Genomic DNA, 68664 nt, shown 5'->3' on the forward strand with positions numbered 1-68664 from the left:
TTCTCTTGGTGCCCTCCAGCTGGGAAGGCTCAAAGGATGGGGAATGTGTACCTGTGACTGCTACTAGTGAATTGCCCCCCATCAGGGTCAGTGAGGGATGTGCTTTCCGCTGCCTCTGCAAACTGTAAACCCCTGGAAATTAGCTGCGTGACAGTCTTGCATATTTGCTGTAGGGATGCGGCAGGAGATAACGGTGATGATAGTTAAGGGCAGGTTCATTAAAGCGAAGTCTCCATCTCTCCTCACTTGATCCTCAGTCTCCTCCAGCTTTTCCACAGTCATCCATCCAGAAATTACCAACAAGTGCTTGGTTTTACTTTGTAGTAAGTACCAAACCAAGAGATGTTTCTGTAGTTAAATGAGCATTAAAAGTCTCCTCAACACCCTCTCACATTGTGGGAAAACTGCATGGACCACCTCTGCCTGACTCATGATGAGGTCGGGCACCTGGCACAGTGGCAGATGGTGGGCACTGATTAAATATTTGTTGCATGTATGAGCAAGTCCTGTAGGGGGAACTGGAACTGTATGTCTGCAAGAAGTGGGTGCAGTTTTCCATCTTCCAGATACAGAGCTGCTTCTAAACAATACTTGGGTGTCTTCATAGAGGATTTCTGGAGACACTGTTTCTGTCACCCCCGGCATGGCAGCCCACTTTGCATCTAATCCGATAATGGGAGCCAGGCACTGTTGGAGGGGAAAATGGATCCTCCCAGGGGCCCTATCAATATTCGCTGTCCAGTGGGCCCTTCCTGTCCAGCCCTTTCTCTAGCTAGATTGTCAAAAGCTGAGACCGTCTCCACTGGGCTAGGCCATTGGGCCATTTGGCTGGTTGCTGGGCCATCCTCTAAGACATTTTGAAGGGTGAAGTCTCAGATACCAAGGCCTTAAGCTTCCAGCTGGCATAAAGGCTCAGGAATCCCTCCACAACTCCTTCGCCACTCATTTTCTTTCTGCAGAGCGAAAGCACAGTCATACTTAGTTTCCTCTGGCTATGCCTAAAGAGGAAGTTACAGCAGGTGGTTAACTCCTGACTGGGAGGAGAGACATTTCCTCTAGTGGAGGCTGGGCAGAGAGGAGAAGGTTAGGGCCTTGTTTAAATGAAGTACTTTTCTGTTATGAAAGACGGATTACAGACAAGAAGTGAGTCTATGAAGGGAGTTCTCCTTCGCAGGCTCTTGCAGGAAGGTAGGAATCAAGTTGAATTTTAGGAATGGAGAAGCATTAGATGTCCAAACTCACTCATTAACCCCGGGGGATCCGACACTTACTCTGTGCCTGGGCCAGCACACATGCAACTTTAGTGGTTAACACTGAGGACAGAGGGGCACTACTTGAGTTCAAATCAGCCACTATCCAGCTGAGTGGCCTTCAGTAAGTTCCTGAACATTTCAGAGTCTCGGTTGTTACGTTTGTAAAATAAGGACCAGAAGAGTATTGCATAGGGTTGTTGAGTGGATTAAATAAGATATGTATGTGAGGAGTTTATCACCATGCCTGACACAAAGTAAAGCCTCCCAAAATGTTAACTATTAAATTACTAAGTAGGTAAAAACTGGAGCATCTTCTTATCGCATTGTTGGTAGAAAAATTCATTCTTCCATAACTACTAAACTTTGCCTATATTCTACAGTATGCTATGACGATATTTTCAGAACCCCCAAACTATATGATATGACAAAGATTTTTTTCATATTTGTGAATTTTATTTTGTAAAGTATAAAAGTCGGGCTGGGTGCCGTGGCTCACACCTGTAATCCCAGCACTTTGGGAGGCTGAGGTGGGCCGATCACCTGAGGTCAGGAGTTCAGGACTAGCCTGGCCAACATGGTGAAACCCCATCTCTACTAAAAATACAAAAATTAGCCAGGTGTGGTGGTACGCGCCTGTAATCCCAGCTACTAGGGAGGCTGAGGCAGGAGAATCGCTCGAACCTGGGAGGCGGAGGTTGCAGTGAGCTGATACTGCGCATTCTACTCTAGTCTGGGTGACAGAGCTAGACACTGTCTAAAAAAAAAAAAAAAAAAAAACTTTAAAAGTTAAGTAGTTAATGTACAAATTAGTCAACTTGACTGGGATAGGTAAAATAAGACCTGAATGAATGGAGACCCATGAATCTTAAAGACAATCAGGTTTTTAAAATATTGACAAGAAATTCTAAAGTGCATTTTGTTACAAAACTGAACTGAGGTCTACTTGCCCGGTGCATTAAGAGGAAACACCAACACTGAGGTTTTGCATCCGGAGAAAGGAGCACATTTATCCGCAGGGCACCAAGTGAGGAGAAGCGGGTCATACTTAAGATCTGACCTCTTCAATGACTTACAAGCAAGGTGTTTTCTTTTTCCCAGCCGGAGTCTAGCTCTGCTGCCCAGACTTGAGTGCAGTGGCATGATCTTGGCTCACTGCAACCTCCGCCTCCTGGGTTCAAGTGATTCTCCTGCCTCAGCCTCCCGAGTAGCTGGGGTTACAGGTTCCTGCCACCATGTCCAGCTAATTTTTGTATTTTTAGTAGAGGTGGGGTTTCAATGTGTTGGCCAGGCTGGTCTTAAACTCCTGACCTTGTGATCTGCCCACTTTGGCCTCCCAAAGTGCTGTGATTACAAGCATGAGCCACTGGGCACGGCCACAAGCAAGGGTTTTTAAAAGCAGGGGTAAATTTCAGGAAAGGAGAAGTTATGGGCAAAATTGTGAATCGATACATGGAGGTTATGCACTGGTTTGGCCTCAAAGGGCAGGATATCTTGAAGGAGGAGCCTTAAAGGTCATATGTGAATTCAAAGACTCTGATTTGTGATAAGTTAAGGAAGCCAAGCTTTGTCTAAAACCTTGGGGTCAGCAGAAAGGAATGTTTAGGTTTGGCCCAACTTACATCAGGATCCTCAGGAAGAAATTTAGAACAAAGAACAGCAGAGTTCAGTCCTCAGCTCCCTCTTCTCTGAGGTCTACAGGCCAGAGCATCCATTTGGGAGAGGGGTCCAGGTTTCTGAAGAGCAACTCATGGACATATATTAAGATGTTTAGTTTCTATAGGGAACCAAGTATTTTGTGACTCTAACTTCCTTGTTTTAAGCTACAGTTACCTTCTTGTTTACTAGGTTGCTAGCTGGGTGCCTGGAATGTTCCTTGAGGGAATTCAAGATTTTCCTTTATTTCCATGCTTGCCCCCTCCCCACTTCCTGCAGGCCTCTAAGAAGAGCGCAGGCTTCACCTCAGTTTGGAAGAATAAATGAAGTGATTCTAGCCAAGAAGTTATGAAGAATAAAAAAATCCAGAATCTGTGTGTAGGGGAAGCACTTAAACTACTAGCTACCAAAACTTATTTTCTGTGATAAAGCTACAAACATTAAATGTAGTTTTACAACTCTAAGTTTTGGCACATTAAAACAAAACTTGCTCGCTGGGCACGGTGGCTCACGCCTGTAATCCCAACACTTTAGGAGGCCAAGGCGGGCAGATCCTGAGGTCAAGAGATCGAGACCATCCTGGCTAACACCGTGAAACCCGTCAAACAGGCCGGGTGCAGTGGCTCAAGCCTGTAATCCCAGCGCTTTGGGAGGCCGAGACGGGTGGATCACGAGGTCAGGAGATCGAGACCATCCTGGCGAACACGGTGATACCCCGTCTCTACTAAAAAATACAAAAACTAGCCAGGCGAGGTGGCGGGCGCCTGTATTCCCAGCTACTCGGGAGGCTGAGGCAGGAGAATGGCGTAAACCCGGGAGGCGGAGCTTGCAGTGAGCTGAGATCCGGCCACTGCACTCCAGCCTGGGTGACAGAGCGAGACTCCTTCTCAAAAAAAAAAAAAAAAAAGAAAAAACTATCGGGGCATGGTGGCATGTGCCTGTAGTCCCAGCTACTCAAGAGGCTGAGGCAGGAGAAGGGCGTGAACCCGGGAGGCGGAGTTTGCAGTGAGCCGAGATTGCGCCATTGAATTCCAGCCTGAGAGACAGAGCGAGACGCCAGTCTCAAAAAATAAATAAATGAATAAATAAATAAAAATAAAATAAAAATAAAACAAAACTTTCTCATGCTTGCTTCAGCAGCACATTGACTAAAACAAAACTTTCTCACATCAACAACTGAAAAGGTAGGCTGGATGCAGTGGTTCACATCTGTAATCACAACACTTTGGGAGGCTGGGGCCGGAGGATCACTTGAGTCCAGGAGTTTGAGACCAGCCTGGGCAACACAGTGAGACCCCATCTCTACAAAAGAAAAAATTAAAATAAAATAATTAGCTGGATGTGGTGATGTGACCGTGTAGTGCCAGTTACTCAGAAGCTGAGGTGGGAGGATTGCTTGAGCTCGGGAAGTCCAGGCTTCAATGAGCCATGATCGTGCTACTGCACTTCAGCTTGGGTGACAGAGTGAGACCCTGTCTCAAAAAAGAAAAAAAAGTTAACAAGTTGAAGTATAAATGGAGGAAATACATCTGCAACAAACATGACAAGTCTTTAATACCTGTACTTTATGAGTGCCCCCCAAACAATAAACCAACTTCCCAACTTTTAAGATGGGCAAATAGAAAATTGGGCAAATGGACATAAACAAATTCACAAAAAGGAAAAGAAAACTGACAAAAAATAACCATGTGAAAAAACAATCCAGCTAACTAGTACTCTAAGAAATGCATGTACAAAAGATGAGAAATAACCATTTCAAACTAATTTTTTTTTAAAAAAAGTCTGTGATGTCAAGTATATGGAAAATGGGCATTTCTCAGGGAAAACTAATAAGCTTTCCTGTAAGATAATTTAGAAAACATTTAAAAATATACTCCTTTTATAAAGCCATAATCATGTTTAAAAGAATAATAATGGCCGGGAGCGGTGGCTCAAGCCTGTAATCCCAGCACTTTGGGAGGCCGAGACGGGCGGATCACGAGGTAAGAAAATCGAGACCATCCTGGCTAACACGGTGAAACCCCGTCTCTACTAAAAAATACAAAAAACTAGCCGGGCGAGGTGGCGGCCGCCTGTAGTCCCAGCTACTGGGGGGAGGCTGAGGCAGGAGAATGACGTAAACCCGGGAGGCGGAGCTTGCAGTGAGCTGGGATCCAGCCACTGCACTCCAGCCTGAGTGACAGAGCGAGACTCCGTCTCAAAATAAATAAATAAATAAAAATAAAAGAATAATAAAATGGAAGAAAATTCACAAGATCGTGTTAAGTGAAGAAGGCAGAATACATCTTTGCAAGGCATTATCCCAATTATGCCAGACATGCCATGGATATACATAGAGAAAACACCGGAGACAACATACCAAAATATTAAATATACTTGACTCTAGGAGGTAAAACTGCGTGTTTCATGTTCCCCTATTTCCTATTTATGCAATAGATTTAAAAAGTGTTTTTACGACTAATTATACAATTCAAACATTGCCTATGTTGAAAAGCATGAAAGTACATGAAATTGTACTACCCTGGAAACCCCAGGAAGTGTTTAGTTTGGAAAGCCAGGGCCACCTGCTAGTGGGTGAGTCATGGGCACAGGCTCGCACCTGCCACCGCAGACGCCACACAGGCTGCTGCGCCTCTCCAAGCGAAATGCCCCACGTGTGCCAACGGCCACCTCAGCCGTCGCCCTGCGCCTGGCCCGCAGCCAGAGGAAGCCCAGCAACTTCTGCTCTTTCTTAATTTCTGGAAAACAGGGAAGAGGGGCCTTTTCAAAGTTCGCAGGATCGGGCCATTTTGTGCTCCACTTTGGAACAAATCGGAAGCTAGGGACTTCCAGATGCGCCACCGCCGTCCCGGGATCGTCGCTCCCGCAAGCGTCCGCACTGCGGCCGGGGTGCGCGGCCTGAGAAAGGCCCGGGGCACGACGCTCTGGGGGCGGCCAGAGCCCTCTTTGAAGTCTGCCGACGGGTTCCGAGCCTCTCATAAGCCAGCCAAGACCGACCAGCCCCGGTGACCACAGGCCAGCCACGCGGTCGCCCGGGGACGCGCGTGCTCCGCAGGGACAAAGGGTCGGGAAACTTGAGCTCCGGCCAGTCCCGGAGAGACCCGGGCTGGTGGTCGCCATGGCAACGGAGTCGGGCCCTCCGAGATCCGCCGCCTTGCTGCAGTAGCGGCGGGGGTGACCCGGCCCGCTCTGGGTGCGGGCCTGCGCCCGGGCCCCGGCCGTCCCATCCCCGCCCCCAGGCCGCGGCCGCGGGAGCCGGCGACTGACCCTCGGCAGCTCCTGTAGTCACGTGGCGCTGGGAACCCGGCGGGGGGAGGTTGGGGACGGGCCTGGCAGTTGTGAACTCGAACCTGCCGCTGTCGCCGCGGCGGGGCGGGGAGCGGGAGTGGGCCGCGGAGGCCGGCCTTCGGGCTCCATGGACGGGCGCCGCGCCCCTGCACAGCCCGCCGCAGAGGTACGGCCCCGGCAGGGGCGCGGGGGGCACCGCGGGCCCGCGGGGGGCCGCTCCACCTGCGGGGCGCGTGACCGTGAGTGTGCGCGACCGTGTGTGAGTGCGCGGGGGGGACGCTGCTGGATCTGCGGGGGTGGGGGAGCGCACCTGCGCACAGGCTCCGCGAGCTGCGCCGTGCGTGGGACCCGAAATGGCTCACTCGCAAGAACGGGACCTGTGTGCCCGGGAGCGTGGACGGAGGACACGCATCAGTACAAAAGGGCGGTGTGGGAGTTCTGCCACCCGCGGGCAGCCACGATGCGGAAGGGGATTCTGACTGAGTCCTGGTCACAGCAGCTGGCCCTGCGCAGCCCCATGGGAAATAGGCCTGGAATTCCTGTCGGGAGGAGGTTGAGGGAAGGGGAGCCAGCAGGGATTCCAGAGTTCCTGCCATAGGCCGGCCTTTGGCCATCAGGGAAAGCCCAGACTCTGGCCACAGAATGGAGAATTCGTTCTGTGACCTTAGCAGGGAAGGAAGTGATCCCCAAAAGTGATCCCCAAAGACAGCAGTGTGCTTCCTTGTTGAAGGGGCACTTTCATTTATTAATCCAATGTCCATTAAGGTCACTCTGCCAGGCAGGGTGTGGGGCTTATGGCTGGTGCTTGTGGCTTTGTGGGGGGAGGGGTTGTGGCTGGTGAGGACACAAAGCTGACTGCCCTAGAGGAGCTCAGAGCCTCACTCCTGTTTTCTCTCCCCTCCCCACAGGTAAGGCTGGCCTCTCTGCAGTCAGAGGTCTGAGCTCTGCCATGGGGGTAGGGGTGTCTTTATTGCTGCAGTTTTCTCTGACACCTGGGGGCTACCGGAGTGTGGGCCGAAGCAGGCGCTGCAGCCGCGGAAGTATTCCCAGGAACATCCCCAAGAGGAGCTGGAAAAAGCCTCATCCCCAGCTCTGCAGTCTCCAGGGTAGAGTCTGTCCTTTGCTGTGCTCCCAAACCACTCCACAACTGGGGTGCACAGGCGTCCCCATCCCGGCGGAAAGAAATGGCCCTTTCTCATATCCTGGGGTCTTCCCTGTGCACAGTCCGACACTGGGAATGAGTGACCTTTGTGTTCCCTGAGAAGAGAGTGGGCTCTAGGGAATTTAGAAGGATGTATCTGGAGCTTGTGAGCAGGCACAGAAGGGCCCTTAGGAACCTAACTGCTTCCTTCCTCCTTCCGCGGAGGAGGCTCCTGTGCAGGAGTCTGGGCTCCCCTGAGCTGTGGAAGAGCTGAACACGGGGCAGCCCCTGGCGAGGCTGGGGCAGGACCGGGCAGGGGACCGAGATTGCAATCTCATCTTCCCTCCCCTTCTCTTGCCCCAGTTATCTCCAGCACCCCGAGGGAGGCAGAGTCAGTGATCAGACCCTGAAGGCAGCAGGCTGTGGGTGTTCCTTGGATTCAGGGAGAGCATTCCTTCCTGCAATGTCCTAATTTGTGTGGGTGGAAGAAGGCAGGCGGGCAGAATGTGGGCACAGTCTGGGCAGGCAGTGGTCTGGCGTTAGACTGGTGGGAGTAGCACCCAGGGCTCCGCTTCTGTTCCCGGAGAAGGGCTGTTCTCACTTGTCCTCCAGCCTCCTGCAGAGACTGCAGTTAGTAATGCTGCAAGTGCCTCCCCTGTGGGGCTAGGAATGAAAGGCTATAGAAACTTTTTTCTCTGAGATCTTTGCAAACCCAGGCATTTTAGAGGAAAGAGCACTGGCCTGGAAGTTTAAAGACCTGTTCCCCAGTCTTGGTTCTGCTGTTGGCTTACTGTGTCACCTTGGGCAGGTCTCCTCATCTTTGATGCCTCACAGTTGCTTCATCTGTCAAACAGGAAGCTCAGTGTCTGCTTGTCCAGCTTCACAGAGTTGCTGTGCAGCTCAGATGTGGCATAGAAAATAGCAGACACAGGGAGAGGGCAGCAGGAAAGCGCTTGGAAAAGCATAAGGCACTGTAGGGAGCAGTGGCCACATTTTCTGGTGAGTCCTGTGGCAGGAATGTTTGTGCATTCAGCACTGGAGCATTTACTCCCTGTCTGACCCTGGGGTAGCTGCCATGAGGGAGATTCTAGTATCAGAGTCCCTCCCTTCTGGAAGTTTCCAGGGCAATAAAGACATAAGACAAACATCCTTGAAATGTTATCTAAAAATCCAAGATTGAAGTAATACGTATCACACAAGGAAACAGGAGAGTAGTCTAGCTCCGTGTCCAGGGTTCTAGGGGTTCATAGATGGCAGCTCCTGTCCGGGGCTGAGGTTGGGAGGGGAAAAACAGGGGCAGGGTGAGTTGGTCTCTGGAGTGACTGTGCTTTTCCACCCTCAGCAGAGGAAGAACCGATGCTGGAACGTCGTTGCAGGGGCCCCCTGGCCATGGGCCCGGCCCAGCCCCGACTCCTTTCTGGGCCCTCCCAGGAGTCACCCCAGACCCTGGAGAAGGAGCCCCGCAGGCTGAGGCAACAAGGCACGTCAGTGGCCCAGTCTGGTGCCCAAGCCCCAGGCAGGGCCCATCGCTGTACCCACTGTCGAAGGCACTTCTCTGGCTGGGTGGCTCTGTGGCTTCACGCCCGCCGCTGCCAGGCCCGGCTGCCCTTGCCTTGCCCTGAGTGCGGCCGTCGCTTTCGCCATGCCCCCTTCTTAGCACTGCACCGCCAGGTCCATGCTGCTGCCACCCCAGAGCTGGGATTCGCCTGCCACCTCTGTGGGCAGAGCTTCCGAGGCTGGGTGGCCCTGGTTCTGCATCTGCGGGCCCATTCTACTGCAAAGCGGCCCATCGCTTGCCCTAAATGCGAGAGACGCTTCTGGCGACGAAAGCAGCTTCGAGCTCATCTGCGTCGGTGCCACCCTCCCGCCCCGGAGGCCCGGCCCTTCATATGCGGCAACTGTGGCCGGAGCTTTGCCCAGTGGGACCAGCTAGTTGCCCACAAGCGGGTGCACGTAGCCGAGGCCCTGGAGGAGGCCGCAGCCAAGGCTCTGGGGCCCCGGCCCAGGGGCCGCCCCGCGGTGACCGCCCCCCGGCCCGGTGGGGATGCCGTCGACCGCCCCTTCCAGTGTGCCTGCTGTGGCAAGCGCTTCCGGCACAAGCCCAACTTGATCGCCCACCGCCGCGTGCACACAGGCGAGCGACCTCACCAGTGCCCCGAGTGCGGGAAGCGCTTCACCAATAAGCCCTACCTGACTTCCCACCGGCGCATCCACACCGGCGAGAAGCCCTACCCGTGCAAAGAGTGCGGCCGCCGCTTCCGGCACAAACCCAACCTGCTGTCTCACAGCAAGATTCACAAGCGATCCGAGGGGACGGCCCAAGCCACCCCCGGCCCGGGGAGCCCCCAGCTGCCAGCCGGCCCCCAGGAGTCCGCGGCCGAGCCCACCCTGGCGGCACCGCTGAAACCGGCCCAGGAGCCGCCGCCCGGGGCCCCGCCAGAGTCCCTGCAGGACCGGGCCGAAGCGCCCCCCTCCCTCTACAGCTGCGACGACTGCGGCAGGAGCTTCCGGCTGGAGCGCTTCCTGCGGGCCCACCAGCGGCAGCACACTGGGGAGCGGCCCTTCACCTGCGCCGAGTGCGGGAAGAACTTCGGCAAGAAGACGCACCTGGTGGCGCACTCGCGCGTGCACTCCGGCGAGCGGCCCTTCGCCTGCGAGGAGTGCGGCCGCCGCTTCTCCCAGGGCAGCCACCTGGCTGCGCACCGGCGCGACCACGCCCCGGACCGGCCCTTCGTGTGTCCCGACTGCGGCAAGGCCTTCCGCCACAAGCCCTACCTGGCGGCGCACCGGCGCATCCACACCGGCGAGAAGCCCTACGTCTGCCCCGACTGCGGCAAAGCCTTCAGCCAGAAGTCCAACCTGGTGTCGCACCGGCGCATCCACACTGGCGAGCGGCCCTACGCCTGCCCCGACTGCGACCGCAGCTTCAGCCAGAAGTCCAACCTCATCACTCACCGCAAGAGCCACATCCGGGACGGCGCCTTCTGCTGTGCCATCTGTGGCCAGACCTTCGATGACGAGGAGAGACTCCTGGCCCACCAGAAGAAGCACGATGTCTGAGACGGTGGGCGGGGCGGTGTTGGCTGAGAGAGGGCTGGGGTCCTTCGTGGTGGGAGTTGCAGTGGCCTGGGGGTGCCTGCCTGGTGCTGGAGTAGGGGACAGTGGGAATCCCAGAGGGGATAGAAGACGCGGGGAGTGATCTGGGTGGGCCCTGTTAGCGAGAGAGGTCAACCCCGGTGGCTAGAGAACCCACTTCCAAGTGCAGGGACGCCGGCCTCCAGGTGGTGTGTGCTAAGGTTCCATCCTGACTGCCCTGTGCCCTGGAAAAGTAGCAATAGCATCTGCCCCTTAGAGCCCTCTGGCTAGAGGAGCCACCAGTGGAAAGGAAAACCTTCCATCCTCTGGTGTTAACGCCTTAATGTCCCTGTCTTTTACTGTAAGTACTTCAGATCATTTTTGGAAGTAGGCGAGGTACAGTTCTGTAAATGAATGCTCTGGGCTAGATACAGCTTGGAGAACCTGCTGGCCTTGTTAGACAGCACTTGGGCCTTTGCCAGCAGCAAGAGGTGAAGCCGAGCCATTCTAACCTCTCCTTTCCCCTCCCACCTGCCCCCTGCATAGGCTCCCAGACTTGGAGAGACCCATCTGCTGTTAGCACTTCCGTCCTCGTCCTTCCCAAAGAGCAGACCCCAGGGCGTTTACTCCTTGGTCTGTCTCGCTTTATCTGTCGCCCCTCCCAGCACTGAGAGCCTCCCCTGGCTGTCAGCAGCACTGTGTCCAGGCTCTTGTCTGAACACTGCAGCCCCTCCTTTGCTCCTTCCAGAGCTCAGCATGTCATGGCAAGGACTGCCCCATTGGTGATGGAGGGCCAGCTGAGGGGAAGTTACCGGTGAGTTTCCTTTTCACCATTTCTAGCATATGGACACCTGGCCTCTGCTTGAGCACTTAGGTGACAGGAACTTCCCCACCTCCTGAGGCCCTGGATGATTCTAATTGTTAGAAATCCTTCCTTATAATGAATGAATTCTGCTTTCCTATAATTTCTACCTATTTGGCCTTGTTCTGTTCTCTGGAACTAAACAGAACAACCATTTATCCCCCCTTTTCAAACTAGAGAATAAAGATTTGGTTTTAGAACTGGTGGCTGGGGAGTATTCCTTTTTCCTGGGGAGCTGCGGCATGTCAGGAGGAGCAGCGGCATGTCAGGAGGAGCAGCGGCATGTCAGGAGGAGCAGCATGCTCTCCTCCCTAGAAGGCCAGGGTGGGTGGGGGGGTACTGTGGGTGGGACTCTGGCCACAGGCCACATGCCCAGCTTGTTGAGCTCTGGCACCCGGCCTCAGTTCTTCCCTGAGCATACCCAGGCAGTTGGACTAATTCTCTGGGTGGTGGGCCGAGGCTCCGGAGAACTGTGGTGGGTGGAATGCTCTCAGCTTGGTCCCAAGATTTATGTTCTTGGTCACTTGCCCTCCTAGGTGGGCCCAGTGACACCGAATCTTTCTCACCACCTGGGCCTTTATGAAACTCCAGCGAGCGCTATGAGCTCTTTTGAGGGGTGCTGGGTGTTAAACAGACTTTGGTTATACCTGGACTCTGCCTCCAGTAGCCCTTCAGAGGCTGGACAGACGAAGGAGCCTCTGGGAGGGGAGGCGGTTCCCAGCAGCTAAGACAGCACTTGGCTTCCACACTCCACACACCCGGGATTCAGCCTTCTTTGAGGTTGTTGTCAAGCCCAGCCTGGGTCCACTTGCCCAGTGTTTGCAAAGCCTAACACCGACAGTGAGATTTGCAGCCAGAGAAAGTGAGGCGTTTATTGTAGAGCACCAGGTGAGGAGAATGGACAGCTAAGGCTCAAACTCCCTGATGGCTTATAAGCAAGGGTTTTTAAGGCAGGAGTGGGGAGGTTTCAAAGTGAGTTAGAGGCTGAGGAATTTCTGGAACTTCCTTATCCATTTTCTGGTTCCAGTCTGTCTGAAGTCTACGCTGGGATTGTCACGTGGTGACATTGGTGGGGGTCCTGGTTCCTGAAAAACAACTCAAGGATATATGTCAAGATGTTATCTTTAGGCTGGGCGTGGTGGCTCATGCCTGTAATCCTAGCACTTTGGGAGGCTGAGGCGGGTGGATCACCTGAGGTCAGGAGTTCAAGACCAGCCTGGCCAACACGGTGAAACCCCGTCTCTACTAAACGTACAAAATTAGCCGGTGTGATGATGGGCCCCTGTAGTCCCAGCTACTAGGGAGGCTGAGGCAGGAGAATTGCTTAAACCCGGGAGGCGGAGGTTGCCATGAGCCGAGATGGTGCCACTGCACTCCAGCCTGCGCAAGAGAGTAAGACCTTGTTAAAAAAAACAAACAAACAAACAAAAAGGTGTTATCTTTAGTTTCTTTGAGGAAGCTAACATTCTGTGACTATTACTTGAGTGACTATTGTTTAAGCTATTATTACTTTCTTGCTTAGCGGGTTATTTATTTACTTCCCCAATTCCTGGCTGCAGGGCTAGCTAGGTGCCTGGAATTTGCCTTGAATGGACTCACATTTTTCTTTATTCTCATGCTTTTCAAGTGATGGGCAGAACCCAGCAGGCTCCTAGGAGGGGTCTCTGAGGCTGGGCACAGTGGCTCACGCCTGTAATCCCAGCACTTCAGGAGGCCGAGGCAGGTGGATCACCCGAGGTCAGGAGTTTGAGACTAGCCTGACCAACATGGAGAAACCCTGTCTCTACTAAAAATACAAAATTAGCAGGGCGTGGTGGTGCATGCCTGTACTCCCAGCTACTCAGGAGACTGAGGCAAGAGAATCACTTGAACCCCAGAGGCAGAGGTTGCAGTGAGCTGAGATTGTGCCATCGTACTCCAGCCTGGGCAACAACTCTGCCTCAAAAAAAAAAAAAAAAAAGAAGAAAAGAGGGTCTCTGCTCCATCTCAAGGTCAGGTCAGACTTTTCAGGTGTCAGTTGCTAGGCAGGAAAGGGGGGCTGATTTGGTTCTGTCCTACAGAGTCTCCCTGGCCGGCCTGTTGTAGGACTCCCAGTTTCTGTGAGCAGTCACCCTGTATGCATCCCTGAATTGGTGGTTTCATACAAATTTGAGTACCTGTTTTTACCAGGCATTAATAGGTTCTTTTCTTGCCTGTGTTAGTAATTTCTGCATATATCGCCAGCATTTGGCACAGAGCACGTAAGAATAACCACAACTTGTTGACGTGAGTGGCACCTGGTGAAGTTTACCTAAATTATCTCATGAGTCCTTGTGTGGGAGGTAGTCTTCTTTTATATATGAAAACATTTGCCCACAGTCATATAACTGGTAATCACCAGAGGCGGATTCAAATTCAAGTCTGTCTGACTCCTGAAACCTGTGCTCTTGACAACTGCTGTGTACTTAGTGGATGAATGCTGTGTGCTGCTGTTTTTGGTTAAGATAAGTATTAAATGCCAACTGTGTGGGTGGGGCTTAAAGTGTGTAGGATGGAAAGAACAGCTTCAAAGCTCCATATTTGTTTATGGGGTCACTTAAAAACCTGTGTAATTGATGACAAATTATCTGTCAAAGCCTGGGAGCAGAGGGTGTGGTCTCAAGAAAGCCCCAGTCACATTTTTTCTCTTTGAGGGAACACAGGGTTTCCAGGGAAGGGGAGATGGCCAGGAAAGAGTAGGCCGATGTCTGGAAATGATGGGCAGGGAGCAGGGGCAGGTCCTTGGGTTGGCATCTAGGTTAGTATTGGAGGTATTAGGGACAAGGATGAGGGTGAGCAGGGATCTAACCAGGGGTCCTAACCTTTTGAAAAATCCCGTTTAAAGGAAATAGTCTGGGATATGGGGAAAGTGGGGTGTGGGTGTCCTCAGTGCTTCGCTGCCCTCTGCTTGTTGTGGGGTTGGGAAAGAGGTCCACAGGACAGCAAGGTCACACAAGTGGCCTTGAGGGGACTGGTAAAGCAGGAACAGAGTCAAATTGTGCATGGTTCCTTCCTGAGTTCCTTGATGGGTGGCCCAGTGGTTCTGAAGCCCTTGCTCTGCCTGGTTCATCACCATAGCAGTCACTGGGGAGGACTGCCTGGGTTGTAGGGGTCTGCTGGCAGGAGCTGCCCTTCTCTTCTGAAGAATCCACAGTTTTTCTTTGTTTTCTTCTGCAATTACAAAAGCATTAAATTATCTTTAAAAATAAATAATTCAGATCTATTTAATGTGAATGCTCTCCTTCATTCCCCTGTTCCACTCCCCAAATCCTTTTTGTTTACACTGTGAAAAGTTTGAGGAGTATTCTCCTAACATTTTTTTCCTGTGTATTTGCAAACACACATGCAACCTCTCCCCTCAGCTTTTTTTTCTTCTTAATGGAAATAGGATCCCAGAGGTTCTCCATTCTTTCCACCTCTGAAATACCCTTGGTCATGGGATGCCAATCTGGAGGAAGTCTGCTCTGTAAGGAGGAAACAGGCCCAGAGGGTGGAAGTGACCCCCATCGGTGGGGGTCCTGATTTCTGAAAAACAACTCAAGGACATATGTCAAGATGTCATCTTCAGTTTCTATGAGGAAGCTAACATTTTGTGACTCTTATTTGGGTACTATTGTTTAAACTATTACTACTTTCTTACTTAGCAGGTCATTCATTCACTTCCCTAACTGCTGGTTGTAGGGCTAGCGAGGCGCCTGGAATCTCCCTTGAAGGGACTCAAATGTTTCTTTATTTTCGTGCATTGAATGGGGGGCTGGTGGCAGACCCCTGAGAGGTTCCTGCTCTGTCTCAACACTTGTAGCCAGTGGCAAATCTGGAACTAGAATACTGGTCTCAGCAACAGGAATGTACTCCACAAGCCTTTGTAGAACCTCTTCTAGGTACTCTTCTAGAAAATAAGCTAGGTGTGGTGGTGCATGCCAGTAGTCTCAGGTGTAGCCGAGGTGGGAAGATCCCTTGAGGCCAGGAGTTTGAAGCTGAAGAGCATTATGATTGTGCCTGTGAATAGCCACTGTACTTTAGCCTGGGAAACACAGCAAGACCCGGTCTTTAAAAAAATAAACAGGAGAACGAGACTCTAAAGTGTTGATAGCTAGTGATGTGTGGCCTCTTTATAGGGTGTGTATGATTTTGTATTTTACAAATCCTTCTATAGATAATATAACCAAATTAACGGTAAAAACTCAGTAACGTATGCAGGCAACTAGAAAATTATTAACCCTATTTTATAGATGAATAAGTCAAAGTCCAGAAACAGAAAAGTATCTTTTATAAAAAGTACACATGAAGTTAGTGACAAAATCGAATCTCAGTCCCCAGTTCCTGCTGTGCTACTGAGGCTAAACCGCAGCCGGGCCTGTGGCAAATGTTTAATCAGCTGTTAACTGAAGAAAATAAGGTCCGCCTGCCCAACAGCAACCGTTTGTAGAGTCTCAGAGGCCCAGCTTCTGTCTGTATCTACCTCACGCCCCAGAGGCAGCTTCTAGCAGCTCCGGAGAGAATCCAGCCAGTAGGAGTTGATCCAGCTGCGCCCCCTTTGAGGGAGAAGTGTGAGGAATTTCCTTACAATGGGGTGGGGAGTTGAGAAGATACTCTTCGCTGAAGGTCTGGCAGTCTGGACCGGGTTGGCAGCTGGGCTGAAAGGATTCCGCTCATGGGAGCCCTACCTAGTAACCCGATCTAGTAACGTAACCTCAGAGCGGTTCCTCAGCTAGAAAACAAAGGGATTGGGCCAAGCGCGGGCCTGTAATATCAGCACTTTGGGAGGCCGAGGCCGCAGGGTCACTTAAACCCAAGAGTTCGAGACCAGCCTGGGCAACATGGCGAGACCACCGTCTCTACAAAAAATTTAAAAAATTAGGGCGGGAGGATGGGTTTAGCCACGGGTTCGAGACTGCACTGAGCCATGATCGCGCCACTGGGGACAGAGCGAGACCACATTCCCGAAACAGAAAACGAAAATATCGAGTATAATGATTTCTAAGGTCCCTCGTAGTGAACCCTAGAAGTTATCACACCCTACGGTGGGGCTGTCGCGGCTTGAGGGCAGCCACAGCCTCAGCCGGGGTTTCTGTCCGGGTCCTGATGGGTCCCTAGCAGGGGGAAACAGCGTCCGGTGCGCTGAGGCGCTCGGCGAACGTGCGCTGAGTTCAGGCGTTACAACGGGGTCGCAGTCTGACTCCGGGCCTGGCAGGGGTGCCAGGACGCCGCCGGCCATCCGAGGCCCGACCTCCCCAGATCTCCTGCCCGCGGCCCAGCGGCCGGCTGCTAGCGCGTTCACCGCGCCCGGGCCTTGGGGGCCCGCTGGGGGCGAGGTCAGCCCTCTCCCCTCGGCTATTGGCTCCAGAGAACAAAGGGGCCGCCCCGCGGGCTGCTCCGATAGGGCCTGCCGGGTCATCTGAGCGGCGCAGCCAATGGGGTGGCTGGGCGGCCCCGGGGATGGCCAGCCCCGCCAGCCAATCAGACACCCGTACCCGCCCCGCCTGCCCCGGGAATGGCCAGGGCCGGGAGCCCGGTGCCCAAGTCGCCCTCGGGGTGGCAGTTCCCGTTAACCTTAGCCACAAAGTCAAAGGTATTTATTTCCCCGTCGCCTCCCTCCGAGTCCCTCTGCATTTCGGGCGGGGAGGGGCGGTGCGAGGGATGGACCAGCGCCCGGCCCCGCTCCTCCTGTGCTGCCTCCGCCCGGCTCGGGCTGGGGCGGAGTGATGGGGCGGGGACCTGGGGTGCCCCGAGACCCGCGCGTCCTCCGAGCCCGCGCGTCCCCCGAGCCCCGGGTCTCAAGCGTTTTCCCTGCCCCCACACAGCCGAGGGGAAAGGGGCGCGGCCGAGGGTGGGGAGGGCCCCAGGCCAGGGCAGCGAGGTCGGGAGGGAGGCTAGTGAGGACGGAGGGAGGACGCGGTGGCTAGTAGAGGGTCGCCCGCGAGCGGCCCCTCCTGGGCTGTCCCGTTGTTCCGAGTTCCCGGTTCCTGGCCGTCTCCCTGATAGATCAGCTTCTGGGGGCGGGAACCCCAGTGCTCGCTGCAGAGTGACAGACACATAGTAGGTGCTCAATAAATGTGTGATTAAACGAGCGGGGATAAGGATTGGGGGTGGAGATAAGTGAGAGGGAAGCACCGCAGAAGTTGGAAGGGTGTGGTGTCGGGTGTGGCGGAGAACTCCTCTCCAGGAAGATGGGCACAGCAGCCGCGAATTCGGTGGGGTGGGTGCGGGCATCCCCTCTGTGAAGAACGTTGAGGATATCTATCTACATGTGGAAGGTGTGGAGATGGGGCCTCCTTCAGCCTTTTGATCAAGACGATCTGAACTGGGGCTGGGTGTGGTCAGAGCCCCAGAGGCTGGAGGTGGACGACAGTCCAAGGCTTCACAGCCAACTGTTCCCATGTTCATCTGTAAAATGAAGAGATTAGATGGCAGTTGTTTCCTTTCAGGCTGAAGGTTTCATGCTTCCTTGCTTCAAATCTGTTTTGTACTGAAATTTCTTTAAGTGTTCCCTTGTGACAGTTTTTATTAATGGATTACTGTGTGTGGGGCCTGTACTGGGTGCAGGGGAGAGAGAAGGACCCTGTGTTAAGATGCATGTAGTCTTGTGCAGACTAACAAAATATTGATGATGATGATGACTCCAAGTAGATGGTCCTGGGTGCACAGGTTAAACAGAGAAGGGGCTCCTGGCTGAGCCTGGTGTGTCTAAAAAGGCTTCCTGGTCAAAGCGATCCCTAATCTGGACTGGGAAGGGGAGAATTGAGCAAGGCCTTCCAACGTTGGTCACAGGGTGCCAGGACACGGTGAGTTCAAGAGCCATGAGAGGATGGGGCATGTTGGAGTGCAATGGGGAAAGATGAGCAGAGTTGAATTCTCAGTTCCCCCTTATCTGAGATGTGCGTGCCAGCAAGTCCATTTGGCGGGGGTCTGGGTTTCTGAAAAACAACTCAGGGACATACGCTAAGATGTTACCTTTAGTTTGTATAGGCAACCACACGTCTCGTGTGGTCGAACTTCCTTGCTGTTGTTTTAGCTACGATTACCTTCTTATCAGTTTGCACATTTACTTCTCAGGACCAGCTCGGTGCCTGGAATTTCACTGGAAAGAACTCAAGATTTTCCTTTATTTTCATGATTGGAGGGCGCAGCAGGTGCCTGAAGGGGTCCCTGCTCCATCTCACTTTCCTTTTCTGAGGTCCTTTGAATGCAGCAAGGGATGGAAATGTGTTTATTAATTAAAATGTGACACCTGTTCAGAGATTGTTAGCAGCTGGGTTTGTCCTCGACCTTCAGCTCAGATCCAGTCCCTGACAGGTTCCTGAGTATTAGACTTGGGGCCGAGGAATGTTAAGTGCAGCTCTTGCCTCTGAAGGGAGGTGGCTGAGGAGGAGGGGGCCAGGGGTGTGGGGCAGGGGAGGTGTGGGTAGGACAGTTCCAGCAAGGGTGTTTACCTCTGGCCGGTGAAGGAAGTCTTGGAAGGAGGTACCTCATGGCTGGGGTCGAATTGGGGACCTCTGGGAGGTGGGCAGGCATAGTGGATAAGGCAAGTGACCTGGCTGCATGCAGATCAGGTCTCCTGGGAATGTTGACAGGAGCAAACTAAAGCCATGAAATCTGGCTGGCTGTTCATACCCTGAGGTACAATACAGTTCTTACAACCCTGAATGGGGAGTGGGTGATGGCAACAGCAATGACCTAAATCGAATTTGTCTTGCACCTTGGGAATGTCTCTGAGAGTCCTCTCACACCGTTCACATCCTGCCATCCCTCCGCTCCGCCCCCGCCCCGCTCGATATAACAATTCTATACCACGAGCAAGTGTTATTTCCATTTTTAGGTGGGGAAACTGAGGCCCAGAGAAGGAAAGTGGTTTGCCTGGGATCATGTGGCTAACCAGAAGCAAACCCAATCTCAGTGCCTGTCTGGAGCCTTTCAACGGCCTTTTCCACTATGGCCTGCTCTTTGGGTGGGATGGCGGCCTGCCCTTTCCCCTGGCTCCCCTCCTCTGTTTCCTCCCCAGATTGAGGACTGGGGTGTTTGAGAGACTGAGGTCTGAAGATGGTGGAGTAGAAAGAGGGGAAGGGTCAGGGCTGGGAGAGTGGTCACAGTGGGGGTGGCCTTGTGCTGAGTGGCATCTGGGAAGTTGGAGAGGAGCAGGGTGGGTCATGGGGGGTGGGACAGGGGAGTTGTGGTGGGAGGCTGATGCTGGATGTGGGGATGGAGGCCTCTAGGTGGGGGAGGGGATGCCCACCTGGTTTGGGCTGGGACCTCTGGGAGGGGCATGCAGAACTGCCCTGGTAAGTGGAGAGCTTTACAGACAGTGCCACAACCACAGCCATGGCAAACCCTCTTCCTCCTGCGGGGTGGAGTGTGGAGGCTCCTGTGTGGCGCTGAGGGCCTCTGAGATTCCCAAGTGGCTGGAAGGAGTAATGGCTTAGGAAGAGTGAGCAGCAGCGGGGACACTGGCAGAGAGGCTTGTACAGACACTGCCCGGTGCATCCAGCTCAGGCTTGCTGCCCTGTGGTGCTCCTCCCAAACTCAGAGAGCAGGTATTTCCATTCACCTGTGCCATCAGGAACCTGAGCTCAAAGCGCTACAATGACTGGCCAGGGACTAGCAGTGGCTCAGTGATGGGTGGGCTGGGACTTGGGACTCCTGATTAAGACATGGGGTCCTGAGGGGAGGGACCAGGAAGGGTGGCCTTGAGAAGGACATCCCTGCCAGCCTCAGGCAGTGGGCTTCGAGGGGGAGACTAGGGCTGAGGAGCCAGCCAGGTGGCGGCTCAGGGTCACCCAAAGCTGACTGAAGAGGAGAGGACCCGTTGCATCCCCTTGGGCCAGAGCCCACAGGCCAGCCCCTGGAGGATCTCAGGCTGCACCAGGCTTGCTGGACACAGGCTCATTGTCTCTAGGGCTTTCTGTCTTGCTGTAACGTCTCTCCAGCCAGCTGCAGCTCCTGCTGACCTATCCCACCCCAGCACAGGTCATCCAATGGTGACTCACGGCCCCAGCCTCCTGGCTCAATGAGGGTATGTTGCTTTTGTTTCTACCTCTCTGAGTTCTTTCCCTTGGAACAAGTGGGTGTGATAGGATGGCCATGGGTGTACAAGGATACTTGTGTCATGGGTGACTTTGCATTTCTGTGTTTGTAGCTGTGCTGTGCAATGATTTGTGCTGACCTGGTTCACAGTGGCACATTTGTGTGTCTGTGGATCTGTAGGTGTATCTGTGAGTTTAAAAAAATATCTCACATTCTCTATTTGCATAGACAGTTTTGCAGGTGTTCTCATGTAGTTTTGTGTCTTTGAACTTTTGTTTACTTAGCTGTATTTAGATATGATTGTATCTGGGTATGTTTGTGTGTGGTTTACATCAGTTTCTCATGTCCCTTTGGTCATATATTTAAATTAAAACCATCTGCTATTAACTGAAATCAGGCAGAGAATACCATTTCCTGGTCCTGAGGGATTTCTTGATAGTGACAGAAGACTGGAGCCTGAGGAGCCAGCTCTTGAGTCCTCCATTGTTTCATTCACTCATTCTTTCATTCATTGAATACACATTACACACCTTCTACATGTGAAGGATGTGCAGGCATGGCAGCAAGCCCCCATTCCCTGGGGCTGACTTGAGTGAGGGGGTCTCACAGGGAGAGAGAACTAGGTGAGGACACAGCAGGAATGGGCTGGGCGAGAGGGCAGGGAGGCTCTGGGGACCAGGTGGAGTTGGGAAGGACGAGGCCATAGAACGGGGCAGCATGGGCAGGGAGGCATCGGCTGGGCATGGGCTGGGACTGGGGAGGCCAGTTTCTGTGGGGGTCTCCTACAGAAGACCAGCTGAGCAGTGCCCAGCAAGTGAGGACCTGCTGGGACCTCAGGGCTGAGAAGGGCCTGATACTGGGCCTTTGGCTGGGGTTTGGGGAGCTACCCCCACCCCCCAAAGCCTTAGCGACTGGTGGTGGATCCTGCTCCCGCTCCACTGGCAGCAGATGATACCTGCGGCATGGTCTGCTTCTGACTGCCCGACCTGGGGCGCTGAGGCTGTGAGAGCTGTGCTGGGCTGGTGGGAGGGTCCAGGGGCGGCGACGGGACGACCTTGCCTCTTTCTGGCCTGTGGCCTTTCTCCTCCCCCAGCTGCTGTCTGGCCTCCCCTCCCCCAAGTCTCTGCCACAACCAAAGCTCCTTTGTTGCCTCCCCCTGCCCTGGGCCTCTCCACCTGCTGCTAGCTCAATCCCCTCTTTGTGTGGTTGGTCCTCAGTTGTCATGGCAGCTGGGCCCAGGCTGAGGCCTGCCCACTGTCGGGCTCTTACTGAACTGCAGCCTGACCCAGTGCAGGGAGGGCCGGGCCAGAGCCAGATGTGGGAAGGGGGCCTCTGTGTGTCCTGCTCCCCTCAGAGCCCGAGGGGCAGCAGAGAGGAAAGGTGGTACGGTAGGGTTCCAGGGTCCCTTGTGCGATAGACGAAGCGGCCTTCGAAGACTGTGTGTGGGCACTGGTGGCAGATGGCGCGTCTGGCCCTTGATGCCTGTCTTCCAGCTGGGGGGCTTTGCTGGGCAGCCTGCTCACCTGGCTCCTGGGTGTCTCCGGTGGCCGAGGACGTGTCAGGATGGTGGGTTAGGAGGGGCCTGCCATGCGCAGAGCAGAGCGAAAGGCAGAATAGGAGAGAAGCTTAGGGTGGAGACATGTGGTGTCTGGCCAGCCTAGAACGTGTCACATGGAGGGCTTTCCTGGATTTTGTCTGTAGGACACCTGCTGGGCCGTTTCCCAGACATAGCCCACCTGAACACACAGGTAGAGGCGGGTCCCCAAAGACTTGGCCTCCCCTCATTCCTGTCCTCTGTGTTTCCCCCTTGAATTTCTCACTTCTTCCTCTTGGGTCCTCTTCCTTCTGTCTCCACTTCTGTTCTTATGTAAGCCACAAGCTGCTTCCCCTCGAGCCCTGGTATGGCCCGAGGCAGAGGCACTGAGGCTTGAGGCAGGAGCTGGTCTGAGAGGTCCTGGACAGTGGAAGGCCTGCTACTACCCGGAGTGGCTGTTAGGTCCTAATACCTCTTGGGAGGCAGGGTGGGTGAAGTAGGACTGTCTTTGATTTGCCTTGGGGGTCTCACTCTGTGTAGACCCAGGCCCATCCTTCTGTCCTCCTGAATTTCTAGCTTGGGCTCTGCCCTCCTCAGTCTGAGTTCCCCTTACCGTGGTGGCTTCTCTGTCCACTAGCCCCTTTGCGCCTCTTTAGGTAGATGTTAGGTCCAGTTGGTGAGAGGTTTCCCAAGATGTGGCGTGCAGAAGCTCACAGAGTGGCCCTGAGGGAGGAGGGTGGCATGGGAGGGAGGAGCCCCCAGCACCCATCAGAGCCCCACCAGGGGCTCCTCCAGCCCCCTTCCCCACTGCTCACCTTTTCTCTCCACCACAAGCAGGTTCGAGTGTCTGTAAGAAACCATAGTAGGCATGCTTACAGACCCCTGTAGGGGAAATAGAAGTAAAAACAAAATCTTTTGCCAACCCAGAAAAGCTCTTTGCAAAAGTAGAAGAGAAAAACAGTTTTTAAAAGATTGAATGTGCGTGAAACCAGAATGTGGTGTGCACCACAGGCAATCGCCTGAGTGACTGCAAAGACGGGAGCTCTCAGCCTGCATATAGCCAGCACGTGCAGCCCGTTATAGACATGTTCTCAGGGTAAACAGCCACCAGCCCTCCAGCAAGAGGACTGGACATTACCATTTGTCACACGCAGGTCATCCTAAATTCACGTGGTAATTGGAGTGACCATCTGTGTTAGCTAATTGCCTTTACCCACAGCAAAAATAAAGTTCTCATATTTTTATGACAGGAGATAGGTTTGTGATTTGGAGCCAGGCGCCTGCTGAAGTTAGGCTCCTACCCTCCCATGGAGACTGGGAGGCAGCGGTAGTGTCTTCCTTGATCTTTAAATTTCAAAGAAATGGCCCCCAGGACCTTGGGAAAGACAGTCCTGGGTTGTAATGTTGTCAGAAGGCTTATTTAGCTTTTATTTTGAGACAGAGTCTCCCTCTGTCACAATCTCAGCTCACTGCAACCTCTGCCTCCTGAGTTCAAACAATGTTCCTGACTCAGCTTCCCGAGTAGCTGGGATTACAGGCATGTGTCACTACGCCCAGCTAAGTTTTATATTTTTAATAGAGACAGGGTTTCCCCACGTTGGCCAGACTTGTCTCAAACTCCTGACCTCAGGTGATCTACTCACCTCAGCCTGCCAAAGTGCTGGGTTTACAGGCATGAACCACTGCACCCAGCCTTATTTAACTTTTAAAAAGATTTATTTCTACTTGAGGAGCATTTACTACAAAAATAAAAAATAAAAAAAATTCACATACATCTCAAAAAGACAGAGATAGAGCTTATTAATTAGAAGTTTCTAAACTGCTCTTGAAGAAGGGGGTGTCTCTTCCTCTCTTTGCACAAGGGAAAATGACTTTCTGCATTTTCTAGATTCATATTCACCCTTCCCCCCATGTCTCTTGTCAGGGTCCAGATTCCCACTCTGGGTGTGTGCCCCCAGTGTCTGGGCTCTGAAGGGGACCTGGGAGAGGTAGGCTGGGTCTCTGCGAGGCTCTTGGGGCCTGGGTGGGTGTTTCTGTGAGGGTGACCGAACCAGGTGCCTGGGAGGAAGGGCTGACTGAAATCTGGAAGAGCCCCTCCCTTGAGGCAGCAGGAAGGATGAGCTGTGCATCTCCGTGGGGCAGCCACGTCTTTGCTCTGCTAGGGGGTACAGGCGCACGGGACCACATCCCTGTCCTTAGGAGAGGCGCACCCCCAGCGAGGAGGAGATGAGTCTTCAGGCAGCACAGCTCCTGGCCAGGTGGAGCAGCACATTCCTGCCACCTGCGTTTGTTACAGGCCCTCCGTGTGCCCTCTGCTCTGGGCCCTGAGGATCCAGTGGCAAGCATGAAGAGCTCCTGGCCTTGGTGTGGTGGGGAACAGACAAGTTAAGATGACTTCAGGTGGCAAAAATGTTAGAGAGGAAACGGGAGGTGGAGTTAGGCTGGTGACTGTATATAGAAGCGCCAGGGGCCGGCATGGTGGCTCATGCCTGTAATCCCAGCACTTTGGGAGGCCAAGGTGGGTGGATCACAAGGTCAGGAGTTCGAGACCAGCCTGGCCAATATGGTGAAACCCTGTCTCTACTAAAAATACAAAAATTAGCTGGGCGTGGTGGTGCACACCTATAATCCCAGCTACTTGGGAAGCCGAGGCAGGAGAATCACTTGAACCCAGGAAGTGGAGATTGTAGTGAGCTGAGATTGGGCTACTACACTCTAGCTTGGGCAACAGAGGGAGACTCCATCTCAAAAATAAAAAACAAAAAAGGCACAAGGGACGCCTGCTCTGAGAAGGGGACATTTAAGCTGGGAGCTGATAGAAGTGAGGGGGCCAGCCAGGTGGGGATCTAGGGTGAGGGGACAGCCAGGCAAAGGCCTGGGGCATCCACACAACAGTGTTGTCTATCTTGTCATGTTCCAGGCACAGAGTGAGCCATTCAGGAAATGCTCAGAAGACTTGGGCATAAAAAAAAAAAAAGAAGGCCAGGTGCAGTGGCTCATGCCTGTAATCCTAGCACTTTGGGAGGCCAGGGTGGGCGGACCACAAGGTCAGGAGATCGAGACCATCCTGGCTAACACGGTGAAACCCCATCTCTGCTAAAAATACAAAAAATTAGCTGGGTGTGGTGGCGGGGTCCCAGCTACTCGGGAGGCTGAGGCAGGAGAATGGTGTGAACCTGGGAGGCAGAGCTTGCAGTGAGCCGAGATCTTGCCACTGCACTGCAGCCTGGGAGACAGAGCAAGAATCCTTCTCAAAAAAAAAAAAAAAAAAAAAAAAAGATGAATCCTAGATCAGCGAACTGGGCGTGGGCTCTGCAATGCCCAGTTGACCATGTGTGTTCTTGTATGGAGATGGCTGGCCCCGAAGCTCCCCGGAGGGGTTTGTGCTTGAACATGGATGGGGACTTTGAAAGAGGGGGCTGGTGACTGAGGAAACGTGTAGGGCTGTTCTGCCTTCCAGGTGCATTCCTCGTGGTCAGTTGCAGACATATCTCTAACCTTACTCCAGGCTCCTGCTTCTCAGGTGTGGCGTCCATCACATGCTGCCCTGCGGATGTTGAGGGTTTGGGCTCTGGTGTGGGTGATAGAAGACCTGGGATTTTGTCCAGCTCTGCCATTCATCACCTCCATGACCCTGGGCACATCAGGGGTCCTTCATGGTCTCAGTTTCCTCTTTCGTAAAATGGGAATTAGGGCTCTTTTACTTTCTCAGCAGGTGTGTGTACAATGAAAGAGCCCCTGCCCACGTCGAATGTGGCTATGGATAGAAAAGCTCTTTGGAAAAGAGAGTGCTTTATGGGATGGGAGGGGGGCTGGGGACCCTGAGTTTTGTCCTTGTCCCACAGGCCCATTCTCTTTCTTCTGCTTCTCTTTCCGACAGATGACAGGAAAAGGACACAGCCGGTGCTGATGCTGGGAGGCCTCCAGGGATGGAGGGTGGCCTGGCTGGTGACCGCACAGGTAAGAGAGAAGAGAGAGGTGGCAGGGAGCCAGGGTCTCCTCCGCTGAGGTCGCGTGCCCTTATCTTTTCTGAAGCCAGGCGCAAGCCAGTGCCCTCTGCCAGTAGCTAGTACATCCCATTGATGCAGAATTTCAGGGTGGGGACCAGGGCTTGGACAGCCATGTGAAAGAATGGAACAATGACAGAGGCTATGGGAGCTCAAAAAATGACAAAGCCTGGTCCATTAACTTGCCTGGCAAGGGGACACATGTGCACCCATGCCTTGTAGAAATTGAGGTGTTATTTACATGCTAGAACAGGGAGTTTGTGGGGTTATACTAATTAGGCATGGAAAGCTAGCACTCTAGGTAGGACAGTTGGAACAAAGCTGTGGCTCATCAGTCAGGACAGTGTCTTCAGTTCAGTCCATTTATGTTTCCTGGAGGTCACTCAGAGTTCAGGGTCCTTATTGGCTAAGCTGCTTAGAGCTGGTTATGATGAAATACATGCTGCCAGTGGAAAATTTCCCCGCACAGTCACGTGCTTTTGACTGGAGCCCCTGCCCAGCATCCCTGTGCCTGAGGTGGAGCAGCCCCTGGCGTCTGTGAGTAGCACTTGCAGAGCTTTCTGGCGTGCCCTGTCGCATGTGGCGTGTGGCCTGGCTGCAGTGGTGTGTGGCCCAGCTGCAGAAGGACTCTAGGCCCCTCGGCAGGGTTGAGTCCAGAGCACACCGGGCACCGTTGGGAGCCCTGCCCTTCGGCACAGTGTGACTCGGGTTTCTTTACCTCCCTCTCCACTCCCAAGGGAATTGCCCCATAGACCTCAGGGCCCCTGCCTCATTGTCCCTGTGGGAAGAACCGCCTCCCCTCCCAGGAATATCATGTCAGGAGACTCAAGACTGAGACAAAAATCAGGCAGTGGGGTAAAAGAGAAACGTGGCCGCAAGTGCAAAGCGTGGCAGTGTGGTATGTGGACACAGACCCTCAGGGAGCCTAGCCATGCACCTGCATGCCTGTCTGAGGAGCCAGGTGCATGACAGCAGCACCCTAGCTGCATGTGTGTTTTCGAAATTCCATTGGAACTTAGAGTGCAGCGTGTTATAGAAGGCCCTTTCCCTAGATAGACTCGTACCTGGGATCCTGAGTCACTGTGAGGTTGCTCTGGTTGATGTGAGCTGTGGAGTCAGCTGGGGCCCTCTCTCCTCTCTATGGCAGCTTCTGGGGAACCCTGTGGTTTTAGGGAAGAGTTTGAAAAACACTAGCCTAGACTCCTGGAGACACGGAGGCATGTGGGGACTGGCCTGTGGCCAGAATGAAGGAACCACTCATTTGGAGGACCCCGTTTTTCAGACAATTGACAGCTTTCCCCTTTTAAGCAACTTTTAATTTTTATTTGTGTGTGTGTGTGTGTGTGTGTGTGTGTGTGTGTGTGTGTGTGTGTTTTATTGTGGCAAAATATGCATGACATTTACCACTGTAACCATTTTTAAGTGTATGGTTCAGTGGCATCAGTACATTCAGTGTTGTGTAGCCTTCACCGCCATCTATTTCCAGAACATTTTCATCACCTGGGAAACTGTACTCATTAAGCAATAATCTGTGCTTTGTACCTTTTAATTTTATCTGAACCATTAAAACCTAAAACATGATTCTTTTTATGATGACTGAGGAGCGGTGCCATTATTTCGGGACTCTCCTCGGGAGTGTGCCTGGGGCTGCTGGAGCCCCAGCACACTCCACCTCAGCTCCAGGGCCTCCAGGGATGCTGCTGGGCTTAGCACCTCATCCAACCCAGTCATTTACGTCTGCCAGGGGTCCTTTGGCAGATGGATGTGACGGCACTGTCCTGGCATTCTGAGGCTTTCTGGCCCACAGTCATCTTTCTGGCTGGAGAGGGCTGAGGGGGGGAGCCAGCCATCAGCCACCTGATGGACGCAGCACAGCCACCAGTCTCAGATTGGTGTGACTCATCCTGCATCATCCCTGTGTGTATTTGTAGAGACATATGGTTTAATTTTTTATGAATTCAATCAGATGATTCATACGGTTTTTCAACTTGTTTTTTGCTTTCTCTTAAAATGTTTTGAGAATCTTTTCATATTGGCATACACAGTTCTTTTCCATTCTTTTTAGTTGATGCATAGTATTCCATATTATGAAGGGAACTATTTTTTAGGGTACTTAAGTTATTTTTCATTGTTTGCTAATTACAAAGAACGCTTCAGTGACTATTCCTGGACATTCCTCTTTACGCTCGTGTGTCAGTATTTCTTAGGTGAACACGTGGGATGGCATTGCTGGCTGGAAAGGTCCAGAAGGCTCTCCACACTTCTAATTTTAATAAACACTGTCAGATTGTCCTCCACAAATTCTGCCTCAGTTTGTGCTCTCAGAATACCCATGTGTATACTAGTTCTTCTGTGTCGTGTCCACGCATATTGTAAAGTAGAGGTATTATTGATTTTTTAAATTTTTGTTGGTATGAGGGGTTGAAAGATGCTACACTTTTAGTTTGCATTTTGTTGATGACTAGTGGGGTTGAACTTCTTTTTATCATGTATAGGAGTCTGTTTTATAGTCTGGATACTAAGCGTTTGTCTGTTCTATATCTGCACATATCTTTTCCTGGACTTGCATTGTCCAGCACATGGCCTAGCCATATAGAACTCTTCTAGTTTAAGTTTAGGTTTAAATTAACTTAAGTATGGCCAGGCGCGGTGGCTCACGCCTGAAATCCCAGCACTTTGAGAGGCCGAGTTGGGTGGATCACCTGAGCTCAGGAGTTTGAGACCAGCCTGGCCAACATGGTGAAACCCCATCTCTACTAAAAATACAAAAAGTAGCTGGGCATGGTGGCAGGCACATGTAATCCCAGCTACTTGGGAGGCTAAGGCAGGAGAATCACTTGAATCTCAGAAGTAGAGGCTGCAGTGAGCCAAGATCATGCCATTGCACTCTAGCCTGGGTGACTGAGGGAAACTCTGTCTCAAAAATAAATAAATAAAAATTAATTAACTTAAATACAATTAATAATGTCATTTCTTAATTGCACTAGTCACATTTCAAGTGCTCAGTAAACACGTGGCTTAAGAGCTCAGATGTAAACTGTTTCCACTATTGCAGAAAGTTCTATGGGAAAATGCTGCCCTAAATTCCCATTTCTTTTTTCTTCTTCTTTTTTTTGAGATAGAGTTTTTGCTTTTGTTGCCCAGGCTGGAGTGCAGTGGTGCGATATCGTCTCACTGCAACCTCTGCCTCCCTGGTTCAAGTGATTTTCCTGCCTAAGCCTCCTGAGTAGCTGGGATTGCAGGCACGCACCACCACACCCAGCTAATTTTTTTGTATTATTAGTAGAGACGGGGTTTCACCATGTTGGCCAGGCTGGTCTTGAACTCCTGACCTCAGGTGATTCTCCCACCTCAGCCTCCCAAATTGTTGGGATTAATGGCGTGAACCACTGCATCTGGCCGAAATTCCCATTTCTATCGGACTTATGTTTATAGTATCTTTTGTCATACAGATGTTGTAAATTTAGTTTTTATCTTTTGTATCCTGTTTAAGAAGGCTTTTAATTACCTCTGGATTCTAAGCAAATTCTCCTAATTCTTCTAATACTTCCATTTTCTTTTTTTAAGCTGGCACTTAAGTCCATCTGGAACTGGTTTTTATAAACAATCTGCACTACGAATCTAACTTAAATATTTTCCCCAAGGGTTGGTTCTAAGTCAATGAATAGCCTTTTTCCATTGACTTGGAATGTCTCTTGTGTCAAATGATTCTGTTCCATTGGCCTATTTATCTATTATGTGTACTGTACATTATTGTAATGATTGTATTTAGCATTTTTTACTTCTATTTTTTGTGGATGGGAATCTGACTTGCAGCCTTAAGTCACCAGGCCCACCATGGAACAGCCATGCCAGTAACAGTAACAACTGTGTCAGTCAAGAGTTGGGTTTTATTTTCTTTTTTTCCCAAATGGATCTCTCTCTCTCTCTGTCGCTCGCTCACTCGCTCACTCTTTCTCTCTCGCAGTGCAGTGGCACGATCAGGGCTCACTGCAGCCTCAGCCTCCTGGACTCAAGCAGTCCTCCCACCTCAGCCTCCAGAGTAGCTGGGACTACAGGTGTGCACCACCACACCCAGCTAATTTAATAAATTTTTTATACAGACAGGTGTTACTCTGTTGCCTAGGCTGGTCTTCAACTCCTGCGCTTAGGCAATCCTCTTGCCTTAGCCTCCCAAAGTGCTGGGATTACAGGCAAGAGCCACTGTGTCTAACCTAGACTTTATATTTTAGAGCAGTTTTAGCGTTACAGAAAAATTGTGAAGAAAGTAGAGTTCCCCTATACCTTAGCTCCAGTTTCTCCTGTTATTAACATTTTGCATTCGTGTGGTACATTTATTATAACTGATGAACCAATATAGACATATTTTTATTACCTGAAGTCTATAATTGACAGTAGGGTTCTCTCTTGGTCTTGTACCTTACCATGGGTTTTGACAAAGGCATAATGTCCTGTATCACTATTACGGTATCATACAGAATATTTCACTGCCCCCCAAGTCCCCTGTGCTCCACCTGTTCATCTCTCCCTACCCTCCAACCCCGGGCTACCACTGGTTTTTCAATTCTGTCTATAATTTTGCCCTTTCCAGAATGTCATCTATTTGGAGTCATACAGTGTGTAGCCTTTTACGTTGGTGTTTTTCACCTAGAAGTTTGCATGTAGGGTACCTCCATGGCTTTTTTGACTTCACAGCTTCTTTCTTTTTATTGTTGACTAATATTCCATTATGCGGAGTTATCCATTCACCCACTGAAGGACATTGTGGTTACTGCCAAGTTCTGGCAGTTAGGAATAAAGCTATAAAAATCCATGTGTCGTTTTTTGTATGGACAGAGGTTTTCAGCTCTTTTGGGTAAATACCTAGGAAAGCGACTGCTGGATTGGATGGTAAGCCTGTATTTAGCTTTGTAAGAAACTGCTGAACTGCCTTCCAGAGTGGTGGCAGCACTTTGCATTTCCACCAGGAAGGAAAGAGCCCCTGTTGCTGCTCAGCCTCACTGTATGCACATGCCAGTGATCTGGATTCTAGCCACTCTCATTTATTTCATTTGATTTTTATTTTTTTTGAGACAGAGTTTTGCTCTTGTTGCCCAGGCTGTAGAGCAATGGTGTGATCTCAGCTTGCTGCCAGGTTCAAGTGATTCTCCTGCCTCGGCCTTCTGAGTAGCTGGGATTACAGGTGCCTGCCACCACCCCTGGCTGATTTTTTGTATTTTTAGTAGAGATGGGGTTTCACCATGTTGGCCAGGTTGGTCTTGAATTCCTGACCTCAGGTGATCCACCCGCCTCGGCCTCCCGAAGTGCTGGGATTACACACATGAGTCACCGTGCCCAGCCATTCATTCTATTCTATTCAATTCTAGCCATTCATACGTGTAGGGTGGTAGCATTTTTGCTTTTAATGTCATATAAGCCAAAGTCTTCTTTGTTCATTTTTAGGATTTTCTGGGCAATTTGTATAGATGATAAATGTTACAATTTACTTAAATAGGATGACACTGAATTTAAACATTATTTCAGAGTGAAGAACATCTTGGCTCCTCATCTAAGAATATGATATATTGCTCCTTTTATTTAGTTTTCTTTATCTCTTTAGTAAAGTTTAAAAGTTTTCTTTATATAAGTTTTGCACGTTTATTAGGTATATTCCTAGTTACTTGTGTTGCCATTTTTTAAAAAGTGATTTTTGTATGGTTTTGTACCAGGCAATCTTGCTGAACTCTTATTTCTATTTCTCAGTGGATTCCCTTGCACATTCCAGGTTGTTAATAATCATAAGCAAATGGCAGTTTCCTCTCCTTTCCAATGTTGATGCGTTTCTCTTTGTTTTCCCCTCTGCCTTGGCTAGTTCCTCAAGGACAGCCAACTGATTTCAGGGATGGTGAGCATTGCATTTTGTTGCTAACTGTAATGGGCTTCTAATCTTTTGCCTTTGGTTATAATGTTTGCTGTAATTTCTAGAGTACATTCTTTGATTCTTTGTCAACTTAGTTTCCTCTATTCTTAGTTTGCTAGGAGCTTTCTTCTCTCTCTCTCTCTCTCTCTCTCTCTCTCTCTCTCTCTCTCTCTCCCTCCCTCTCTCTCTCTCCTCCCCTCCTCCCTCCCTCTCATCTTCCTCCTCCTCTACCTTCTCCCTCCTTCAAACCTTCCCTCCAGAAATAATGCTCAATTTTATCATATGACTTTTTCACATCTATTGGGAGTTTTTTCACTTTTAATAAGGTAACGTTATAAATTATATTGGGCCATGTTTGCTTTCCTGGGGAAAATCTCAGCAAGGTTAGGGTATGTTATTATTTTAATACCACTGAACTTGCTTTGCTAATGTTTGTGTCTATGTTCAAAAATGATAAACCTTTTGCCCACCTCCATTCTTGTCTTAGGTTGATACTAGAGTTATGCTAACCTTGTAGATTTCTCTTTCCCTTTGCTCCTATTCATTGTAGTCGTTTATATAAGGTGGACATGGTCCTTCCCTTGAGGCTTTAGCAGCACCTGTTTATACAGTTACAGAGCCTGTTATCCATTTTTGAGGTAGACTGAGATGTTCTTCTCAGGCTCTTTTACTCGTTTATGTCGTCAGATTTTCTACCCACTCTTGGGTCAGTTTTAATTTACATTTTCTTGCAAAATCTTCTATTTTATATAGATTTTCAAATTTATTTATATAAAGTCCATATATAGTATGTGGGGATTTTCAGAATCCTTTTTGCAGCTACATGTCCCTTATCTATAATCTGTTTTTATCTTTATTAATGCTGTTCTTCTACCTCCTTTGGGGTTATTTTGTTGTCTTTGTAACACTGACATCTGTTTAAGATTTTTCTCTTTTCTTTGTTCACAGCTGTTTTATTCCACCTAGTTTTTATTACATGTAAACCTTTTTGGAAAGGTGCGTAGATCACAAGCTCTATAAATTCTTATACAGCACACATTCCCCTGTAACTAGCACCCACATCAATGGAGAACATTGCCAGAACCTCGGAGTCCATGCTGCCTTCCACCCACAGCGCCTCTGTAATAGGGCGTTATCCTGACTTCTAACTCTTGGTGTCATTTTGCCGGCTTCTCCTCTTCACATAAATGGAATCACACAGTATGCATTCTTTAGTGTCTGTGGCAAACGGTTTCCTTACGGCTTCTTATTCTGAGCTAGGAAAACAAACTGCCTCTGTGGACTTGTGTATGGCCCAAGATGTGAGCTGGGAGCAGTGGGTGTGGGACCCTCAAGAGCAAAGTGGATTAGGTTTAACACAAAGGCAAGGCGACACCTCTTTTGGATGCTGAGGTCTTTCTGGCCTACTTTCTTGTTCTTGGTTTTGTTGAAGGAAGATGAATTGCCAGACAGCCAAGGTCCCAGCAGGTGAAGTGTTCCCCCACCATGGCTTCTGCCTTGGAGCAGGGGTCCTGCCAGTGTAGACAGTGATGCAGTGACCCAGGGTTTGGTCTCCTTGACCACTGAGGACTGGGCATGCCTTTGCTTAGAAAGCTTCCAGCACATGGATCCTCTTAGAAAAAGAATGGTATGTTTTGCAGCTTGGCCACTTTCTCCTTGCCCCTTGGGTCAGCAGATTTCACTGGATTGGTTTCTTTAACCTTCTCTGCATCTCCTGGGCCTCAGGGTGGAGAAGGTAGAGCAGCCGGTGTCTCAGGGATCCTGTGGCCTGGGCACCCGAGTGATTCACTTAGGATTCCTTTCTTGTATTTTTCTCCTTCACTCCTTTCTATATCTTAACCTGCCCTTGTTGTCCTTTCTGCCTTCCTTACTCTTTTTTCTTCTCTTGCCCCTGTTTTCTTCTGCTCGTTTTAAAATCTTTCCCTTCTGCCTTTTCTCGTGCTCTCTTTTCAGCCCTTCTCTGCCCTCCCACACCCCTTCCCTCTCTCTCGCTCCTTCTCTCCATCCCACCTAGCGGAGCAGCAGTGACCTTTTTCCCTCCTGTCTCCTGCTTGCCTCTGGCAGGAGCTGGGCTGGTGATGAAGGTCAAGCAGGAGAAGCCGGAGCGGCTGCTGCAGACACTGGCACCGCAGGTCATGCTTGCGGAGAAGGACAAGGAGAACATCTTCCAGCAGCACCCGGGCCTCCCGCCACGCCAGACCATGGGGCGGCCTCGAGCCCTGGGGGCACAGGAGGAGTCTGGGAGTCCAAGGTGGGCCCCTCCCACTGAGCATGATGCGGGGCTGGCAGGCCGGGCTCCCGGGTCAGCCTCCGGTCCCCTGAGCCCCTCGCTTTCCGCCGGCGAGGGTCACTTTGTGTGCCTGGACTGCGGGAAGAGGTTCAGCTGGTGGTCGTCCCTGAAGATCCACCAGCGCACCCACACCGGGGAGAAGCCGTACCTCTGCGGCAAGTGCGGCAAGAGCTTCAGCCAGAAGCCGAACCTGGCGCGCCACCAGCGGCACCACACTGGCGAGCGACCCTTCTGCTGCCCCGAGTGCGCGCGGCGCTTCAGCCAGAAGCAGCACCTGCTGAAGCACCAGAAGACCCACTCCCGGCCCGCCACCCACTCGTGCCCCGAGTGCGAGCGTTGCTTCCGTCACCAGGTGGGCCTCCGCATCCACCAGCGCGCGCACGCCAGGGACCGCCAGGGCTCCCGCGCCGGCCTGCACGAGCTGCTTCGGGACGCGGCGGCGCGCAGGGCCTGTCGCCTGCGGCCGGGGCCGCCGAGGGGGCGCCCCGAGTGGGCCTGGCTGGGGCTCTGCCAGGGCTGGTGGGGCCAGCCTGGGTCCCGGACCTCGGTCTCCGGCCCCTCGGGGCCGGGCGAGCCGCGCCAGTTCATCTGCAACGAGTGTGGCAAGAGCTTCACCTGGTGGTCGTCGCTGAACATCCACCAGCGCATCCACACTGGAGAGCGGCCCTACGCGTGCCCCGAGTGCGGCCGCCGCTTCAGCCAGAAGCCCAACCTGACAAGGCACCTGCGCAACCACACGGGCGAGCGCCCGCACCCCTGCCCACACTGCGGCCGCGGCTTCCGCCAGAAGCAGCACCTGCTCAAGCACCTGCGCACGCACCTGCCCGGCGCCCAGGCCGCGCCCTGCCCCAGCTGTGGTAAAAGCTGCCGCAGCCGCGCCGCACTGCGCGCCCACCAGCGCGCCCACGCTGCCGCTGAGCCCGCCGTTCCGGCCGGGGAACCGGGCGACCAGCTGCAGGCCGAGGCCATCCCAGGCTTGGCCACGCGGCCACGGAGCTCCCAACGGTCCCCGGGGGCCCGGGACGCGCTGTGGGGCCGGGGACGCACGGGCCTCGCCGGGCCTGGCGAGCCGCGCCAGTTCATCTGCAACGAGTGCGGCAAGAGCTTCTCGTGGTGGTCGGCGCTCACCATCCACCAGCGCATCCACACTGGCGAGCGGCCCTACCCGTGCCCCGACTGCGGCCGCCGCTTCAGCCAGAAGCCCAATCTGACGCGGCACCGGCGCAACCACACAGGCGAGCGGCCCTACCTGTGTCCCGCCTGCGGCCGCGGCTTCAGCCAGAAGCAGCACCTGCTCAAGCACCAGCGTGTACATCGCGCGGCCCCTGCGTGCAGCCCCAAGGAGGAGGCGCGCTAGTGGACGGGACCTCAGCTGACCCGTGGTGGTGCGGGGGATGTTTGCGGGGTGTGTGTGGGGAGTGGGTGTGGCCAGGATTGCTGGCTCTTAGAACTCCCCACAGCGGGACCGGTAGATTCCTCAAGGCTCTGAAGGGCTGAGAATAGTTCTAGAAGGGCCCAAGAGGGTGCTGGGAAAGGTCCCAGTGTGGGTTGAGGGAGGAGGAGGGAAGATCCGAGTTCCCCACCGCTGGCCCGGATGTGACCACTCTCTTCAGAGGTTGCACCCCAGGCTTCAAGCAGCGAGTGAGGGGCCTGTTGGGGACGCTGGGAGAGTCTCCTGGTGTGAAGTGGCTTAGGTCTGGACTAGTCAGCTGCTGCACCAGCCGGTCCTGCCCACGCTTCAGAATGGCCAGGGGCTGCCCCTGTAGGAGAGTTGCCAAGACTCGGTGATACCAAGGATGGAAGCCAGAGGCTATGACGAGGGAGAGCAAAGCATATTCCCAGCACCAGGGCCAGAGCTGGCACGTCGTAGGAATCCAATAAATATTTTTGGAAGGAGTGAGTGGTTTTATGTCCTTCTCCATCCCTCCCTGCCCCCCCCCGCCCAAGGTGTGTGTTTGGTTGGGCCCGACTCTAGAACTGATATGCGTGTGATGGTCAGGCAGGCATGAGCCGGGTGGGCTCTGCTGAGGCTTGGCTACCTGAGGAGGTAACTGTGCAGGAGAGAGCCAGACACGCTGCTCCCACTCCTGTCTGGGGCATGTCTGAAGTGGGCTGGCTGACTTGACTGGCTTGGATCCTTATCAGTCTGGTGTTGCAGAAGAGAAAATGGATGGAATATTCCACATGGTCTCACTTGCCTTTCTGAACCACCCTCGCTGAAGCTGAAGCCCAGGTCTGTGTGTGCTCAGAGATCCATCTGCCCGAGGCTAGGAGCACAGCACTCCCCGTTCCCAGATCTTGCCGGGGGTGTTTTCCTTCTTCCCCTCTCCAAGTCAGTTTAGTGTCTCTTCCCACATACCCTCCTCGGCCTCCTGCCCCAAGAGGTCACCCCTTACACCCTTCCAAAGCAGGGTTGGCTGAGTCCCTGGTGCTGACAGAAGAGCCCAGGGCTCCAGCCCAGGCTGTGACTGCAGATGGTATCTTCCCAGAGGAGAGGAGGGAATTGGAGAGGGTGGTGATGGGTGTTGGGGTGCCAGGGTTGGGTTAGCTGGGAGGTAGGAGGAAGAAACGACCCCAGCATGGCTCTGGGGAAGGAAGAAGTACACCTGCCCACTTCTCACAGCTCAGATCCTTCTCTGTATGCAGGGAAGTGTTACATTCTGGGAGCTGCCATGGTTCAGCCTGGCTTCTGGTCACTGTTCTTTAATCCTCTATATTTAGAAACAACTCCAGTTGTAGATCTACGGAAGGACATACGAAGGCGATGGGTGGACCAGGAGGGCCGCCCTGACTGTTATGGCTTACCAGGGTAACAGTGCCGATGATGGTTAGCACTCAGCCAGGGCTGCTCCATCCCCGAGCAGTTCTTTGATCACAAACCATGCAGTGTGAAATCACACGGGGTGTTGTATGCCAGGGTTGCTACCACCTGCTTGAGCATTCAGCACTTAGGACCACGGGAAACCAAACCAGAAGGGTTTTCCTGGGCACCCTCCACCTGACACCAGCCCTAGGGGCTCCCCTGACTCTAACGTCCTGCCTCTCTCCTGGAACTCCCCTTCCACCCTGCGCTGCCCCAGGGAGCGCCTGACTGCCTTGCAGCTCATCAAACCCTGCTTTAACCAGTGGGGAGGTTCAGGAGTCATCTGCTTTTTTCTCTCTGTCACTTGCCAAATTCTGAAATGACGTTGAGCAAGCGCACCCACTTCAGGCCTCACTGAGTCCCGTCTTTCATTCCTGGGTTACAGAAACACTGCCTGCAAGGCCAGATCTGTGGAAACACTGGGTCCCTGTGAATCAGGTGCCCGAGGGCGCATGTGAGCAGATGCTGACGAGATCAGTCCTGCAGGAGCATCTTTACAACAGAATGTGTTATTTTCCATAAGTGGCTTGTTTAATGATCAAATCAGTCAAATAGCTTTGCTGATAGGACTTGGGGTTAAAAAAATGAGGCCTAATTGCAGCTTTTTTCTCCAGCACCAGTTCATGAGAATGCCTGCTCGCTGATCCCAGGTGACTGAACCTCCCACAAATGGGTGCTTTGGGTCACAAAGGGGACAGGGTCAAATCCCTCAGGCAAAGAATGACTGAGGTGTATGACTCACTGACCAGGCCGGGACTTCACAGCATTCATTCACTAAACAAGCCTGCTGTGTGCCAGGCATCATTCTGGGATGCTGCCCATGACAGCCCCTACCCTTGAAGAGCTCAAGGACCTTCGTGGAAAATCATTTTGATAAGCACAGGACTTGGGACCATCTATATGTTCAACTCTTTAAAAAATGTTCCCAGCCCCAGCTCTCTTAGCAAGGTTTTCTAATTCATTATCTCATTTAATCGTACCATGAGTCAGGCAGGGCAGTAATACATGGGAAAGGAGGGTGGGGGTGGGGGATAGTGTGACCTGTCCACCAGGTCCTGTTGCAAATTGACAGCAGATCCCAGGCCTCCTGTTAGCCCAAGCTGCTTCTGCTGTCACACTGCAGCCTTCTGCAAGGATGGGGTGGTACTGTCCTCAGTTTTCATTCTCTTTCATTTTAAAATGATAAACCTGGGTCACAGGATATTTGGGAAGAGGCATTGTCATTAAGTCCAAGACAAGACGGTCAGATTTGTTATCCTAGTGGGTTACAATCCAAAATACTCTGGAGCATGCTGAGATTAAGGTGGTTGCCAAGGGAACAGAAAACAACCATGAGTAAACAAATCAAGACTTAAAAGGATTTAGATCAGGTCTATGGCCAGGTAAGTGCAGAGGTTTGTATCCTGTCCAAGGCCAGGTAAGTGCAGGTCTGCAGTGGGGCTCTGTGGCCACGTGGTCACAGATGTGGAAACATCCTGCAAACGCAGCCACGCTGCTTCGTCCAGGCAGTGCAGTGGCTGGCACGTGGAGCCAGGTGAGCTTCGTGATGTTGGGGCTTCTGGAACTGCCTACGTCATCCTTGTATTTCTTTGTTAGGAGCAAGTCTGGAGCTAGGAAAAATGATGTAGGTTCTCGGAAAATGGTTGTTTTTTGGCAAGGGACAGGCGCTTCAAGTTGTCCGGTAAGGCGGTCAGCCTCATTGAGAGGGTCTGGTGTCCCACCGCCCAGCCCCAGGGGAGCTGCCTGACAGAGGGTAGACTGCAGTGACCAGAGGCGGCCGCTCAGCCAAGCAATAGCACAGGCCCCTCAGGGACTTGGCAAAGGGAAACTGGTGGGAGTGGGGGATGCTCCTGAAACCTTTTGTTATTATTTTTAAGTGGTTTTAATTTGATAAAGAAATATCTTTGGCCTTTAGGCAGGAGGAGGAGTATTGGGGCCAAAAATAGCATGTTCTCACTATCACTGTTCTTCCTGGATTGTGGCAGGGGCAGTGAGAGGGGGACTCCCTTAAGTTATCCCTTAGGCTAAAAAGAGAACAGCCTTTCGGGTTGACTGGGTTTGGAGGAGGTGTCCTAAACAGGCTGTTCAACAGAGAACTTTTCGTGATGATGACAGCGCTCTATTTCTGTGCTGTCCAGACCATAGCCACTAGCCACATATGGCTATTGAGAATTTAAATGTGGCTGGTGTGGCTGAGGAACTGAACTTTATTCAATTTTAATTAATTTAAATAGCCCCAGGTAGCTACTGGGCAGTACAGCCCCAGGGATGATAGGATGACACTCCTATTGATAAGAAACTAGAAACATTGTTTCTTTTCCCTTCACCTTCTCCCCTCGGCTCACCACCTAGGTGAGAGCCAGATAGTTCTGGGGTTCAATTCTGGTTTTGTCATTTAAACCATAGGTCCTTGGGCAAGTAACTTATGTAAAGCATGGGGTATAGTGCCTGACACACAGCAATCACTCAATAAATGGTAGCTATTGTTGTTTTAATAAACTAGAGTGGTTACTTGCAGAGCAATTGTGCCCATGGAAAGGGAAAAAAGGGTTTTCCCTTGTTTAGCTTAACCCACATAAAGAATTAACCATCCCCAGTGTGAAGCAGGCCTGCTGCAAGTTTAAGGGTTTGAATTGATGTCATAGGTCACATACTGGGTTTTAATTCCAAGGAAAGAGAACTTTGGAGCAGATGAGGCCTCATGCTGAGCCTCACCTCTTCATCCAGGTCTCTGCAGAGCCACTCAGCCCTCACAGTTGTGGCTGGGGCGGCAGCTTTGCCTGCACCTCCTCATTCCTTGCATTGCATCAGCACTCCTTCTCCTCCAAACCCTTAGGGCCATCTTTTCTCTCTGCGCAGCCTGAGCTATCAGATGTAGCTTGCAGAGGAGCACACGTTCATGAAACAGACATTGACTGAGGACCTATACGCTGGATGTGTGGCACACAGAGATGCTAAAATAGTCCCTGCCCTTTGAAGTTCATAACCTGGTGGGGAAAACAAAAGTGTGCTCAATTCCAAATCTGGGATCGGCATAAGGTGCTTTGGAGAAAGAGCTCAGACTGATGTCCAGTCCTGGGGAGATGGGAGAGGCTTTTCAAGGGGGAGATGGTTGCCCTACTGAGTGAGGAAGCCCTGGGGACGCAGCCCCACAGGAGGAACTGGAGGATGAGGGGAGCAGGGTCTGGAGTTGCCCTGAGGAGGCCCATGGGGTGATCTGTGTGTCCACCTGTTGTGCCCCAGAGTGACTACAGTGCAGAGTCTGGGACAGGGTTCACCGGAGCTACACATCTACCCATGCTCTACAGGAGCCATGAGCTACGCGTCTACCCACATGGGAGCCGGGTCTGCTGTTCTCCAGGACGCCTTGGTTGTGGGTGTTCCAGGTCTTTGTTAGGGTCCAGAGTCCAGCTGCCACATGGACCTGTCAGGATAGTGGTGATCCCTGTGCCAGCCACTGCGCTGCCTGTATGAGGAAGCCTGAAGCAGGGCTGTGTTTGCAGGGTGTTTCCATATTGGCACTCCATCGTGCTCACCGCAGCCCCTAAGAATGGGGTGATGGGGAACCTTGGGGGAGACAGGAGGGTGGTGTGTGTGCACGAAACTACAGAAGTGAAGTGCTTAAGCTCAAACCACAGTGGCAGAGCAGAGAATGGAGGCCTCTGGGAGCCCTTTGGGCCTCGGCTTCCCCGCTGAGACACGGCAGGTTTGAGGTGGAATTGCCTGTGTCTGTGTCCACCCCCATCCCCTAGCTGTGTTCTTTTCCTTTCTATTTTGGTTCAGCTTACCTAGAAAATGCTGCTAAAAATATGGGAGACATCCTCAGGCATATTATTGATTTTGCTTTTGAAAAACATGGTCTTCACCAAGTGTCCCCATTTCTCTTATGGTCTGCAGAGGAGATGAACACTGGGAGCTCTGGCAGGTGACAGCAGGGGCTGGAGAGCAGGTCAGTGTTGATGTGCTTCGAGTGGAGGCACAGGTGGGGTTGGTCATGAGCACCTGGGGTGCTGGTGTCAATGCGTGGGAACTCAACATCTGCCCTATGGACTCGTTTCTTTGTCTTTCCAGTATTCCCTTCCTGTTGTCTCTATTTAAAATACCAATTTCCTTGGGACGGGGAACTCCAAAAGTCCCATATCCAGCAGTGAGGTGTCTCCAGGAGCAGTGAAGGGATGGGGTGGGGGTTGGGGTAGGAGCGGGTTCTCCAGAGGCCACAAGGGAGACAGGTGGGGCCGGGTGGGGCCTGGTGGGGCAAACTGGTTCTCCCAGTGAGCTGTGAAAGCAGGCAGGCTTGGCCTCCCGGCCTGGTGTTGAGGGAAGGGGCTGATTTTACAGCCTAGGGGCTCCCACCTGGAATTCTTCAGTTCCTAGTCTCCAGAAGGCACAGTGGGCACCTACAGAGCTGCAGAGGGGACCCTCATGATATCGGGAGGCCTGCGTCTCTCAGTGCCCTTCATGAGGGACAGCGCCACCCCAACTGCCACATCCACTGTCTGCTGCAAGGATCCCTGCCTGGGACTTGGAGAGTCACGTTTCTCCACCTGGCAGCTACAAAGAGGCCACAAAGAAAAAAACCTATTTAATGTTCTTCTACCACTTGTGACTTTTAAAATCACTTTTCCTCTCACGCCTCTGTTTGTCTGTCAAATGTACACCCTCAGGCACCTTCTCACTGGGGCCCAGGTTTTTACTTCCCTGTTGTCACACCCTATTTATGTCTGAGGGTCTCAGTCCCAGGGCGGTGCAGTGGAACTTAAGCTGGGTCACGGTGCCGTGTCCCCATCTGGGCTCTGCTACTTAGAGCTGTGGGTGATGGAGGAAGCCACTCTGTGTTTCAATTTTATTTTCCTATCTATAAAATGGGATACTATTAATACCCACACAAGCTAGGGTGCACATGGTTATTGGAAGGTTTCCACGAGATCATACATGGAAAAGGGCTTTGTAAAAGGCAAGTTATGTCCAACTAAGGGACATTATCATTAAATGGCAGCTGGAAGCTGTAATTTGGTTCTGCCCTCTCACGCCCGCTGCTACTTCAGACGTTCTAAGTTGCTCTTCTATGGGATATCTCTGGCTTGACTGCGGGTTCCGTTCTGAGGAGGTGTGGTCAGTAGGGACCAGATGTCTTCTTCCTTTCCCTCTGGTCACTCTAGTGATATAACCCAGGCCATATAGTCAGGCAGACTTCGGCAATACTGTCAGCGAGGGTAGCTCCCCGATTCGGCCCCTTTGACTGTTGTCTCCAGTCCCGAAACCCTCGCCCGGGGCCGCTCCGCCGCCGGGCTCCGGCGCTCAGCCATATCACCCGCGGAAAGGCCGGCGCCTCCGTCCGACCCTCTTTCCTGGTCGCTGGGGGCGGTTTGTGGGCCTGGCCTTGGGATTGGGAAAATAGGGATGGTGCTATAACGGCCGAATGCGGGCCTCAGGGAATCCCGAAAGGGGGAATGTCTGGATCGGCGGATCGGACGTTCAGGCCCCGGAACCGTCCCCCGCATGGTCGCCGCTCCGGCTCGGGCGGGCGCAGCGCTAGCAGCCCCGTTTTCCGCCAGCCGGGCTGCCGGAGAGTTAGACCTCCCAGCCTCACGGGGCTGCTGTGCGGCTGCGGCGACGCCGGCGACTGCGGCGCTACAGCGGAGACGGAGGGCTTCGGAGGCGGCGCCATGTGAGTCAGCGCGGGGCCGCGCTGGGGCCGCGGCTAGAGGTTACCGTATTTACCGAGGCCAGAGCCGGACCCCTCGAGGGCGGGTCACTGCGGGCGCGCTACCGTATTTGCTGGGTCCCGCGCAGGTCCTTTCCGGGAGTGGGAGCGCCGCGACTTAATTACGTATTTATCCAGGGTTGCGTGGTTCCGCGGGGGGCGCTGCGGGCACTGGGGGTGGGCTGCATTCATTCCCTCCGGGAGCTGGGGCTTGCAGTCGGGCGGGGTGGGTTGCGGCAGCAGGGTGGAGGCCTACGTATTTTCATGGGGGTGGGGTTGCGACGCAGAGTTTACCATATTTCTCCAGGGTTGCTTAGGCCGCAGAAGTTGGCAAGGTTGTGTGTGAGGTCGGGTGGGGTGGGGTCAGCTCTCCCGATTAATGCAGCTATTTGATAAGAGCAACGTCGCGGGAGGCTTGCTGTCTTTATGGAGGCGGGGAGAAGGGGCACGGGAGTCGCTGCGGGAGAGTTACCGTATTTGCGTTGAGCAGCACAGACTGTAGAGAAAAGAGCTGCGGCCGGAGACCGGAGGAGCAGGGGCTCAGCTGGGCTGTGAGTGTGGCATGGGATGAAAGAACTTGGGGGAGAGACGGGGGGCCTCTCGACGTGCAGGCGGGGCCTCAGGCAGGGGTATAACTGGGGAGAGTGAGGAGGCTGCCCAGTCACAGGGCCAGGCTGAGATTGGCCAAGGGGACTTTGATGATTTGTCTTTGCAGATGTCAGTGCGGTTGCCTGTGGAAAAGACTTGTGGGTGGGGTCCCTTGCAAGTAGGACTTGTCTCCTTCCCCGGGGTGTCAGTTACACCTTGGCCTTGAGGGTAGGGAAGACAGAGGAGGTGGCTCTGAGACCCCACTCTGCAGATAGGTTGGCTGAGGCTGGAAGTGAAGAGAGGCCTTCGGGGAGGTCCAGTGGAACACTCAGTCGGCTTCCCTGATGGGGTTGGGGAGAATGGATGCGGCAGGCCTTAGGGCTCTGCAGGAGCCCAAGTTTTGCGGGGGTGGGGGGGTGGGGGTTCGTGGGAGTAGTGGCAGTAGACAGTACCTCTACAGGAGAAGTGGCCCTTTGGAATGCATGACTCTGTGACAGCTGGGATGGTGGTAGTGGGGTGTGTGTGTGTGTGTGTGTGTGTGTGTGTTTTGAGGAATGTTTAGTTATTGAGCAGCTAGTACATTGAAAAAAGCTTTCAACAGTGAGGCAGGAGACTTAAGGCCTAGTCCAGGCTCGCCTTGCTCTGTGACCTTGGCAAGTATGTTGACCTCACTGAACCTCAGTTTCCCCAACTTTAAAGTGGGGCTCAATAACCCTGCTCCGCCCCTTTCTCAGGGCTGTTGTGAGGACAATGGGAAACAATTTAAGAGGAACACAGTACCCTGGGAAGAGGATCCTTTGGAGAACCAGCATGAAGGGAGCTGGGTTTGGGGGTGTTGGCTGGGCACTGAGTGTGCTACTCAGCCCTGGGCCAGGTTTTGCTGTGAGGATACCAAGAGGAATCACGCTGAGACCAGTCCCCCTGGGAGCCCACACCCTGGTTCAGTGACTTGGAAACCTTTTGAACACATGCCTCATTTTGATAAACAAAGAGCTGCTGCCTTTAATGTTAACTGAGGTCACTTTCAAGTTTACAGGGTTGTGTTTTTGTTTCCTGTTTTAAGCTTCGCAAAAATATCTTTAAATCACTGATAATCCCACCCTTTTCTCCAAGTTTGGGGTGCACTTCCCTACCTCCCTCTGTCCTTGAGATCTGGTTGGAGGGATAAGACATATCTAGACGAAGGTAACTGAAAATCCTAGCTGAAACTGAAACTGAAACTCCTAACTGAAACTCATCACCATCTGTCCAGTGTCTTGTGTGGCTGGCTGACATGGTGCTAGGTGCTGGGGCTGAAAGAAGGCAGCTCTGTCCTTAAGGTGCTGGGAGTCGGGGGACAGAGGTGGCATGACTGACCCTCGTGCAGTGTGATGAGTGAGGGCCACATGGTTGTGTCACACGGTGTAAGCCTGGGGTGGAAAGGTCGGGGAAGGCTTCTAGGAGAAGGTGCCCTTGGGAAGGGCCTGAAAGGAGTGTAGGCCATACTTAAAAGACAGTGGAGGAAGAACACCAATTCCCAGCAGGGGAACTTGAGCTTGAACAAAACGGGTGAAAGGTGGAGGTTGTGGGAGGTGAGGCTGGGGGTTGGCTAACCCTCGGGTCCCCCGACCCCTCTCTCTCCCCGCTTCTGTCTCCCTAGGGACTGGTGATTGCAGCTAGAAGTGCCCATGACCGAGCTGGCGTCCTCCGGGGGCGGGTCCCCTGCGGGGGACGGGGAGGAGGGTCTGGGGGACGATCGAGGCCTGGTCATCCACCACCCTGCTGAGGAGCAGCCGTACCGCTGCCCGCTGTGCGGCCAGACCTTCTCGCAGCAGCCCAGCCTGGTGCGGCACCAGAAGGCACACGCCGGGTCGGGCCGCGCGGCTGCCTTCGTGTGCCCCGAGTGCGGCAAGGCCTTCAGCGTCAAGCACAACCTCGAGGTGCACCAGCGCACGCACACCGGAGAGCGCCCCTTCCCCTGCCCCGAGTGCGGCCGCTGCTTCAGCCTCAAGCAGAACCTGCTCACGCACCAGCGTATCCACAGCGGCGAGAAGCCGCACCAGTGCGCGCAGTGCGGCCGCTGCTTCCGCGAGTCGCGCTTCCTGCTCAACCACCAGCGCACCCACGCGCGCATGCCCGCGCCCCACCCGCGCCGCCCCGGCGTTTTCGGGGAGCGGCGGCCCTACTTCTGCCCCCGCTGCGGCAAGAGCTTCGCACGCGAGGGCTCGCTCAAGACCCATCAGCGCAGCCACGGCCACGGGCCCGAGGGCCAGGCGGCCCACTTAGGACGTGTGCTATGATGCGCCCGGGCCCTGCTGCCGACTGCTGCTTCCTGCCCCGCACGTGCGTCCCCGACCCCTGGAGATGGCCCTGGGCCACAGCTCCCTCTCTGGATGGGATCCCGGGAGAGGGGCAGCGCTGGCTTGGGCTCTTGAAGGTGTGGGCCGCCGCCAGGCTCCAGCCGCTCCCTTGCGTTCCTCCCTCGGGACCGTCTGGCTGGCTGCGCACAGCTGCTTCGGGCTCCTGCCATGGTTCTCCTTCTCTGGCCCATCCGGCCTAGAGCAGGTGAGACCTGCGGGGCTGGCCAGAGCCCCTCTCAGGGCTGGGGGTGGTGGGGGTGGGGTGGGTGGTGTTAATTCTTGATGGCAGGTGGGGCGGTCTGGGTCCCGGGCTGTAGGTTTCTCTGTGACGAACTGCTTACCGGATCTTCATCCCCAGAATGTCAGAGTTGAAAGAGACTTGGAGAGGGCCACTGTCCACAATCCCCACGCCCAACCTCAGCCCCCAGGCCTCCTGGCTCCTGTACACACTCTCTGCTGTCCTTGAGATGTCATTTCACTTCATGTTTCAGTTTGCTCATCTGTAAGTTGGGGACATAGATGAAGGGCTCTTCCTCGCTGGGATACATTGCAGTTCCTCGCTGGGATACATTGCAGTTACTCGATGAGAGAGGGTGAGGTCACTGGTGCACAGAGCCTTAGTTGATTCTGCCACACCATGTGCCACTGACTGTGCCACGCTGGGCTCTCCCAGAGACACACATGAGGACCGCAGGCCCTGTCATAGGGTGCTTACACTCGGTGTGTGATGTGGGGCCAACCTACAAAGCGCTCTGGGGTGAGACCGAGGAGGGTGACTGGCTTCTTTTCGTCACCCAGGGGAGTTTGATGGCTTTGAACCAGGTCATGAGGACAAATAGAATTGTTCTAGGAAGAGTAAGTGTGTAGAAGGGTGTTTTCAAGGCGGGGGAGGGCGTCCTGATAGTTTGGTGACTGACTCCAGGTGTCCCAAGGGGAGGTTTGCCCTTCAAAGGACTTCGTGGTCAGGGGGCGGGGACCCTGAGATTTTTAAAGAGATGAGTGCTATGATCTCAGACTTAGGCTTTAGGAGGAGGATCAGTGGTACTGTGAGGGTAGACTGATATGGGAAGATCTGGAGCCTCGAGGGGCTTGGGTCATCTGGGCAAGAGAACATGAGGCCCCCAGCTAAGAGGCCTGGCTAAGTTCTGGCAGTGAGAAAGAGGGCAGCCAGGACTCTGCTCCAGGACCTGTGATTCCAAGCTGGCGCTCTGAGGCACAGGCCTCTTCAGCCTTTTGGCAGATGAGGAAACAGGTTTGCCAAGCTTGCCTACACCACAGTTGGTACTTAGTGGTACAGTGGGTGGAAGCCAGGGCTTTGTTTTGGTTTCTGAATCCCAGAAGCTTTTAGCTCCACTGCTAAAAAGTGGACGATGGAGCAGGGAGGATTTGGGGCCACGTGATAGGAGCTGGGGCAGGGGTGTCAGGGGTGGTATGGGTTTTTGAAGGGGACGTGGCATCCTTGGGAGTGGTTTGGGAGGAAGGGACCTGGGTCTTCGAGGGGACCTGCATGTTCAGTCCTGTGCTGGGTGCTGGAGACTCGTCCCTCCCCACTGCCCCCCTCTGCCTGTCCTCAGTGCTATGTGGCTGTGGCTCCTCGGAGACCGTTAGTCCTCTCCCTTCTACTCCCAGGTGCTGTAGACTAGCATTGGTGGCAAAGACGAAATTAAACAGGTACTTGGGACACCTGGAGTCAGTCACCAAAATGCCCTGAACCCAAGGTGTCTCATCTGTAAATGGGATTAGTAATCCTTGCAGTGCTGGGTAGGGGACAAAGAGGATTCATTCAAGCCCTAGGACAGATTCAGGGTAGGCCAGCTGATCGCTCCCTCCTAGCCCCAGAGGGGTGGCTGGGCAGGGCCATGTCATGGCACCACACCTGATCCTGATCTCTTTGTTTCTGTGGACAGATGCGGAGTGGGCAGGATCCTATGACCCGATAGGTGCAGGACCCATCTGGACATGGAGACCAGGAATGGGGTGCCGTGGGGGCCTGGCTGGCATTGCACCTGGGCATGAGGGCACGTCCAGTAAGAAGACATGCCTCAAGAGGTGCACTGCGGTGACCAGTGGAGGTGTCTGGTTGGAGACTGGAATTGGAGGCAGATTCCAAGCTCTGGTGGACAGATTCCCCAGGCCTGGTGGGAATCACAGCTGGGGCAGACCTCATCCTGGCTGCCTGGCCACAGGCCCCCACTGTCTGCCACTGGTGGTAGGATGATGCTTGTGTGGAGAGCTGGCTTCTCTGCTCCCACCTGGTCCGCCACTTGGCTAGAGTTCAGAGACAGGAAGTGACTGGTCTAAGCTAACACAGCAAGTTGGTGGCTGACCTGGTTCTAGAGGCAGAACCTTCTGCCAAATGTGAATGAAACCTGCAGGCTTCATTTTCCTTTCTGAGCAGTGCTTCTTAGCACTTTGGAGACACGAAGCCCTTGGAAAATCTGATGAAGGTTACGGGCCTTCCCTAGGAAAACAGGTAACTGACATAGACTCAAAAACCCCAGGCAATTTCAGGAGCCACTGGACTCCGTGAATGAAACCCATCCCTGGACTCCTCAGCCCTGAGGACTTCACCTGCTGCCCTTTCCTTACCTGTCACACATTCAGCCCCAGTCAAGGCCACTGTACAAGTAGTGCCCCTCCCTCCTTCTGGCCAAGCCTCCTTCCCTTGTTCAGGAATAAAGAATTCCGAGGAGGAGACCTTTTTAGTCAGTCCCTTCTCCCAGACCTAAAGAATGATGCATCAGGTTTCTGGAACCTCATTTCCCTTCGCCAGACATTGGCAGAGGTCCCTTGGGCTAGATTTTCTCTTCTGGTTTTGTGTTTCTTGTTTTGCCTGACTGGCCACTGGCTTCCACAAAGGAGCCCTTTGCTCCTGGCCTGGGCTCTGATTTCACTGTGTGGTCTCAGGGGAAGCTGGACTGCTGTGGACGCTGGTGGGAGTTTGAGTTTGGTCTGAGTCTGCCCCAGGGAGAAAGAATCCTGCTTCCGCCAACCAAGCCCAGTCAGCGGTGCCTCCCAGCTGGCCAAGTGTTCAACCCAGTGGGCTGGGGAGGAAGAGGATGAAGGCCTCGCTCCTGGTGCCTGTGGCTCTGGGCAGGGGGAGAGGTCGGTGGAGGAGCTCTCTGTGTGTTCTCTGAGTGTGCAGCAGTGCAGTTGAAGGGAACAGGGCTCAGGCTGGCAGCAGGGGGAGGACTCCTCCCATCTTCACACCTGAACCAGTCAGCCTGGAAGCCACAAGTTCTCACCTGCTTCCCCAGAATGAACATCAGAAAAGACAAAACTGACCAGGGCTGGGATGGGTTTGGGTCATGGTGGTTGGAGGGCAGTCTGTGGATTCCTGCAGTGGAGTCTTGCTGTCTTCAATGCCATTTGGATCATACATTCTTACGTCCTACTGTATGCCTCACCCTGGAATAGCAGAACGCTCAGGGGGAGATCCGAGAATGAGAAGGTGCTCCCAGCCCCAGGAGCTTCCAATCTGGCTCTGATCCTTGGCTGACCTAGAGGAAACCTCCACACACACTCCTTCTTTGCTAATGGTGCAGTTTGTGTCCCCCTCTGCCCATCACTGTGCTGTGCTCATTCCTGCCTCTGTGCCTTCCCCTGTATTGCTCGGACATGTCCCCTTTCCTCTTCTCTACCCAGCTAAGCCCTTCTGATCCATGGGGCCCGGCTTCCCAAACAACCCAGCCCACATTCATCCTTCCCTCTCCGAACAGGCCCTGTGTGAGCCCCCGCCCCCAAACTGCGTGCTGTCCCACGGACGTTCCAGTCTCCCGTGTGTGTGTTTTGAGTCCCCAACTAGACAGTGAGCTCCCTGAGGGCAAGGGACTGTCATTTCCTCTTGAGCCCTACCAGGGTCTAGCACCAAACTGGGCTTCTAACTCTCAGGAAACACTTGTCGACTGCCTCAAGCGCTGGAGCTTGTCGGTGGCTGGTAATGGGCAGTGCACGTGGGGAGAGGGTATGTGAATTAACTCAAGGGTGCCTTTTATTGGGCTGTGGGCTGGCTCCCCTGGGTCGAAAGTGGATGTCGGAGGCCTCAGGCTCTTACCTCCTTGGGGCAGTGGGAGCATCGGGGACCCCTCCCCTCGGCTCTGCAGGAGTGCACAGAAGTGGTTGTCCAGCCTGGATATTTCTACAGGTCGCTGACACCTGCGGGAGCTGACTGAGTGAAATAAATGTTCTCTCGACATCAGCTGGTGTAAGGAGTGGTCATTTGGGGCTTAGTGGGGAGCAGGGTGGTGGCCTCTGTCTCTGCCTCCATCATCTCTTGAGGAATTGTGTTTCAAGGTTGCCTGGTAACCAAAGACCCTAGAAGACACACATGAAAGCCTCAGTGATGAGCTGCTGTAGGCTTCTGGCACCTGCACAGTGACTGCTCTTTGCATCTGACTAACAGATATAGGGGCTGCAGCCCTTGCTGCCTGCTCAGCCCACGGTGAGGCCAGTGCCTGAGCGGTGGACCGCTAAGAGTGCTTGAGTCAGGAGACCAGGCCTCTGTGCTGGTCCATCTCCAACGGGAGGTCTCAGCCAGACACGCCCCTCCTGATGTTAATCCCCCTCCTGCTCCTCTTCCTTATGGAGTTGTGAGGAGTGAACAAGTCGATGTGTAAAGAATGCAAGTGCACAATGCAGCACAGAGATTCCACTGTCCCTTTTTGCGCCCCCCCCCCCCCCCCCCCGCCAAAGTAGGACCTGGCTGCAGACCACCTCTCGCAGAGCGCTCTGGACAGCTGACCTTCTGTCCTGCCTGCTGCCGGGTGGCCATGAGACCTGGGTAAGTAACTTCCCTCCTGTCAATGCAATGCCTGGCTGGAGTGCGGTGGGCTCCCTTCGGCACCGTGAGACCTGGGTAAGTAACTTCCCTCCTGTCAACGCAATGCCTGGCTGGAGTGCAGTGGGCTCCCTTCGGCACCGTGACCCTGTGCCACGCCCTCTGACTGACTTCTTCCATGGCCTCTGTCAGCCAGGAGGGTCCTGCAAGTAAGGAACTTGGGGACTATGCCTTTGAAACATGGGTGGGTGATGTTGGGAGTGAATCAGGCAGGGCTCTGTGTTCAACTCAGATTTCAAAAAAGGAAATGATGAGCTCGTCTAAATGAAAAGTACAGTGACTCGATGGTCACACGGACCCAGCCGGGAAGAAGAAGCCGGCAGCTCAGCCTTCTGACTGGCAGCTTCGGTCCTTCTCTAATGGATCTGAGACAGCGGAGGGCCTGCTCTTGTTGGCCTGAATCAGGTCAGTGCCCATTACTAGACCCGTCTCAGTGACCAGGGGAGTGCAGGGTTCTGAAAGGCCTTGTCACACGCACATCCATGGCCGAGGGGGCTCAGCTGCACCTAGAGTCCATGTGCTGAGGGTGGGAAGGTTTTGTTCAGCAGAGGAAAACCAGAGACGAGAAGACAGGTCGATGGACTCCAGGCAGCAGACCCACACTCTTGCTATGGGGACGGGGTGGAGGTGGTGCAGGGAGAGGCCGGGCCAGCAGCGTTGGTGTCACCTGGGAGTTATTAACGACAATTGCAATTCCCACCCCAGACGCTAATCAGAAACTGCATGTGCGCAAGATCCCAGGTGGTCAGCATCTGCTGTCAGACCCAGCGCCACTTTGCCATTTCCCTTCAAGGAGGGCCTTTGATTCAGACATTCCATTGGCCCTGCTGCTTGCCGGGAGGACAATGGTGGGGGTTTCCTTTTAGGCAAGCTCCTGGGGTGTAGAGACAAGGTCCGGGGGCCCAGATACCAGCCACCGCCACCCCCACCCTCCAGGACTGGCGCACCCATCAGCAGGGCCCATCCTGACCTGGCCTGCCCAGCCTGGCTGTATAGAAATTTCCTGGAGTACAGACGCAGTCCGGGAGGGAAACACCAAGGGAAGGGCCAGTCCTGGGCACAGAAGCAGGCGGCTTGCACAGCATGGCTCCTCCACCCGCTGTCTGGGAACCCTCTCCCGGTTCCCATCTCCACCCTCCTTAAGGCCTCCTTAACTTTTTTTTTTTGAGATGGAGTCTCACTTTGTCACCCAGGCTGGAGTGCAGTGGCACTATCTCAGTTCACTGTAACCTCTGTCTCCCGGGTTCAAGTGATTCTCCTACCTCAGCCTCCTGAGTAGCTGGGATTACAGATACATGCTACCACACCTGGCTAATTTTTGTGCTTTCAGTAGAGATAGAGTTTTGCCATGTTGGTCAGGCTGGTCTTGAACTCCTGACCTCAGGCGATTCACCTACCTCGGCCTCCCAAAGTGCTGGGATTACAGGCGTGAGCCACTGTGCCCAACCCTCCTTAACATCTGAGCCTCACCTTTCTCATCATGCCCATGGTGGAGACACCTGCTGTGATGCTCTCAGAGCCCCAGCCCAGCCACCTTCCCAGTGGTTTTGAGTGTGGGCCGCTGATGGCCTACAGCTGCCCAGCCTGGGGGCTGCCCCCTGGCAAATGACTGTCCACACAAAGGGATCAGACTGAATCTGCTCTCCAGGGGGAACAATGTTGGCTTCTTTCTCTGCCCTGTGCTGCTTCCTGCCACTCTCCCTTGCTAGAGCCCTTCCCTGACAATTCTTACCCTCCCTGCCTGAACAAGAATCCTGTCTCAGGCTCTACTTCTAGGATCCCCACCCTAAGGCAAGGTCTTTGAAGAACACAAGCTGAAAGCATCTTGCACACAGTAGATCATGACCCCCCCCTTTCTTTGGCAGTACTTTATGATACTAGTTACCTCTGGGCCTTCAGTGAGCTGCCGCTGGATGAATGGACTGGAGGTGACCATCTCCTTGGTGAGAGGCCAGGTCAGAGGACCTAAATGCTGGTGGCCCTCACCAGCTGGACTGAAGCCCTTCTCCACTGGAAACAAGGGACAAGAGTCAAATTCACAGGTCAAGGGTTGGGGTCTAGTCTGACCACGTGTCTTTGGCCAAGGTCCTTACCATCTCGAGGCTCAGTTTCTGATACATGAAATGAATGGGGTGGACTGGCCAACCTCAGGCTCTTCTCTGATGCTTCCCCAACTGCTTGTGTGGGCCTCTTTTGGGTGGTGACCCCCCAGCTCGGCTGAGTGACCAGGCCTCACAGGGCAGGCTGGAGAGGCCCCTGGGACACTGCTCCTGCTCCTCTGGGCTTGCCACCATTCCTGTGACTCAGGCTTTGCTCTGTACTAGGCTACCACCATCTCTGCTCTGCACAGATGCTTGGTGAACTGAAAATGGATTTTTGTTTTTCTTCAAGCAGGAGAACTGCAGTTGCTAGCGGTTTCTAGCAGCAGACACAGAAGGTCTCCTTGGAGCGGAACTTCTTTGTTTCTGGAAGGTCATCAGGCCCTTGCAGTTAAACCAATGCTAAACAAATACACACTGCTACTCTTGCACTGGCCTTGGACTTGGAAAGCATCTCAAACACAGACACTTCAGGCCGGTGTGTTCGCTCTCCCGTTTCATAACAATCACTGTCAAAAGGCTGTTGTAAGGCAGAGCATCAGGGACGGGGCCTCTGGGGTGTGGGAAGGACCTGAAAATCTCTCAGTGGGGAGGGGCTGAGCTGGTCCTTCCCCTGGTACATGGAAACCTGCTGGGGAATGGCAGGGTCCCCTCCCCTGAGATTGGGTTTAAAGCATGTGGGTTCAAGAGAACCTGAGTTTATAGGAGTAGTGAAAACTGTGTCCATGTGTGGGACAAGAGAGAGTCTTCTGGAGAGGGTGACATCATGGTGCACAGGCATCCTGAGAGGTGGGAGAGGCACTGGCTGATGGACAGAGGTGACAGCTTCTGCTGCATGTGAGCGCTCCCAGAAATTACGGAGCGGGAGGAAGTGTGTGGGGATCCTGGAGGGAGAATGGACTATATATAGTCCCAGGGACTGGGGAGGGTTCTGTCTTTATGAGATCGTGAAAACCGTATTTCAGGCTGGCAACACCGGCTACACCGGCTGCTGCTTTTCCCACCTCTGGCCTGGTGCTCGCTCATGGAGTCTACTGCGCATAGCCAATGCCTGTTCTTCTCCTTTCTGCCACTGCTCTTGGCTTTAACAGGGTTCAGGACTTGCCACCCCAAAATACAGCACCTTGGCATCAAGAAAACAGCAGAAGCAGGAAGGTGACATTCCCCTTCCTCTCACCTGTCTCCCCCAAAGCAGACCATAGAAGAATTCTCGGATCTTTCTCTAAAGCAGGCCATAAGATCCTCATTCCAGAAGCATCCTCCCTATCCCTGGAGAAAAGGAGTGTCCTACAGAGACCCCAGGAAGAATCTGAATAAACAGGCCTTGCTAAGTCCCCCAGTTTATTAGTATAAGTCACACCCTCTTATCCTCGAATCACATGTCTGCACGACTATGCATGAAGACAGTTTCCCCTGTTTCTTTGGGTCTTTATTTCTGAAGGTTCCTGTGTCACATGAAATTTATAGTAAATACATTTGTATGCTGTTCTCTTGTTGACCTGGCTTTTGTTATGGGGGTCTCAGCCACGAACTTTTTTTTTTTTTTTTTTTTTTAAGACAGAGTCTCGCTCTGTCGCCCAGGCTGGAGTGCAGTGGTGTGATTTCGGCTCACTGCAACCTCTACCTCCTGGGTTCAAGTGATTCTCCTGCCTCAGCCTCCTGAATAGCTGGGATTACACAGGCACCTGCCACCACACCCGGCTAATTTTTGTATTCTTAGTAGAGGTGGGGTTTCACCATGTTGGCCAGGCTGGTCTTGAACTCCTGATCTCAAGTGATCCACTGCCTCAGCCTCCCACAGTGCTGGGATTACAGGTGTAGAACACCACACCCAGCAGCCATGAACCTTTCCATAGGAATTACCTTCTTCTTCCTCTAGCTTCCTCAGCACTCTGCTTGCTGCAGGTGCCTCTCCTTATGCCGCGTGCGGACCCCTAGGGAGGTTGCACTGTGGCTGCTCACAGTCTTGTTTAGGGAATCTCTTAGGCAGAATCCTTTCTCCTGGCTCTGCTTGTGTCATCTGTGAACCTCGAGGTGGCTTCCCTAGGCTGGGGCACATGCCCTGGTCCCATAGCTATGGCCCGAGTGACAGAGAACCCAAGCATCAATCCCGACTTATTCACAAGGGCATGGTGAGCGTTATTCTCAGAGGGGATGCCTACGGACAGGCCCGGGGCACTCTCTGGCTTGCCTTGCTACTACACTATGGTTTCTCTCTGCTCAGAGCCCATACTTTGCCGTGCAAACTTGTCATTTGGTTCATTATCCCACATGCCCTATGTTCCCTTTTTTCTCATTTTCTTGAGATTAGTTTCTCATGTGTTTTTGGCTTGATCTCCAATCAATGACAAATCATATTTGTGCATCATTTTCTGGTTCACTTTCACATGTGTAACTTGAGGGTGTGGAGGTGATCTTGCAGGCCTGAGGCCCCCAGTGTCTGACACGGTGAGCTCCCAATGAAGAGACGGCTGACCTGGTTGCATGAAGGTTGTCTTGATGGGATTCTTGTTCTGAGCATAGAGCTGGACTCTTGAACAACCAAAATATCACTTCTGGAGCTCCTGAGGCTCCATATTGCCTCCCCCTGGTGGGAAGGTATTTATAAATACCTTTGTGCCTGGAGAGTATTATAAAATAGGACTGTTTTCTTGGCCGTTGTTGGAGCATATTCAGGACATTTTACAATAAGAGAAAATCAAGAAACAGGGCCAGTTAATATGGCGGTCCTATTTTAGGCAATAAGGCAAGTTCCAACAGATACTACACATCACTGGTAGGTCACATTCTGTGAATGCAATGCAATAGAAGTCATTAGCAAAAGACAGCAAATAAAAGCTTCTATACATTCAGGGTTTTTTCTTTGTTTTCCTTTTTCTTTTTTTTTTGAGATAGGGTCACACTCTGCCGCCCAGGCTGGAGCGGTGTAGTGGTGTCATCATGGCTCACTGCAGCCTCAAATTCCTGGGCTCAAGGGATCCTCCTACCTCAGCCTCCCAAGTAGCTAAGACTACAGGCATGTGCCACCAGGCCCGGCTAATTAAAACTGTTTTTTTCTGTAGAGATAGGTTCTCACTTTGTTGCCTATGCTGGTACATTCAGGGATTTTGAAAACACTTATTAATAATTCAAATCAAAGAAAAAATTGTGATGGAAATAATGAAATATTTATGAATTAATGACTACTGTGAAATGCTGCATTTCAAAACTTGTGGATACAACTAAAATCAATTAGAGGAAATGTTTAGCTTTAAATGTATTCATCAGAAAAGAAGACGTTTTGAAAATCAAAAAGTCAAGAGTTCAATTTAAGGCCAGGCATGGTGGGATGGTTCACACCTGTAATCCCAGCACTTTGAGAGGCCAAGGCAGGAGGATTGCTTGAATCCAGGAATTTGAGACCAGCCTGAGCAATGTAGCGAGATCCCATCTCTAAATTTTTTTTTTTTTTTGAGATGGAGTCTCACTCTGTCGCCCAGGCTGGAGTGCAGTGGTGCAATCTCGGCTCACTGCAAGCTCCGCCTCCCGGGTTCACACCATTCTCCTGCCTCAGCCTCCTGAGTAGCTGGGACTACAGGCACCTGCCACCATGCCCGGCTAATTTTTTGTATTTTTAGTAGAGACGGGGTTTTACCGTGGTCTCGATCTCCTGACCTTGTGATCTGCTGCCTCAGCCTCCCAAGGTGCTGGGATTACAGGCGTGAGCCACCATGCCCGGCCAAAAATTTTTAAAAAATTAGCTGGGCATGGTGGCATGCACCTGTAGTCCTAGCTACTCAGAAGATCCCTTGAGCCCAGGAGTTCGAGGCTATGTTTGCACCACTGCACTCTGGCCTGGATGACAGAGTGAGATGCTGTCTCTTTTAAAAAAACATTCAACTTAAGAAGTTAGAAAAATAACAGAATATATAGCCAAAGAAGGAAAAAAGATAAGGATAAAAATTAATGGAATACAAAACAAAAATAATATTAAAGAGACTCATTAAAACCAATACTGGTTCTTCGAAAAGACAAAATAGACAAACCTCTGCAAAAAGAAAAAAGAGAAGTCACGCATAAACAATGCTAGGGACGAAAAGAAGATGATAACCATGGATACAATAGAGACTTTGGAAAATCATGATAAAATACTATGAACAATTTACGACTATTTTACATTTATACGAAATGGATTATTTTCTAGAAAAATATAAATATAAAAATATAAATTACTAAAGAAACTTAAACCAATATATAAACTACTAAAGAAACTTAATGCTGAATATACCTGTAAGCATTAGAGTACTTGAATCAGTGGTCAAAAATATAACCTTCATTCCCTCAAGTTAATTAAGATAGGAGGCCCAGAGAGTTCTACTGAGAAGGTTCGTCCACCTTTAATGAAAAGATAAGCTTTCATGTACAAACAGTTCCAGTGAGTAGGGGGAAAAACACATCCAAACTCATTTAATGAGGTAGATTAGTAAAATGTTGAAGATGAAACCAGAACAGAACAGCACCATGTGGGGAAGTTTTCAGCCAGTCTCACTTAGGAACAGAATTGCACAAATTCAAAGTAAAATATTAGCAGATTAAATCCAGTAATGTATTTAAAAGTATAGTGTGGCTGGGCATGGTGGCTCACGCCTGTAATCCCAGCACTTTGGGAGGTTGAAGAGGGCAAATCCCTTGAGGTCAGGAGTTGGAGACCAGCCTGGCCAATATGGCGAAACCCTGTCTCTACTAAAAATACAAAAATTAGCTGGGCATACTGGTGCATGCTTGTAGTGCTAGCTACTCAGGAGGCTGAGGCAGGAGAATCGCTTGAACCTGGGAGGCAGAGGTTGCAGTAAGCCAAGATCACGCCACTGCACTCCAGCCTGGGCCACAAAGCAACAACCTGTCTCAAAAAAAAAAAAAGTATAACATGACCAGGAAGGAAGGTGTTACCCCACAAACAAAAGGTTGATTCAACATCAGACAATCTATTAAAGAAATGTACCACTTCAGCAGATTAGTGGAGGAGAAAACATAATTATCTCAAAAGATTAAAAAAAGCATTTGCTATAAGGAAGGAGACCACTACTACTCCTGCTGCCCTCCTCCCCCCACCTTGCCTAGTACACAAGACAGGAGTAAAGAGAGAAAGAAACAAAAGTAAGATAAATAGGCAGACAACCTTGGCACCATCACCCGGCCCTAGAAGTTAAACAAAGTAATAATAATAACATCAACCCCTGGCCTAAACTACTTGTGTTATCTGTAAATTCCACACTGTATGAAAAAAAGCATTGTAAAACGTTCTATTCTGTTAGCTAATGCATGTAGCCCCCAGTCACGTTTCCCATGCTTGCTCGATTTATCACAACCCTTTCACGTGGACCCCTTAAAGTTGTAAGCCTTTAAAAAGGCCAAGTATTTCTTTCTTGGGGGAACTCGGCTCTTAAGACACGAATCTGCCGACGCTCCTGGCCGAATAAAAAACCTCTTCCTTCTTTAATCCAGTGTCTGAGGAGTTTTGTCCATGGCTCGTCCTGCTACAGCTATAATTAGATTAAATTTAGTTAAAAAACAGAACCCAAAACAAAGAAAACAAAACAAAAAGCAAACCACCCTGGTTTCCATGATTACCTCTGTTCTCTGCTCCTGTCCATTTCTCTCTTTGCTTGTCATACTGTATCTTTCCTGCTCTTCTTTTTCCTTTAGAAACTCATACGTTGTCATGGGTAGTGCCTTTGCCTTGTTCCCTCTGCGTGGAATATTCTGTTCTCAGAGCTTCCCAGGGCTCCCTCTTGTCACTTAGGTATCAACACAGCTGTCATCTTCTGGGGCCTTGGTCAGACCCATCTCTAAATAACCAGCCCTCTGTTGCACGTTGCCCAGTTTTATTTCTCCCTGAACATTGATGACGAACATTGCCTTGTTCATTTACATGTTTGCTTATTCAGGATCTCCCGCTTCAAACGCGAGTGTCCAGGACAGTGGGACCCTGTCTCTCCACTGCCCAGAACAAAACCGGGCACATTTCAGATGCCAAAGAAATGTTTGCTCCATTAACTGGCTCTGTTTCTTTGACCATTATGGGGCCTTCTCAGGAAATTTTATAATGTGAGCAAATCAAACCAATTAATTTTTCAAATGTACTGAAATATTTGGGACTACATTTAACAGCAAAGTTGATAAGCTGCACTTTGTAGACACGAGTTTCAGATTTATTGATTTTGATTTTGCAGTTTCCTTTTGGTATTTTGGGATGAAAACAACCTTTAACCTTTTCATAATTTTACCAAACTCGTAAACTAGGCCCTTTGCTTGTCATCTCTAATGGAAAATGGACCTGTTTGGGGCCATTATGCCATGTTTGTCTCTCCCTCTTTGTTTGTGCTTCCAGTGATGGAATTTATTTCATTTTAAAAGTGCGGATTGTGTGAGATTCTTCATTTGTTGCACCGCGCGGGTAGATAGAGAGGACCTAACGGCTTCCTGTTACCAGAGGTGCGCGGCTGCACCACTTTCACAGGTGCCAGGAGGAGAGTGGCGCCCTCTAGTGCACATTTTGAGATCTGACCTTGAGATACCCGCAGCCAGGGCTGTTTCTCCAGTGCCCTCAGGGGCTGCATTGATGTTAGAATGCAAGTCAGGGACCACGTAGGCGTCCAGTTAATATTTGTCGAATGAATTAATGTCTAGAACCATGAGCTTTTCGGACTGCCCTAAAGAAGTGAGTCCGAAAAGCAGAGTCATAAAAATAAATGGTCCTGTTAGAGATGAAAGGAAGGTTGACAGCTGAGGTAGAGGACACAAGAAGGTGGAAGGAATGCAGTCAGAAATGGCGTTTCTCGGGCCAGGAGCGGTGGCTCACGCCTGTGATCCCAGAATTTTGGGAGGCCGAAGCGGGCGCATTACCTGAGATCGGGAGTTCGAGACCAGCCTGACCAAAATGGAGAAACCCCGTCTCTATTAAAATACAAAAAATGAACCAGGCGTGGTGGCGGGCGCCTGTAATCCCAGCTACCCAGCTACTCAGGAGGCTGAGGCAGGAGAATTGCTTGAACCCAGGAGGTGGAGGTTTTAGTAAACCGAAATCGCGCCACTGCACTCCAGCCTGCGCAACACTGCAAGACTCATTCTCAAAAATAAAAAAATAAAAAAATAAAAAAATAAAAAGAAATGTGTTTCTTTTCTGGTTTAAAGAGGAAATAAGAAGAAAACGTAGGGTAACTTTCTAACGAGAATTAGCCCAAACGCCAGCAGTGGAAGCTTGCTCACTTAGACCTACAATACCGAACAGGGTATGCATCAATCAGGTAAGGCACCAACTCCCAGTCGACTGCAGGAGGAGAGAGGCCCCGTGGAGAGGCAGCGGGAAGCCGAAGATGCCAGCTGAAAAGCCCTGGTTGCTTTCATCTGCAAGTACATGTTTCAAATGTAGATGTTTACTGGGGAAATTTGAACGCCAATGGGATGTGTTATTTTTATTTTTATTTTTATTTTTTTGAGACAGAGACTCACTCTGTCACCCAGGCTGGAGTGCAATGGCGTGATCTCTGCTCACTGCAACCTCCACCTCCTGGGTTCAAGCGATTCTCCTGCCTCGGCCCTCCCCAGTAGTTGCTGTTACAGGTGCCCACCACTATGCTCAGCTAATTTTTGTATTTTTAGTGGAGACGGGGTTTCACCAGGTTGGCCAGGCTGTTCTTGAACTCCTGAGGTCAGGTGATCCGCCCACCTCGGCCTCCCAAAGTGCGGGGATTACAGGTTTGAGCCACTGCACCTGGCCAGGATTATTAATTTTTCTTAGTTATAATTATGCTGTACTTATGTAAATACGAGGACCCGTATCCTTCAGAGATACGTACTGAATGAAATGCTCTCTGAGATTTGCTTCAGAATCATCTGGGGTGTGGGTGAGGGTGGGGTAGAGGTGAAACAGCACTGACTCTGTGTCGATAATTTCAACGGGGGGTGATAGGGAAAGTTCATTACACTTTGCTCTACTATCATCATGTGCTAGAATTTTCCCATGACAAGTTAATATATGTTTGTATACGATCTTTTTGTTCCTTTTGAAAATTTCTCTCCTAATACTCCTAAGAAAGCAAATGTGTTGCAGGGAGGAGAGGAAATGTTTTTGGTTGAAATGAAGTTTTGGTTTTGGGCATTTCCTTTGGCCCAAGAGATCATGACGGCTGAGAAGGGGGAGGGGCTAAGAGCACTGCTTGCTTAATTTATATGTGGGGTGATTTCAAAATAGTCCCTTCAAGATTGAGAAAAGCATTAGCTGGGTGTGGTGGTGCGTGCTTGTAGTCCCAGCTACTTGGGAGGCTGAGATGAGAGGGTTGCTTGAGTTCAGAAGTTCGAGGCTGCAGTGAGCTATGATTACTTCACTGCACTCCAGCTTGGGTAACAGAGTGAGACCCTGTCTCTTTTCAAAAAAGAAAGATTGGGAAAGGCAAATTAATGAGATAATTGATCCAAATAATTTTTGTGGTTGAATTGATGGGAGGATGAATCCACTTTTCTTTTATTCTTCTTTTTTCTTTTCTTCTTCACTGCCCCAGTCAGGGGACAACCTACTTTTCTATATTCACTAGAAAACATGAAAGATTTTCCAAATAATACTGAATAAATAGAATTGCATCAAACACCTCTTTGCTGTCCGTTGGATAGTTGAGTATGAACCAACTGTTGTTAAAAAATAGACTTATTTTTTAGAGCAGTTTTAGGTTCACAGCAAACTTGAGTAGAAAGTGTAGCAATTTCTTATATACTCTGTGTCCCCACAAGCATCGTTTCCCCCACTATCAGAGTGGTACACTTCATACAATTGATGAATCTTCATTGACACATCGTTATCACCCTAAGTTCATAGTTTCCATTAGGGCTCACTCTCGGTGTTGTGTATTCTATGGGCTTGGACAAATGTATAATGACACGTATCCACTGTACAGTCTTTCCACTGCCCTAAAACTCCTCCGTGTTCCACCTATTTATCCCTCCCTCTACCAAAACCCCTGGGAACCACTGATGTTTTTACTGTCTCCATGGTTTTGCCTTTTCCAGAATGTTCCAGAGTTGGAGTCATATGGTATGTAGCCTATTTGGACTGGCTCCTTTCACTTCATAATATGCATTTAAAATTCTCCCATGTCTTTTCACAGTTTGACATGTGCCAGCGTTTGACTCTCCAGAATGACAGTTCTAAATGGGGATGCTTTGATGGTCTTTGCTGTTGTTTTGAACTAAATGCTTTTAAAAGGAAAAATGATATAAATATTTTTTGAGAGTTCCAGCTCTTTAAAATGACTGTTATCTTCACCTGATCTCTCAGTTGCTTGGATACTAAATTGGGGGTGCAGGTGGGGAATGCCCAGCTCATGCCGGCATTTCAGATGCTGATGCCCATCTGTAACAGAATCCTCTGATTAAGGCTAAGTGACTGCTCTGCTGAATTTTTGAAAGTAATTTCTGTGTTTGCCTGAATTTGGAAAAATTCTGAGGGACACTAGAAATGGCTAGAGGTTGTATGAAGACATGTAGCATTAACGTCAACTTCCAATGGAGACTGGTCATGGTTTCCAGGCAGGCGTGGAATCCTCTGGGTCTTCTTTCTGGAAAAGCATGGGTGAGGGGCAGATGAGACAAGATTGACCATGCCTTGATAATTTAGAAGCTGGATGAGAGGTAACTGGGGGTTCCTTATGCCTCTCTTTCTTTCTTTCCCCTCCCTCCCTCCCTCCTCTTTCTTTCTTTCTTTCTTTCTTTCTTTCTTTCTTCTTTCTTTCTTTCTTTCTTTCTTTCTTTCTTTCTTTCTTTCTTTCTTTCTTTCTTTCTTTCTTTCTTTCTTTCTTTCTTTTTCTTTCTTTCTGTTCTTTCTTTCTCTTTCTTTCTTTCTTTTTCTCTCTCTCTCTCTTTCTTCTTTCTTTCTTTCTCCTTCCTTCCTTCCATCCAGACAGAGTCTCACTCCATCACCCAGGCTGGAGTGCAGCTGCGCGATCTCACCTCACGGCAAGCTCCACCTCCCAGGTTCACACCATTCTCCTACCTCAGCCTCCCGAGTAGCTGGAACTACAGGCTCCCGCCACCATGCCCCGCTGATTTTTTTTTTTTTTCTATTTTTAGTAGAGATGGGGCTTCACCATGTTAGCCAGGATGGTCTTGATCTTCTGACCACGAGATCCGTCCACCTCAGCCTCCCAAAGTGCTGGGATTACAGGCATGAACCACCGCGCCCAGCCTCTTTCTTTCTTTTTAGAGATTGTGGTAAAATACACATAACATAACATTTACCATCTGCTATGGTTTGAATGCTTGTGTGCCCTCCAAAATTCATGTTGAAACTTAATCCCCAGTGCAACAGTATTAAGAGGTGGGGACTTAGGAGGTGATTAAGTCCTGAGGGCAAAGCCCTCATGAATGGGATTGGCAACCTTATGAAAGGGCTGGAGGGAACTTGCTAGGCTTCTTTTTGCTCTTCCATGTGAGGACGCAATAAGAAGGCGCCATTTGGAAGCAGAGGGCAGCCCTCACCAGACACTGAACCTGCTGGTGCCTTCATCTCGGACTTCCCAGCCTTCAGAATTGGGAGAAAATACATTTCTGTTCTTTATAAATTACCCAGTCTCAGGTATACACACACACACACACACACACACACACACATATATATATATAGAGAGAGATGGAGTCTGGCTCTGTCACCCAGGCTAGAATGTGGAATGCAGTGGCATGATCTCTACTCACTGCAGCCTTCACCTCCCCGGTTCAAGCAATTCTCCTGCCTCAGTCTCCTGAGTAGCTGGGACTACAGGTGCTCGCCATCACACCTAGCTATTTTTCTTTTTTTTTTTTTTTGTATTTTTAGTAGAGATGGCATTTCACCATGTTGGCCAGGCTGGTCTTGAACTCCTGACCTAGGCCGCCCACTTTGGCCTCCCAAACTACTGGGATTACAGGCATGAGCCACCTTGCCTGGCCTCGTAGCAATATGAATTGAAGTTAAGTGATTAATTTTGGCCACACCTATTCAATGGGAAGGCAGGGAACCTCTTTTTTGGGAAAAATAAACCTGCTTAATGTTTTCCAGAAATATAGCTTATAGTATCTTGCCAAGAACACAGTTATTGCCAATCTTATCCAGAGGCACAGATGCTGTGAGAGGAGTCAATGTTATCTGTTTTGTATAACCTTGAATACCTTATGTGTAAAATGATTTTGCATGTTTAAATGTGTAGGACTTTTTGATATGGAGTTATTCTTCATGTATTCTGCATATTATGATATATATGGTGAATCCCAATCTTATAAAAGAGAAAGGAAAATCAGCACTGCTGGTAGCACTTGAAATTCAATAGGTGTGGAGATTATTATTATTAACAAAGTGATTAAAATAAGAGGACTCAATTTGGAAAATTTGAGACGTGAAGCCTTACTGGTTAAAAATAAATTAATAGATATAAGGTCACTAATTTAGTACTTTCATTTTCAAATTTTTTGAAAAAGAGGCCCCCCCCAAGTTCTATGAGCTTCAAGCTCCAGAAATCCTGGATCTGCCCCCGGTGATGGCTCGGCCCCTTCACTTGCTGGGAGGAGAAGGTAGTTTTGTCAATAGAACATTCCCTTTGCCATGTTGAATGCCACTTGATTGTCTCCCCAAGGACAGACCCTTCTCCTCCTCAATTTCAAGGGCTCTCTGTGTGTGTGTGTGTGTGTGTATGTGTGTGTGGGTGGGTGGGTGGGGGAGGGGGGAATTATGCAGTCATTGTCCGCTGTGTCTCATTCTAAAGCAGCTGGGGCTTAAGCACAGGCACAGGTGTCTCTGAAATAGTTGTGCGCTGGGGCCTCCTCCTGCCCCGTCAGGGAGAACGTGGTGGTGGTGGGGGGAGGAGCTGTTATAGTGGCAATGTGTGTGTGCGTATGGCTCACACTGATCCTTGACTTTGCAGTATCTGCCTAAAGTACTCGGCATCTTTGGTGACTCCTCACGTTGCTGATTTGTTCCCTGGGGGCTGCACCCTCTGCCTTTCCCAACCACGGTGTCTCTCTGCCCTTCCTGCCAGGTGTGTGGGCCCACTCTGCCCTTCGCTGGGCAAATCCTCCTAGTGGGAGGCCACACCTGAGGCAGGAAGGGCTCTCAGCCCTGCAGCATGGGCTGCGTCAGTGTCCAGCAGGGCTCCCCGCTCTCACCACCCGGCTGCCTGTCAGGTGCCCTGACGCTGCAGCTGCACGCTCTTGATGCTTATGGGGCCGATCTTCCATCCTCCATCCACCACAACTTATGTATTCCGCTGTCCCATGTCCCTGTAGGGCTAATGAGAACTTCTCCAGGTCAAGCAGTGGTAAGTGGTGTCAACAGCTCCATGCGTATTGGGGCTCCCAGGTCACATGAGGGTGCCGACAGGCCCTTGAACGCCTTTCACCAGAGACCTGACCAGTGTGGCAGGTCAGGAAACAAGAAGAGACTTTAGAAGTGGGAGGCCTTGCCTTGTGTTCCTCAGAACCAGGACACTTGATCCTCACCAGGGTGAGGCTGGGCAGAGTGCACCCTCCAGCCACCTGTACCTCCACAGCCCTGCAGGCCGAGAGATGAAAGATAAACTGCGGACGGCACCCACTTTGGAGTCAGGAGGCCTGAGACTCTCCCCCAGCTGGTTCCTTCATGAACTTGGGGAAGTCACTTCCTTCCTGGGGGTTACAGTTTCTTCACTGAAGAATGAGGAGGTTGGATGGGAAGTCACTACTTTCAAAGTTTTTTTTTAATGAAAGTAAAATCTTACTTTTTCAAAATGTCACCGGGAAGACCCATGGATCACCCCAGGAGCGTTTCAGCTGCAGCATGGGATGGGTCTCCCTCTCCCCAGCAACCTTCTTACCTGGGCCTGCCCCTTAGGTGTCCGGGGGCGCCCACCAGAACCTGCAGAAAACATTTGGAACTCACTGGACTTGCTTGCAGGTCCCATAGAGTCCCACCCTTCAGGATTCTCTAAGGAATTCACAGGTACCCCCTCTGACCCCAACCACATTCTCCACAGACACATGCACAGAAACATAGGCACTGCGCACAGCTGTGTGCACACGCAGGGACTTTCAGAGGCATGATTCAGAAGCCACACTGGGCAAAGTGCCCTCCTGCTGTTTATGTTCACTCACGCACCCCTTGGCTGCCTTCCTCCTGTCTTCTTTATTTGCTGCTGTCACTCCCACCTCCTGTGGAGTAGACCAGATGGCCGCACCTGCCCAGGGAAGTGTCTACAGAGGGAACGGCAAAGTCCATTCCAGCCAAGGTAGAAATCACTGGCAGGCAAGCTCTCAGGGCCAGGGCACTGGGCCTTTGGAGTCCTGGCCTGGGTGCCTACCCAAACCCTTGTCCTCTCAGATACATCCCTAGACCCCTTCTTGAGCAACCTGGAAAGGACCCCCAGGCCCATTTTCTGCACATTCCTCAGCTCCACAGAGAGAGGAAAGTGCTCCACCTCCTCCAGTTGCTGCCCAGGCTGCCGGCTAGGAGGGGCTGTGGCTTCTGCCTTCCCTTCCCCAGTGCAGCCAGGCTTGACCTTTCAGAAAATCCTTAAAGATGGGAAGGACTCCCAATGTGGTGTGGAATAGCCAGGCCCAGCCCCTGGGCCTACATAAAGCAGTTGTTGGGAGGCAGAGGGTGGGATGCCTGGTGAATGGGGGGCTGGTGCTCAGTGTAGTCAGAGAAGGCAGCGTTCTTACCCAGTTGCTCTCAGAGTAAACGCACTTGCCCTCTGCAGGCTGCCCTAGAAGCTGAAGGAAAGCAGCTGAGTCTAAAGTGAAGGTTTGGGGACCTTAATATTTGATGTAGTTTGGATGTTTGTCCCTGCCCAAATCTCGTGTTGAATGAAATGTAATCCGCAGTGTTGGAGGTGCCTGGTGGGAGGTGTTTGGGCTATAGGGACAGATCCCTCATGAATGGCTTGGGCCATCCTCTTGGTGATGAGTGAGCTCTCACTCTGAGTTCACATGAGATCTGGTCATTTAAAAGTGTGTGGCACCTTGTACCTCACCAACCCCCCTCCTCTCCCTCTTTCTCTCTCTGTCTCACGCTGAAGGGGACAAGGAACAGTGAGATTCTCCCTTGCAGCCTCCAGAAGGAACCTGCCCTGTGGACACCTTGATTTTAGCCCTGTAGGTTCATTTCAGACTCCAGACTTCCAGAACGCTAAGAGAGTAAATCTGTGTTGTTAAAGCCACTGTTTGTGGTGGTTTATTATGCAGCAATGGGGAACAAATACACCCGACATGTCTTGGGGCAAAGCCTGGGGACGGAGGAGGGGACTGAGCTGGACGCCCATACCCCGAAGCACGAAGGGAAGTGACCAGCAGCTAACACTCGAAGAGGCTGACTAGTTCTCAAAAGAGGTATGGCTTGAAAGCCGTAGTGAGGAGCAAGGGGAGATACTAACTCTAACCGAATTATTTTTTTGGAGACAGGGTCTCCCTTGGTCACCCAGGCTGGAATGCAGTGGTGCAATCACGGCTCACTGCAGCCTCGACCTCCTGGACTCAAGCGATTCTCTTGCCTCAGTCTCCAGAGCAGCTGGGACCACAGGTGTGCACCACCACGCCCTGTCCCCAACCCCATTTTCTGTCCCTGGGGTGCATGGGGTATGATATAATAAACAGTCCCCACTGGAGAGAGATTATTTAATCCTCACCCTACTCCACAAGACCATTATCATTATGGTCTTCCTTCTACAGATTAGGAAACTGAAGCACTTGGGGGAGGAGGTCACTTGCTCAAGTTCAGGCAGTTAGGAAGGGCAAAGCAGGGGTTTGAACCGTGCCTGCGCCTGTGAAGTTTAGAAACCATCATCGCATTCCCCCAGGGGAAAAGTCTAGGATCTGAGTTCCAGCTTCTCCATCTGAGGCAGCAGTCCCCAGGTGCTGGCAGCAACATGCGGCTGCTGGGGTCAGAGGCAGGTGCCTGCAGAGACCGTGCCTTCCCCTTGGCGCAGGCGCAGTGGGCAGCCTGCACTTTGCTGCTCTTGTGTCCGACTCCTTGGGGTTCTGTTCTGGAGACAGAGCTCAGTGCACTCACAAGACGGTCACTTTCTTCTGTTGAGCCCCTGAGTTTATTATGAAATCCAGACCTGAAGTTCCTGGAATAAATCATCTCACCACCAGTGTTTTGAATTAATGAACTCAAATGCCATTTCCTCCCCCCCAAACGTTTCTCTTTAGACATACAAGGGTGAAGATGAAGAGAAAAAGCCAGGTCACGCGTTGAGCTGTGGTGCCAATCACATTCTGTGTCTGGGGTGCTTGTTCGAATGTCCTACTTGGACGAGTTATTTGCGGGGCATAAGCAGAGAATCCAGACACAGATGACTTGGGAGGGAGCTCAGGACAGTGCAGTTTCCCCAGACACTCCTGGCTGTGCCATTGCTCTGCCCATTGGCAACAGTTTAGGAGATATGACCCTTTGTCCCTTGGTCCCAATTTCCTCAGGGGATTGGGCTACTCTAAAATTTTCTTGACATGAACAAGTCTTGAGATACATTTTTTTTTTTTGAGATGGGGATCTTACTCTGTTGCCCAGTCTGGAGTGCAATGGTGCAAACATAGCTCACTGCAACCTCAACCTCCTCAGCTCAAGTGATCCTCCCACCTCAGCCTCCCGAGTATCTGGGACTACAGGCGTGCACCACTACACCCAGCGAGATTTTTTATTTTTTGTAGAGATGGGGTCTTGCTATTATGCCCAGGCTGGTCTGGAACTCCGGAGTTCAAACAATTTTCCCACCTTGGCCTCCCAAAGAGTTGGAATTACAGGCGTGAGCCACTATGCGGGTCATAAATATTTTTTTAAATGACATGGATTCCAAAACAGTTTCACAAGGCTATAAGGAAAAGAAGAAAAGTAGGCAACTATTCTGTATAGTGCTTATAAAAAAATACTGTTGATTTTCTTTCTTAGGTGTAATTAGCTTTTGAGTGGGAAAGCTTCTATTCCCACTTTGAATATTCTATTCAAAGTCGAGGACAGTCAAGTACCTCACGTTCTAGGGAGAACAGTCCTCTTGGCAGTTATCGAAAAGAGACAGACCAACTCTGTCACCCCACTCTCCCTTCGTCGGCCCACACTCAATACCAGTACCAGTCTGGAGTGCATACTTGGAAGACTTGAAGGGGGAGAGGCAGTGAGAGGGAGGGGCTGTTGGAACCTTGTGCTGTGGGGAAGAGGGGCTTTG

The 68664-nt window shown here is 51.7% G+C and overlaps 3 protein-coding genes across 20 annotated transcripts; all 3 read left to right on the forward strand.

The window, feature by feature from the left end:
- The first annotated feature begins 5560 nt into the window (after positions 1–5560).
- REPIN1 (replication initiator 1) lies at positions 5561–11476 on the forward strand. Of its 9 annotated transcripts, none has more exons than XM_030931944.1 (4): positions 5563–6360; positions 7103–7300; positions 8190–8334; positions 8678–11476. In XM_030931944.1, the coding sequence occupies exon 4, from the start codon at positions 8692–8694 to the stop codon at positions 10393–10395; it is 1704 nt and encodes a 567-aa protein (XP_030787804.1). In that variant the 5' UTR covers positions 5563–6360; positions 7103–7300; positions 8190–8334; positions 8678–8691; the 3' UTR covers positions 10396–11476. The 9 variants fall into 9 exon arrangements, with proteins under 9 accessions (XP_030787800.1, XP_030787799.1, XP_030787804.1 ...); XM_030931946.1 differs by having other exon boundaries at positions 6297–6433; XM_030931940.1 differs by lacking the exon at positions 8190–8334 and having other exon boundaries at positions 5561–6433; positions 8681–11476.
- A 5289-nt stretch (positions 11477–16765) lies between these two features.
- ZNF775 (zinc finger protein 775) lies at positions 16766–35941 on the forward strand. 3 transcript variants are annotated; one of them, XM_030931948.1, is made up of 3 exons: positions 16766–16862; positions 25726–25805; positions 33816–35941. In XM_030931948.1, the coding sequence occupies exons 2-3, from the start codon at positions 25775–25777 to the stop codon at positions 35396–35398; spliced, it is 1614 nt and encodes a 537-aa protein (XP_030787808.1). In that variant the 5' UTR covers positions 16766–16862; positions 25726–25774; the 3' UTR covers positions 35399–35941. The 3 variants fall into 3 exon arrangements, with proteins under 3 accessions (XP_030787808.1, XP_030787810.1, XP_030787809.1); XM_030931950.1 differs by lacking the exon at positions 16766–16862 and adding an exon at positions 16888–17329; XM_030931949.1 differs by lacking the exon at positions 16766–16862 and adding an exon at positions 19991–20300.
- Positions 35942–42400: 6459 nt separating this feature from the next.
- Positions 42401–49733, forward strand: LOC104675257 (zinc finger and SCAN domain-containing protein 2-like). Of its 8 annotated transcripts, none has more exons than XM_030931956.1 (4): positions 42401–42572; positions 44836–45740; positions 45894–46037; positions 47443–49733. In XM_030931956.1, the coding sequence occupies exon 2, from the start codon at positions 44864–44866 to the stop codon at positions 45473–45475; it is 612 nt and encodes a 203-aa protein (XP_030787816.1). In that variant the 5' UTR covers positions 42401–42572; positions 44836–44863; the 3' UTR covers positions 45476–45740; positions 45894–46037; positions 47443–49733. The 8 variants fall into 8 exon arrangements, with proteins under 8 accessions (XP_030787816.1, XP_030787815.1, XP_030787813.1 ...); XM_030931955.1 differs by lacking the exon at positions 42401–42572 and adding an exon at positions 42592–42697; XM_030931953.1 differs by lacking the exon at positions 42401–42572 and adding an exon at positions 42622–42734.
- The last annotated feature ends 18931 nt before the right edge of the window (positions 49734–68664 follow it).

The sequence above is a fragment of the Rhinopithecus roxellana genome, chromosome 6 (assembly GCF_007565055.1).
Source record: "Rhinopithecus roxellana isolate Shanxi Qingling chromosome 6, ASM756505v1, whole genome shotgun sequence".
NCBI classification, from domain to species: domain Eukaryota; kingdom Metazoa; phylum Chordata; class Mammalia; order Primates; family Cercopithecidae; genus Rhinopithecus; species Rhinopithecus roxellana.

Excerpts from the sequence above, each read along its gene's own strand:
- REPIN1 (XM_030931939.1), top strand. The coding sequence starts at position 6,322 with ATGGACGGGCGCCGCGCCCCTGCACAGCCCGCCGCAGAGGTACGGCCC. Across the intron at positions 6,434-7,102 it reads CACCTGCGGGGCGCGTGACC|GTAAGGCTGGCCTCTCTGCA; the intron begins GTGAGTGTGCGC and ends CCCTCCCCACAG. Across the intron at positions 7,301-8,677 it reads CCAGCTCTGCAGTCTCCAGG|CAGAGGAAGAACCGATGCTG; the intron begins GTAGAGTCTGTC and ends TTCCACCCTCAG.
- ZNF775 (XM_030931948.1), top strand. The coding sequence starts at position 25,775 with ATGGAGGGTGGCCTGGCTGGTGACCGCACAG. Across the intron at positions 25,806-33,815 it reads CCTGGCTGGTGACCGCACAG|GAGCTGGGCTGGTGATGAAG; the intron begins GTAAGAGAGAAG and ends TGCCTCTGGCAG.
- LOC104675257 (XM_030931956.1), top strand. The coding sequence starts at position 44,864 with ATGACCGAGCTGGCGTCCTCCGGGGGCGGGTCCCCTGCGGGGGACGGG.